At 43.9% G+C, this 60,948-nt stretch overlaps 2 protein-coding genes across 2 annotated transcripts; both read left to right on the forward strand.

Moving 5' to 3' along the window:
- Positions 1 to 3,566: 3,566 nt before the first annotated feature.
- Positions 3,567 to 6,773, forward strand: NPVF (neuropeptide VF precursor). Its single transcript, XM_072154830.1, has 3 exons — positions 3,567 to 3,717; positions 5,154 to 5,596; positions 6,477 to 6,773. Exons 1-3 carry the CDS (start codon positions 3,580 to 3,582, stop codon positions 6,520 to 6,522), a joined length of 627 nt encoding a protein of 208 aa, XP_072010931.1. The 5' UTR covers positions 3,567 to 3,579; the 3' UTR covers positions 6,523 to 6,773.
- A 10,448-nt stretch (positions 6,774 to 17,221) lies between these two features.
- SPMIP4 (sperm microtubule inner protein 4) lies at positions 17,222 to 59,991 on the forward strand. Its single transcript, XM_072153751.1, has 9 exons — positions 17,222 to 17,438; positions 28,527 to 28,706; positions 37,566 to 37,637; positions 44,724 to 44,753; positions 44,823 to 44,998; positions 46,287 to 46,375; positions 53,821 to 53,995; positions 54,641 to 54,732; positions 58,807 to 59,991. Exons 1-9 carry the CDS (start codon positions 17,305 to 17,307, stop codon positions 59,536 to 59,538), a joined length of 1,680 nt encoding a protein of 559 aa, XP_072009852.1. The 5' UTR covers positions 17,222 to 17,304; the 3' UTR covers positions 59,539 to 59,991.
- The last annotated feature ends 957 nt before the right edge of the window (positions 59,992 to 60,948 follow it).

Consider the following 60,948-nt stretch of genomic DNA (forward strand, 5'->3'; position numbering starts at 1 on the left):
CAGGTCGCGCTGCATGGAGAGGGCTCACGGGCCAAGCCCCCTCCATAGCCGGTAAGTCTTTGCTGCATATTGCAGCAAAGGCTTACCGGTAACACCCGCGATCGGTGCTAGTACCGATCGCGGGTGTTTTCACAGCGATGGCTGCCGGCAAAGCTGTCGGCAGCCTCAAAAAGATAGCGGCGCATGGGCGCCGCCATCTTACCTGGGATCGCCGCTCCCCGTGACGTCATCGGGGCTGCAGCACTGAAGTTCCCCGAGGCCCGCTGGAATGCCCTGAAGTACACCGGCCTATTCATGGTGGAGGTAAGTGCAAGTTCCGCAACACTTTTTTTTTAAAAAATGCGGCGGTTTTTCCGAATCCGTGGGGTTTTCGTTCGGCCACGTTCCCCCCCCCCCCCCGATTTCCGCCACGTGCATGTCGGCGCCACAATCCGATCGCGTGCGCCAAAATCCCACGGCAATACAGGGAAAAACGGCGCAAATCGGAAATATTCGGGTAACACATCGGGAAAACGTGAATCGGCCCCTTAGTAAATGACCCCCAATGTATCTATACATCCCATCTGCGTGCCAAGAAAATTCTGCACAGACCTGAATGTATGGGTACCAGACCATTAGTGCTGATTATCATGTGCAAAACCATCTTGACTGTCTTTTTGAAGCTCCTATACATGCTATCAAATGATGTATCACAATGACAATATACCACAACATAGTACAATGGCAGTACATTGTATGAGGGATCAGACCTCCAAATGTTTAAACCCAAAGCGTATAAAAAAGTAAAACATTTTTTTTAAATATTAGAAAAATTCTTAAAACATTAAAAGTTCATATCACCCCACAAAGAAACAAATAAACATAAACATGTTAGGTATCTAAAAAAAATTCAATGGATGCAATGCAATGGAGCCTGTAATAGAAAATAAAAAATAGAAATGTCTAAATCGTCACATTTTTTCCATAAAAAGTTGCTGAAAAGTGATCAAAAGGTCCCACATTTCCCCAAATGGTATGAATTAAAACATCAGCTTATCCCACAAAAAAAAGTCCCCGCACCGAGCTACATACACAAAATATGAAAAAAAAAAATTTGTTTGGAGATACGGAAATGGTTTTTAATTTTTTTAAACATAAATAAAAACTATATAAATTTAGTTTTTGCAGGACCCTTAGGGTAAAGAGGATCTGTCAGAGTAAAATTAAAGAACAATTTGCCAAAGAGTTAGAAAAAAATTGCTTGGTGGCTGGGGGGGGGGGGAGCGGAGGGGCCTGCATAAATAAACATGTACCTAATTCCTCCTTATCTCCAAGTGTCCCGCGCCATGGTCCTTCTGTGCCTTGCCCCATTTTGTTTACAGGGGCTCAGATGCTCTGACAGCTTCTGGGCAGCAAGGCAGTCTGAGCGGGCAGGGTACCGAGGGACCACAGTACAGGAGGGAGTTGGTAAATACAAGTTTATTTATTTAAGCTTTGGGCTTTGTTCTGTGAACATAAACAGAGTGCACACATGTAGCTCCCTAATGGAGAACAATGTTGAAGATTGAAAATGGTTACATCAAGGAAGTTGTAGTTTTCATATACAAGAAATAAAATGTCAGACAGCGCAAAATGTAATATTTACTGGAAAGTGGGGGCGTTCCACAAGTGGAGTAGCCCCTCGACATACATCGGGCTCGTGCACCAGTGTATGATAAAGTTTCTGGCCCTTTGGCGCCGGCAGATACATGAAGAGGCTCAGTCACGTGAAAATTCTCAGGCTGTAGCGAGTGCAAGGGTAGGAACACCCCCCCGCCAGCCCGCTCCACCACCGGCCATGCCACTCTCTTTACACCCCTCTATGCCTACTCGCAATTATTGGCAGTTTGCTAGTAATAGCGCTCATTTCAGGGCTTATATGCCAAAAAATTTGTGTACAAGTCCTTAAAATGTCCCCCATTGAGTTAACACACCATAAACAGCCATATTGGAGCAATAGGACAAAATATTCAAATGTCACCATTTTTCCAACACTTCTCAACCAATAAAAATTAGAATATGAAGTGGTTAAAAAATGGAAAATTTCCTTGATCCCATGCTGCAAGTAACTATCAATGTCTTAGAACTTATATGAAGAACAATATGCTACTAACATTATTCTGTAAAGGTAATGTTATAGACATGAATATATCCGATTTCTTCCCTCCAAAACATACTGGTAGGTTGATTAGATTGTGAGACCAATTGGGGGCAGTGACTGATTTGGCAAACTCTGTGAAGCGCTGCGTAATCTGTGTGCGCTATATAAAAAACTGAATTATTATTATCTAAGAACTTGGGGTAAATTGCAATCTCACGCTCAGGCCCGGCGCCAGCACCCGGCCAACCCGGGCAAGTGCCGGGGCCCCGGGGTACTGGAGGGGCCCACTCGGGCCCCCGGATCAATTGTACGAGTGTCGCTATAAGACACTGGTACAATTGATCACCATCCGGATCGATCACGTTTCTGCCTCTATGCTGCGCTGGTCGGGAGTGCAGCATAGAGGCAGAATCTAAAACTCACCTGTCCCGGTTCCCACGATGCAGCGCTCCGCAGGGTATGCTCTGAAGCCGGCGCACATGATTATGTCATCGGATCACGTGTGCCGGCTTCAGAGCCGGCGCATACGGGAGGCCCAGGCTGAAGACAGCTGCTGGCGCTGCTCCGGGGGAACCAGGAAAGGTAAATTCTTTTTTCTTTCCCGGAGGGGGGGGGTTTCAGTGTGTCTGCAGGGAGAAGGGGGAGGGAGGGGGTCAGTGTGTCATCAGGGAGAGGGGGGAGGGAGGGGGTCATTGTGTCAGCAGGGGGGGGTCAGTGTGTCCAGAGGGGGGGGGGGGTTTTAGTGTGTCCGCAGGGGGAGGGAGGGGGTCAGTGTGTCAGCAGGGGGGGAGTCAGTGTGTCAGCAGGGGGGGTCAGTGTGTCTGCAGGGGGAGGGGGGTTCAGTGTGTCCGCAGGGGGGTGAGGGGGTCAGTGTGTCCGAAGGGGAGGGGGGGCAGTGTGGCCATTGGAGGGCGGCCCACGGAGGGGCCCACTAAGGCTCTGTTGCCCAGGGGCCCATTAAAACCTGGAGCCGGCCCTGCTCACGCTGTTACCTAGGTGCACCTACAAAGAATCCCCTGGAGATGTCTGACTGATTTGGATTATATCAAACATGTGGCTTCTTTTCCTTATTCTTCTTATCCACAAAAGAAAATGCGCAGACCAGTTTATAGTAGAGAATTTACTGGTAATTAGCATATTTATGCTAATTAAATATATTATGTGCAAACAAAATGAATTAAAATGTGGAATATGTGCTAATTGATTCCAGCTCATGTCAAGCCTAATGGTCAAGTCCTCCAAAGGTCTAATTAATTTGGATCCAACAATTCGGCTCCATGTGTGTTGGTAAATAAATTCTTCTAATTCTTTATGGTCTAATTTAAGGATTCTGTATTAATTAGGATGGAGGAAATAGCTGAGTATGTCCCTATCTGAGGTGGCTTTTTGTTCAAATCCTATATATAATGAATCCCATCCAACAACAAGGATTCTCTAAATGGTCTGCACGAGCAAGGAAAATGGGCAGGTTGTCATCCAGTAACATTATGCTCTTTTCTCTCTGTAGTTTTTCCATTCTGTTTGCCTTTTCCGTCTGTTCTGAAGAGACAACGGTAACAAATCTGGAAAGTCAGGAGAAATATGATGACCTGTATGAGGTAAGGTTCATCATTTACCAATTTGGTTTTCATGTTAGGTGCATAGTATTGCAGATGCAGAGATACATTAGTGACGTGAAGACAGTTATGTAAAGTTTTATCTTATTCTGTAGACGCAAGAAACCTCCTCCACTAGTGGAATCTCTGAGAATTTCAACTTTTTGAAATAATTACTTTAGTGTTTTTTCAACATGTGGAGATCACTATCGGTGTTGGTCTATGTGAATGAATGTGAATATTTTGTGTTTTCGTTTAAAGTTTTTTGTGTGCATTACATTTTTTTTTTTTTTTTTTACATTTCATCTATTTTAGGCTAAAAATAATTTTCCTAGTACATTTTTATTAAAGGTTTTGTTTCATGTTTCGTCTTGTCTGTGTTACTTTAAGTTTAATTCTTATCAAACTGCCAATTTGGCTTAAATAAGTGTTTATAACCACTTAGGAGAAGAACGATTATAGAAACACTCTGAGCCTTCAGGCTGCTTCTCTGACAGATTACTCTGCGAGAGACCAAACAAATCTGCAGTGAATGTGAGAGAGGAATCAGCTGCAGAAGAGATATGAAAATCTCTTAAGAAGATGATATTTTGCCCTGAACAGATACAAATACACATTCCATATAAAGGTGTTTAAAGGACAAAAGGTGTCTGGTTTCATTCATACAGCATGTTTTTGGATAGTCTGCAGTATAGTGACTCATCTTCATTAATACCCAACCAAAAATATAATATTTAAGCTGACAAAAAAAGTTGGGTAAAGTTGGGTATTAGGGCCTCCAGATTGATCTGTTCAGGTACGTAGGAGCCTGTGCACGCATTTTATAGAGAAGTTACTGTAGGGAGGATTGATGGATATGGCTTCTACATGAAAACATATTGGATATGATAATTCAAAATATATGCTGTCCCAAAAATGTCAATCTTGGAGTTCTTTGATGGCAAATGTAAATGGCTTTTCTGATTTCAGCAAATAGATATTATTGTATGAATGATGAAAAGTTATACAATTTTTCAATATAATTTGTGTATCAATTCCTCACCGTTTTCTAGATCTCTGCTTGCCGTCATTCTATAGGAAACTTCATTCTTTACTTTCAGTGGATAGAAATCTGTGCATGGTCATGTGATGTCACACATGTGCAAAGCTTTTTATATATCACAAAGAATAGTTATAGCACCTGTGTGACATCACGTGACCAGGGACAAGTTTTTATGCACAGGAAGTAAACAATGAAGCTTCCTGTAGAATGACAGCAAGCAGAGATCTAGAAAACCGCAGAGAGTTGATACAGAAAGTACATAAAAAATTGTATAACTTTTCACCATACAAACTTTGCTGAAATGGGAATAACCCTTTAGCTACAAATTTTCTCATGTGCTATTCTTTACCCCTAAGCTTTGACAACCCGTTGCAAATCAATTTTTTTCTCTTCACAGTCCAGAGAAGATCTCCAAAATCAGAGGATTAATTCCAATGAATATCGATATTTTGCACCAAAAAGCTTAAGTGACGTGACACCTGAAATCATGAGTAAATATAGCAGCTTTCCAATACTTGAGAGGGAATTCCTGGAGGAGCGAGACCTGAAGCCTGCTGCAAACCTTCCACTCAGATTTGGAAGAGCATCTGATGACAAAGTAGGAAAGAGCATCCCCAACTTACCTCTTAGGTTTGGGCGATACATACCTGGAAAAAGCGGTCTCCAGTCTGCAACTAATTTACCCCAGAGGTTTGGAAGATCACAATATGGTGGGCACTTTGTGCACTCATTTGCAGCATTACCTCTTCGTTTTGGAAGAACAAGTAATTTTCAAAGATTACAGTATGATAAGAACTCCCATCTTCCAGAAGTAAAAAACCTTGATGAGAACAATGAAAGGTATGGCCATCTGAATGTACAACATAAGTATGAAGAGATATGGTAGTTATATCAAATAGTAACATCCTATGCGATGACAGCATTGTTAAAGTAATTGTATAAAGTTGGTTAAACACTGCCACCTTTGTCCTCAGGATATGGCTGGTATTGCAGATCTGCCCATTTTTTTTAAATGAGAGAATGTTGCAGTGCCAGACAAAACCTTTGTACAATAGTGTCATTGTTTGTCATCCTGGAAAGTATTAGGTACATTGACATCAGTTGTACATGTTTTATGTGTTTAGAGGAGTTCTGTGTAAATCAATTTGTTTGTTGCATGCACCTAATTCACCTACAAGCAGGGCCGGCGCCAGCACCAGGCATACCTGGGCAAGTGCCGGGGGGCCCAGAGTAACTGGGAGGGGGGGGGGGTCGACACAGTCAGGTCTTAGTCCCCAGCAGAACCTGGTGAGGGTGAAGGGGCTGTATATAATGAAGCAATGGGTGGGATGTATATAAAATAACTTTGGCAAGGATGTTTGGGAATGATAAACTATGGAAAATTTAGTTAGTTTCTGAATTTTTGATGCCGAAACATGAGTTTGCTACAAAGGGGCCCACAGAGGCACTTTTTCCCAGGGGTCTACTGACACCTGGAGCCATCCCTGCCTATAGGTTTGTATAATAGTACAATGTAAATAACAGCATGATGATATACAGAAGGGTTTTTTTAGGATGGAATGGTGCCTGCCATCTTGTGGCTGTCTACAGGCTTTTTTAGGACAATAATTTGTTGTCAGTTTATGTTTTCTACGTCTCTATCCAGCGGCATCACAGTCATAAGCTGAAAACTGTGCTCCTTAACTCTCAGTGTTATAATAAAGTCCTACTCTCATTTCAGAAGCCAGACAATGACATATGACTACGAGCGGAACCATCACATGTAGCATCGCGGACCTGTGGTCCATTCATAGAAACCCGGAACAGTTGCAGCTTTTACTCCCTACCAGCACTGGGCATTGAAGATCTCTATGGGACTTTCTATTCCCGAGGCTTGAACCTGACGCTTTGTACACAGTTGTGAAATCAGGTTCCTGTTAATGATAGCACCAGACCTGAATAACAGCCATGACTGTACAAAGTGACAATGACAACAGCTAAGCATATTTAATCTAGCAAATAGTACAATAAAATGATTACAGAAGATAAAATACTATTGTCTGTTCGTTCTTCTCCGAATTTGTTTGTATGTTGATTCAACAAATAGCATACGGACGGATAATTTACCATAAGCTCACACACACGACTATGGTGTCCCATGGTGTAATAGTCCAGTGAGCCCACTATGTCTCACCACACCGTGGCCGAGCTGGGTGGCAAATTATTGAGCAGGTGCTATTCTTGGCCCTATTGCTGTTCAGCTTCTATGGAGTTGGGAATGGGCCCTTTTTGTGGCCTGCTTTTGCAAACAATTTTGTGCACACAGCCTTACATAGAATTTAAGGCCATATGCACACGAACGTATGCCTGCCGGGCCATAGCTGAGCAGGCACGTGTACAGCACCGCATCGTTCAGTGCAGCCATTGCCGTCTATGGGGGAGGTATGTGCATCCGCAAGCTTGCGGCCGTACATATGTCCCCCATATGGTCGTATGAATTCGGCCTTAGTCCGCCTTTGCAGGTCCCCTCTTTAAGTGTTCTCAGTAATTAGATCTTTGAAGCACCCCAGAATCTCAGCTTTTTAATAACTGGAACAAAGCAATGAAGGAATAAAGAAAAAATTTCAAGAAATGTCAATAAGCACAATACATGAATACTCCCTACGGTCACTTTCCATTTAGGCTGCACACATGTTCCACTGCATACAGGGCCACCATCATGGGGGGCTCCAGTGGGATTGTGTTCAAGGGCCCGTCCATTTTCATATCAAAAGGGGGCCCGAGGGGTTCACAGTACCCACTAACCGCCCATGCCCCGGCCCTATATGAGGAAAAAATAAATCTGTACTCATCTTGTGGCTTCTTCTCCCTGGCCCTGTGGCTCCGTCTTCTGTTTTTCTGGCCTGGGCGCATAAGTATGACACGGTGGTGTCGCTGCCGTGTGACATCATATTGTATGCGTTGGCCCTTATACTATGACGTCCTGCTGCCGCAACACTGCCGCGTCTTAGTGATGCGCCAGAAGAGCAGAAGACAGAGCCACAAGGAGAAGATGGAACCGCGGGGTCAGGAAGAAGAAGCTGCAAGGTCAGAATAAAGGGGCCATCTGGCACGACATTTCATTAAAGGGGGACATCAGGCTGGACATTTCATTAAAGGGAGGCATCTAGGGTGGACATTTCATAAAAGGGGGCAATCTGCTGTGAACTGGTGGGGGGTGATTTTGGACTGGTGGGGCTATCTATACACAGAGTGGGCACTTGTCATAGCTCAAAAATGTTTTGGTAAAAAAAATTCCTAGTGACGGCCATGATTGTATATTTCTAACATGGACACGGATAATTCTTCAAATAGTGTAAAGGATCATTGTAATATATATTAGGTCCACTAGAGGGCAGCATTCTACTCCTGTCCACTTTAATAAGTTTACTAAAGTTTATTTATATTTAATTCAATTTACATGTACACACATTTATATGAAGAACAATTATATGTAAGTGAACAATGTTTACCAGTTCACAGGGCCACATACTGTACCACTACCAAGGACTTAATAATTGTAGATAAGATGCAATATTACAGCAATGTCAGGATGCTTTTCTAATGTAGTTATGATTCACCTGAGATGTGGCTAAAAATGTTCACAATCTTAAATTTCATCGTCGTCCTCCATGAGGTCATCAGGGGGCGGCGAAGGGTTTCCATGACAGCCCAGAGGAGTATTGCAGTATATCGAAGGAACCCTAGAACACCTAAAAAAAAGTGTAACAAAGTTGAAAATAAGTAAACACATAATAACTAGAGATTAGCGAGGACTAAAATGCCTGGGTGCTCGTTATTCGATGCGAACTTTTCCCGATGCTCGAGTGCTCGTATCAAAAAACGAACCCCATTAAAGTCAATGGGAGACCCGAGCATATTTTTACTGAAAGAAAACATTAAAAGAACAGTGCAGAAAAACACATTACAGATGTTTACAGATGTTTTCCTTGTAAGAACACATTGAAATAACACTATTCTTCACTTTGCAGGTGTTCGCGCGTGTCTTCCGCTAAGTTAGGAGATGTGCACAAACATCTGGTATGTGAAAAATAGTGTTCTTTCAATGTGTTCTGCACTGTTTTCACTGTTTTTATTCTATTCTGTGTAATGTGTTATTCTGCACTGTAAAAACTGTTCTTCACTGTCTTTTATTAATTTAATGCTCGATCTCGAGGCGGTGAGATACTCGTCCGAGCAACGAGCCGGTCCGAGTATGCTTATACTCAACCGAGCAGTATGCTCGGACGAGTATACTCACTCATCTCTAATAATAACCTGTAGGTTGTATGTTTTGTGTGTGTGCCTGTATTTTAAAGTTGTATACACACCCAATACACCCCGATAACCTAGCATAATTTGTCCCTCTATTTTGCACACAACCTGCATCCTCCAGACACACTTTCCCCTCTACATGTTGTTCCCATTTCTCACACAGCCTGCTTCACCATATTCCCTATTATCACACAAACTTGCTCCCCTACATTTACCTCAATCTGTTTTCAATGTCCCCCCAGTTATTCTTTTATACACAACCTGTCTCTCGTGTCCTGAGCTTTCTCACACAACTGCAACATCCCCCACTGGGGCCTAGCCTTTTCTTGGGGCCTGGAGACAGCCGGGGCCCGGAATACCGGAGTGGCTGGCGATTGCGGCTTAGGCACCCTAGTGTCACGGTGCTTGGTATGGGGACCGGAGGGCTGTCCTACAGCCTGGCAGGTCTCCAGCAGGTGGTGTGTGCAAGAAATTAGATGAGGGAGAGGCTGTGGTACTGGTTCTCCCTGGGGCAGCCCTTAGAGTCTCTAGTATGTGTCCATGGTAGATAGATGAGGCAATGTTGTGCATAAAAGTAACTTACAGTTCTTTATTTGAACCAACAGCAGCAACAGGCCAAACAATTCCTTACAGAGGTAGGATACTGGGAGTGCTCTTGGAGAGGGAACCACAGGAGTCTGTTCCCCAGCCTGGATGCAGGGGCAGGCTGGGATGTAGCTGTGTCCAATGTAGGAAGCTTCATCTTTAGTCCTGCCAGTTGCCTGCTTAACTGCTGTGAGTTCCAGCTCATCCTTACAAGCCGTACTCCTGCTGTCATTCTAGGCTTGGACTGTTTCCTTCATCCCCGGTTTCCCTGGCTGCTACCACAGGCCTAGTCGCACCCGTGGAATAACCTGGTGGCACCCTGCCGCAGCAAGACCATCCCGCTTTGCACTGGGCTCTGGTGAAGACCAGGTGCCACTTAGACTCGGGTGGTGGTACAGAGGGTCCACCGATCCACAGACTCCTCCTTCCGGACTCTTCCCACAGAGACTTTAGTTCTGTTGTCTGTGGACCATTACAATATTCTAGGTTCTTCAAAGTCGCCACCTTTTGCTTTAATTACTGCTTTGCACACTCTTGGCATTCTCTTGATGAGCTTCAAGAGGTAGTCACCAGAAATAGTCTTCCAACAGTCTTGAAGGAGTTCCCAGAGAGACTTGGCACTTGTTGGCCCTTTGCCTTCACTCTGCGGTCCAGCTCACCCGAAACCATCTCGATTGGGTTCAGATGTAGTGACTGTGGAGGCCAAGTAATCTGGCATAGCATCACGCTCTTTCTTGGTCAAATAGCCCTTACAAAGCCTGGAGGTGTGTTTGGGGTAATTGTCCTGTTTCAAAACAAATGATGGTCCAACTAAACACAAACCGGATGCTGTGGTAACCGTGCTGGTCCAGTATACCTTCAATTTCTAATAAATCCCCAACAGTGCTACCAGCAAAGCACCCCCACACCATCACACATCCTCCTCCATGCTTCACGGCGGGAACCAGGCATGTAGAGTCCATTATTTCACCTTTTCTACATCATACAAGGACACAGTGGTTGGAACCAAAAATCTCAAATTTGGACTCATCAGACCAAAGCACAGATTTCCACTGGTCTCATGTCCATTCCTTGTGTTCATTATCCCAAACAAGTCTCTTCTACTTGTTGCCTGTCCTTAGCAGTGGTTTCCTTTCTTTTACCATGAAGGCTGCTGCACACAGTCTCGTAAAACATCAGACCTCTGTGTGGCAGTGACCTGGTCTCTTATCTGACCTGGTGTTAATTTATCCTCCGCAGAGGGATGACTCTTGGTCTTCCTTTCCTGGGGCAGTCCTCATGTCAGCCAGTTTCCTCATGTCAGCCAGTCAGCAAAGAAATCCCACTTACTAAACCTGACAGGGCACGTGATGTGAAAACTTTATGTGGTGACTACCTCTTGAAGCTCATCAAGAGAATGCCAAGAGTGAGCAAAGCAGTAATCAAAGCAAAAGGTGGCTACTTTGTAGAACCTAGAATATAAGACATATTTTCAGTTGTTTCACACTTCTTTGTTAAGTATATAATTCGACATCTATTAATTCACAGTTTGATGCCTTCAGTGTGAATCTACAAATTTTATAGTCATGAAAATACAGAAAACTCTTTGAATGAGAAGGTGTGTCCAAACTTTTGGTCTGTACTGTATATACATTATTCATAGGAAAAGTCAACAATAAAAGAGTGGTCAGGGACTGACCATTTATGGTGATAATAAATTATGTTGCTGTGTTTTTAGTTGTCCTGCTCTGATATGACATCACTGATATTTACACGGAGAGCAACTTCAATAATGAATATATGGCAAAGAATTGTTGTGTATGTTATTGTGTGTGGCACATAGCAGGTAAGTCAGTCAGGTCACTGAAAATAAGTTGAAAGCAATTTGTTAATCCAGTTGCAGAACCTTATTGACTTGTGGTGCATTTAATCATCAGACACAATGCAGACTGCTCCTGGAGATCAGACTCCTTTATAACCGTAAAGTAGTGTTCAGTCTGAATAGGCTTTACTACACGCCTTTAGTTATCTCTACTGTATGTCCTGAGAGACAGTATCTATGTGTATTAGCCTACAGAACCCTATGGTAACAGTTCCCTAGACTACAAACTCATCATATCAGAATCAAGATGTCAGAGGGAGGGTGTCTCACTACAGATCATTACTTTGCTGAAAAGGAACAATGACATTGCTCAGTATATGGTAATACCTAAAGAATACCAATATTATCAGTGTCCATCCAAAAGTGGTTGTACCAAGTGATATTGTTATCCCTTATTCACAGGACAGGGGATAACAATCTGATGAGTGGGGGTTCGAAGGACAGAGGGGTAGGATTCAAATTTTTAACAGGTTCTCTACTGGAAGTAAGAAGTCCATCGCACTGCGCAAGAAAAAAATGCTCCGTAATTTATTAACAATTCCAACATTTAAAATGCACTTTATTAATACACTATTTAAACCTTTTTATATCTTTAATGATTTAGTTAACATATAAACACATATGTAGATGTATAAAGCCCCTTTACCAACCCATAAATACAAAAATGTTGCATTTGCAACATCCCCACCGGGGCCTTGCCTTTCTTTGGTGGCTGTAGACACCCGGGGCCCAGAATACCAGAGTGGCTGTCTTATGTGGCCTTGGGCACGCTGTGCTCTTGGTGCTTGGTATTGAGACCGGAAGACGGGTCTACAGCCTGGCAGGTCTCCAGCAGGTGGTGTGTGCAAGGAATATGGAGTGGGATGCTGATGTAATAGGTTTCTTCCTGGGGCAACCCCTGAGGTGTCTGTAGGAGTCCCTGGATGATGAAAGTTAAGCAGTCTGATCCAGGGATTACACAGAGGCACTTTGTGCAAATTAACTTACAGTTCTTTATTCAATTCCAAATGGTAGGCAACAGCCAAACAGTAGCATCAGCTTCAACAGGCTGGAAGGCTGGTGGGAGATAGCTGGTCCGCAGGAAGGATTGCACGCAGCCTGATAGTAAGTTCAGACTGGGCTGGTAAAGATGGAGTCTAGTACATATAGTGGACCTCTGCTCAGGGGCTTTGTCTCCAGACTTGCCCTAAGGGTGTCAGGCTTTGTCCTGAGGCACCTATGTTTCCTGTTATTAGGACACTGGCTGGTGTATCTCTGCAGGAGCTGCACTCTCATCTGCATGCTTTGATGACTAACCTGTAGGACTTGTGCTCCAAGATGGAGTCTCTCTCTCTAACTAGTCCTCCCCTGTGCTCCTGCCCACTAAGGGTTGTTACTCCCTTGGTCAGGTGGGAGCATCCTCCAACCAGCTTCCAGCTTGCTTTACAATAGTACAGAGATTCTTATTGGACAACATTTCACACTGTTACCTCTTGTCAGGCAGTGGCTTTAGCTGCAATTACAAAGTTCTCCACTATTTAGAGACCTCCTAGAGAGGTGATAAGTTTCCTTAACAGCTCCTTCCATGCAGAGGGTGAGATTCTCAACAAACACCTTGCCTGTGCATTGGCAGAGGTGTTGCACATTGATTGTATAGATCCAGAAGATAGAACACACGCAGCACCAGAACAGTGTTAAATACGCGCAACTTCGTCCGATCAGGCCTCTGGCTGGTGAGGCAAGAATCCGGCACAGGCACACGTGATTATTTTGATTCGTGGAGGGAAGGTTGGCTGGCAGCTTCCTATCTCACAGGACTGCTGTGAGAGGGGAAGTGCAGAGCAGGGAGACCAACTCCTGTGCTTTGAAGCCCAAAAGGGGAGGGATCCAAAGGGCACCCTTGTAGTAACTACAGTGGTAGCAGACATAGCTGCTATGGAACCTGCAGTGTCAGGAGGCCCCGGGATCAGTAATGGGTATGCAATGGGTATGTATTGGGTGTGCAACGTCCCCCACCGGGACCTAGCCTTTTCTTGTGGCCTGGAGGCACCCGGTCCAGAATACTGGAGTGGGTGGCTAGTGCAAACTTGGGCACGCTGTGGTCATGGTGCTTGGTATGGGGACCGGAGGGCTGTCCTACAGCCTGGCAGGTGTCCACAAGTGGTGTCTGTAGGATGAGTCCCTGGTTAATGGAAGGTGATACAGCCGGATCCAGTGATTAGACGGAGGCAACGTTGTGCAAATCAACTTACAGTTCTTTATTCAACTTTAAACAGCAGGCAACGGCCAAATGGAAGCAGCAGATTCAGCAAGCTGGTTAGATGGTAGGTGACAGCTGGTCCGCAGGAAGGATTGCACGCAGCCTGGTAGTAAGTTCAGGCTGTGCTGGTAGAGATGGAGCTGAGTCCAGATGGTGGATCTCAGCTCTGGGGCTTGACCTTATGTGTCAGGCAGCTTGCCTTGACAATTCTGCTTCCTGGTATTACGACACTGGCTGGTGCAGCTCGGCAGGAGCTTCACTCTCCTCTAGTTGCTTTGCTGACATGTGCTCCAAGATGGAGTCTCTCACTTTCCTCCTGAGGTCTGACCTTGTGCTCCCGCCCACTAGGGGTTTATATATTCCCTTGGTCAGGTGGTAGCACTCTTCAATCAGCTTCCAGTTTGCTTTACAATATCACAAGACATATCAGTGGACATTTGGCATTGTTAACTCTTGCCTTACTATTCAATGGCAACAGCTGCAATTACAAAATGCTCCAGTACTTAGAGACCTCCTAGAGAGGTAATCAGTCTCCCTAACAGCTCCTGAAATGGAGAGGATGCTATTCGCAACAACCACCTTGCCTATGTGTTGGCAGGGGTGTTGCAGGTGTATATCCATTGTTTCAGATGCTGCACATCTTGTATCTTCATAGCATAGGCAACTGCTTTTAGGTCACCTCAAAGATAAAAGTCTAAGGGAGTCAAATCTGGAGACTTTGGTGGCCATTCAACTGGCCCCTGACGACAAATCCACTTTCCAGGGAACTGTTCATGTAGGAATGCTCTGAACTATTGTCTATGCTGTGAAGATACGAGATGTGCACAAACTGAAACAACGGATATTGGAAGCCTGTGCTAGCATTTCTTCTGCGTTGTTGTGATCAGTGTGTCAAGAGTGGGAAAATGGGGGTGCATTGACAATCTAGCACAATTTTATAAGTGGTCATAAACTTGTAAATAACTCATGAAAGAAAAAGGTTATGTTAAAACCAAGCACTCCATTATTTTTCATGTGAAACTCTCAATAAGTTTGATGTTACATGATCCTCTTCCCGTTGGAAAAAAAATTTGGATCCAAAATGGCCACCATGGTCAACACCCATCTTGAAAAGTCCCCCCCCCCCCACCATATACTACTGTACCACAAACAGGAAGTTGATATCACCAACCATTCCCAGTTTATTTAGTTGTATCAATATAAATGACCCACCCTGTATTTCGCTGGTGGGCCCTAGGTCTACCAGTCTCTCATTGATGTATAGTATACTGTCGTACATTTGCAACACTACAGCGGTAGCAGGCATTGCGGCTGCTATGGGGCCCGCAGTGTCAGGGGGCTCAGGCATCTGACCTGTCACACTAAAGAATAAAGAATGTGAACCATTATATAAATATTATGGTCTATTGTACAGCAAGAATTGGCAGCTCAGAAAAAAAATGCCAGAGAAGAGGGAGGGAACAGCATAACGACAGGACTAGGGATCTCTCATCTCTAATTCCTGACGTGTATTTCCTCATGTGGTCAGCAGCTACTGGGACAGATCTGAATAAGTGTATAAATAAATGTGTGCACATAAGTGTATAAATGTGAGTAGGAGTATAAATGTATACAAATAAGAACATATTCTGTGCAGGTAGGGGGTAGGCATTAAGAAGTTTTCTATCGGGCCCTGCCTCTTCTTGTTATGCCCCAGCCTGCACATTTCACTGAGCTGTTAATCTCATATCACTACCAGGAGTGACCAAGACTAATTATGGATTATACAAACTCCGAACTACAGTACAGGCAGAACTGTTACAGTACCAGTGCTGCTGTCTGGCTGGCAGAAAGAGAGTCCTTACATCATAGTTCTGTACAATGCAAGACTCCCCTCTGTGCAATGTCTTCAATCCGTGGAATTGGACCAACATACTCGTCCATTTCTCCGGGATGAAAACTTTTGTGTGCAGCCAGTCTTAGGTCCCATGTACACAAAGTTATAGGACAAACAGCAGCTAGCATACGGCCGCCACAGAAGTGCATTGTGCACAGCACGGTTAGCTTACACGTGTCACCTTGCTGTTGCCGGAAAAAACATATATCTTTTGCCAGAAATACGGCATGACTACACGACGCCCTATGGAGAGGGGAGGGGTGAGGAGGGCTCCCCCAGCCCCTTCTATAGCTGACTGTATGCTATACCTGACCCATGTGTAGCATATGCAACATCCCCCATATGCCTAGCCTTTGTTCTGTGGCTGCAGACACCCGGGGCCCAGAATACCGGAGTGGATGGATTATGCGGCCATGGGCAGGTGGTGTGTACAAGAAATATGGAGGGAGAGGCTTATGAAATAGGTTTTTCCCTGGGGCAACCCCTGAGGTGTATGTAGGAGTCCCTAGATGATGTAGGTTGGGGAGCCCGTGGTGGTGATACAGCCTGATCCAGGGATTACACTGAGGCACCTTGTGCAAATCAACTTACAGTTATTTATTCAACTTCGAATAGCAGGCAACAGCCAAATGGTAGCAGCATATTGAACAAGCTGGAAGTTTGATGGAGATAGCTGGTCTGCAGGAAAGTTGTTCGCAGCCTGGTAGTAGCTTCAGGCTGGGCTGGCAACGATGGAGTCCAGATAGTAAATCTCTGCTCTGGGGATGAAGTCTCCTGACGTGTCCTAATATGTCAGGCAGCTTACCTGGACACTTCTGTTTCCTGGTATTATGACATGGGCTGGTGCAGCTCTGCAGGAGTTGCCCTCTCCTCTGGTTGCTTGGCTGACATGTGCTCCAAGATGGAGTCTCTCTCACTCCGACTGACTCCCACCCACCAGGGGTTTTTATAATCCCTTGGTCAGGTGGTAACACTCTCCAATCAGCTTCCAGCTTGCTTTACAATAGTATAGAGATTCTTATTGGACAAAAACATTTCACATTGCTAACTCTTGCCTTACCAGGTAGTGGCTACAGCTGCAATCACAAAGTTCTCCACTATTTAGAAACCTCCTAGAGAGGTGATCAGTCTCCCTAACAGCTCCTAACATGGAGAGGACGCTATTTGCAACAAATACCTTGCCTATGTGTTGGCAGGGGTGTTGCACATAAGTTTGTGTGCATGAGGCATTAGCATTTGCACAAATGTGCTCTGTAGGTGTTAGATTTGTCCTCTGTACCACAACATGTTACAGAGGTTTTCCTCCCTAAAAGCAATTCTTCTAGGGAGTAGAACCGCCACAATACAACATTTAATAAGAATGTAGTACTCTATAGGATCAGTATTCAACTTGGAACTTAATATGCTGTATTCAAGAGCTCTAACTATATAAAGCACTGGAGAAGCATTGGTGTAATGAACCTGCTGGGCAGTCACCTTCCAGTTTCCTATTCTGGTGAGTGAATGACATGTAATGCTATCTTGCAATTGTTAAAGTTTCAGCAAGTGACAATCAGAGTGTTGTAGGCGGACTGTGCTGTTACCTGGATGCCTCTGCTGCTCTGTTGGTGTATGTTTTAGTGGGTGTTTCCAGCCTGGACACATATCTGATTACAAGGTTCTTCTCTTCTGAGGAATCAGCTGAAACATGAAGGATGGCAGTGCAGTGCGACCTGTCTTACTACTACAGACAGAATGAAGGGGCACAGGAGCTTTCCCCAACCCTACAGTCTTCTGAACTACTGACACCCCAACAAGTTCCACCACGTCCTACAACATCCCCAGAAAGGTAAGAGACACAATCTGGGCTGCAGGAATGTTCATACATTTCACTTTAGATTTTATTTTTAAGAGAATAATTGAAGAATAGGGAGACTTCATAATATTCTTTATGTTGATCATGTAGAATAAATACTAAAAAGCATAAATCTGCTATACATAAAAAATCATATATATACATATAATCAGGTTATCATCTACTGATTTTATGTGTTATATTTTATATCTTGTTTCTTTTACCCATAAATAAATATTATAACTGAGTGAAGTCAAATTTTCCTCAGCTATGGTATATATAGCATACAGTATACTACAGTGATGTAGCCTTTTAGAGACTGTAGGGGTTCAGCTCAAACGTGGGGGTCGGCAATGACAAAGCTCTCATGGACAGCAGGATTAATGTTGAAAACTGTGTTTTATTCCAGAAAACACCAGTATCAAACAAAATCCTTGCCTGTCCAGTGGCGGCCCTCACTAGGCACCGGAGGGCTTCTCCCTGCCAGTATGGAAAATACGTTCAGTAACCCTGTGTCACTCACATGTGGCTCTCACACAATCCAGCTTCTGTGTCTCCAGGTAGAGAGCCCCTTCTGAATGCTCCACACCCTTCTTTAAGGGATTGCACACCTGGTGCATTGTTAGACCATTACAATCTGGATGCTTTGGTCTGGAGCAGTGATCACACTTCTGTCTCCACTCCAGCAATTAGAGTCTTGTACCAGGTCTTCCAAGAGACCAACACATGGAAAACAGCTTCCATTGTGACTCAATTTACACTGTGGTCGCTGTAATACACATGAACACTAATTTTCTCTGCAATTCAATAGTGACCTTGTCACAAGACCGAGTGTCCAAACTGCAACCAAAACCCACCATTTATCACAAAGTGCCAATATAAGCAGTAATTCATTTATTTGTTGAACTTTCAATCATACCTGCCTCCTGAGGACAAAGATACAACTGAAGGCAGGAGGGAAAATCCGGACTATCACTGTAGCTTCTCTCCAGGGTGCTGCTGTACAGGAAGAGTTGTGGGGTCAGCAGGAGGACATTCAAAGATAATCCGGTCCTCTCCATACTTTCTCCCTTATCCCTCAGTTCCAAGTTGCCAAGAGATTCTAGGTGCCAGGGATCCAAAGTTATTGCTCCTATAATCCAGGACATATCTTATACATGCTTGGCCACTTAGGTGCCACCCTATGAGGACATATGAGATACTTTGTGGCGATTAAAGGGTTAAAATAGCACCGAGATTAGTAAATCTTGATTCTTTGAGTTCTGTCTGGTAAACTCTGTACTGAGCTGGAGTGCCCACAGAGAGCACTCTTAGTGCCACATCTGGCACCCGTGCCATAGGTTCGCCACCACTAGTATAGTACATTGGAATATTAAGCAAAACACCAGAATTCTGCCTAATTTTCACTTAAAACCTGTTCTGTGTCATATATGAAGACACCAGTAAGGAAAGTTCAAGGGTTGTTACTGCAGCTCTGAATAATCATGGACTATTGTTGTAATTTGTGGGATTGCACCAAGTTTTCACAGGATAGGGGATAATAAGCTTATCAGTGATGGTCCGAGAGCTGGGATCCCCACTGATCATTGTCCCAAAATATTAAATCCCCAGTGCCAGTTTTCTATCTGACGTGGCACATTATTTTCAGTGCAAACTGTTTGCACATGTATTTAAGACGCATTTGTGTCGCAGCTGCACTATACTGCACTGAAATGGGCTGTCACATCGCGGGTCGCGGGCTCACCCGTGCCTCTCGCTCCCCGCAGGCGCCGCGCCAGCGCGTCTCACCTCTCCCCGCTCTTGAGTCACGGCCTCGCTCCTTAGGGCGCACGCGTGGCACTTCTAGGAGATTTAAAGGGCCAGCGTGTCATTGATTGCGCTGGTCATTTCCCATGAGGCTATTTATATCTGCCTCTCCTAACTAACCCTGCCGGATCTTTGTGCATCACAGCCTTAGAGAAAGCTCTGTTGCGATTTGCCTGCGTTCCAGTGTCTCCTACGTTCCTGTGTCTCCTGCGTTCCTGTGTCTCCTGCATTCCTGTGTCTCCTGCATTCCTGTGTCTCCTGCGTGCCTGACTTCCTCCATGTTCCTGTGTTGCCTGACCACCTCTGTGTTCCCGTGTACCAGTGTTCCTCCGTGTTGCTGTCGTGTGTTCTGTGTTCCTGTACCCTTCTGCTTGGACCTCCTGTTGCTGACCCCAGTTTGGATTTTGACGTTGCATCTCTGCCGCCTGCCCTGACCCTGTGCCTGGACTGTGACCTCGAGCTTGACTGCTGTTTCTGTACCTCAACCTTGGCCGCCTCTGCAGACAAGTCACGCCTGAGGAACGACCTGGTGGTACCACGCCGCAGCTTGTCTAACCCGCTTTGCGGCAGGCTCTGGTGAAAACCGGGTACCACTTAGACTCCGATCCCAGGTAGTGGCTTGAGTCATCGTCTGCAGTGGTCCAGTGGATCCACATCCCATAAGCCTGACATGGGCATTTAGGAGCTCAGTCGCATCATGCTCCTAAAACCCGACAAAAGTGGGTTGCACGCCCCATCCTAAAGGTGCACCAAAAAAAAGTGGTGCCCTCTGTCTGAGCAATGCAGAGGATGCCAGATTCCAGACATCCTAATCCCGCACCCTCTTCACTATACACAGGCAAACTGCATATAGTGCAGACTGCACTGTTCTTAGTAAATGTGGGTCCTTGTCTCATTAATAGGTGGGGTGGCAAGTCCAGCATGGGTCCTGCTACTCCATTCAAAAGCATGGGAGTGTTGGAAATTACCAAGCAAAGCGCATATCTACCTCCAGCACTGCTATTCACTCTACTCGCATACCTAAGATACCTTGAGGGGCATTTATTAATTATGGCACTGGAACTGTACTTTATTTTTCAATGGGATGTAAGTTTGTGGCGCAAGGGATTAATGACGGACTAAAAGATTTAGAACTCCCTAGTGCAGCTCTCTTTTTGCGCCACAAATTGTCCCAAAAATGTGTCAGGAAAAAAAAAGCGCCAGAAAACTGGTAGATTCACATGCAGCACCAAAGTTTTGCACCCAAAAAAAGTCTGGAGTGTCAGAAAACACCAATATTGTGGCGTTGGCACTTTATAAATTCAGGCACAAGAGGCGCAGAGAGGGAAAAAACAACCCCCGCCAGATTTCCGTTCTGTGTTCAGCAATTTCCAACCAGGGGCGGATTAAGACTAATATGGGCCCTGGGCTATATGAACATTACAGCCCCTACAAGTCTGGAATTCACTTCCTACTTATGGTACTAGAATCAGCTTCCTGGGGAATGGCAGATGCGTTCTTACTGTCTGCTTTCAAATCTCAGATTCTGAACTTTGGAGGGTGGTCAAAGGTCCTGAAAAAGCTTTTGGGTACGTGTGTATTGAGAGCAACAACAGATGTACAAGGATTTCATGGGTTCAAGTTCTAAAATTTGGTGGCTGATTTTAATGGCCATGGGCTCCCTAATAGGCTTGGGCCCATGGCTACTGCCCAAACCACCTCCACTATACTGTTTCCAAAACTCCCATTGTATAGACAATCATACTGTATAGTGCCCTCTTGAGGCACAATTTTCTCCTCATAGCAGAGGGGCAGATATACCGTATTTAAACTTTGCAATGTTAGATAGTATTTTATACTACAGTGCCTGGAGAAAGCGCGAAACGGCCCGTCGGCATAGCGGCACTGCGTGCCTCCCTGTATTTTACCCTGAATCAATAAAGAAGACTTTTCTACCTTTGGTGAGTGCCATCCGTTCTTCTATTCTTGCATCTATTTGGACTGTTGTACCTTTTCGGATAAGAGCACCACTCCGGTGGAGTTAATACCTTCACACCCCCTGTCCACTTCATCGCTGCCTTGTTTTGTATTAGGTGTCGGCTGTGCCCACACACTTCCTCTACCATTGTTCCAGTGCTAAATTTTGCTCATACAAATCTCCTTCCTAAATTAGTTGTAAAAATGTCTAAGAGGCAACTAAACACTTAGGCCAGAATTCTGTAATATGATGTGTAGTATATCTCACCCAGTCTGTCTAGGGAGTAATTGTTCTGTGATGTCCTCTTTTTCTTTAAAATTCTTACAATATGTTAAGTACTGTACTTAGTATTGGTTCTAAGTACTAAGAATCTTAGGCTGGTTTCTCATTGGCAGTTTTTTTCATATCACTGATTTTTCACTGAACCCATTTTGGCTTATGAACACATGCAGATTGGTTTACTCTTCCTGGCTTCAGTGATTTTTCACTAATGCTTTACACATCCATTCTTTTAATAATAATAAAAATAACAATAATTCAGTAATTTATATAGCGCACAGAAACTAATCAACCTACTACTATGTTTTGGGGTGTCGGAGGAAACTGGAGGACCCAAGGGAAACCTATGCAAACACAGAGAGAACATACAAAATCTTTGCAGATGTTGACCCTGGGACTTGAATCCAGGTCCCCAGCGCTGCAAGGCTATAATGCTAACCACTGAGCCACCGTGATGCCCCTATTTTCAATGGGCTTTTTCACACTTTTTTTCCAACTGATCCAGTGTTATCAGTGAACACAACGACAACAGGTTCTAAATTGACCAATGATCAGTGAAAAATTACTGAAGCCAGGTAGAGAAAACCAATCTGTATGTGTCCAAAAGCCAAAATGGGTTCAATGAAAAATCATTGATGTGAGAAACACACCAATGTGAAACCACCCTTATACTTTGAATCTAAAATGCTGGCCACAATATCCAATGTCTCCTTATATATTGGTCTGTTTTGTTCCATACCTATTTGCATGTTTTATCTATAAAGTCTACATGACACATAGAAATATTTAATCCTAGGATTACTTTATGTCAGAACATTATAATCACATTAAAATGTTGTAGCCAAATCAGTTAGTAAAATGTAAACCCCTGTTATAATAGAGGAGGTGCGGGAGGGATTAATCCCCTTTGAACGTAAGAGTTTTGAAACATTTGCTCTTAGCTGAGGGATTACTGCGTACTTTAGCACAATGCAGTTGCCCGTCAATGTGAATGATTTATAAGTAAAGCCTGTGGGCTCAGTTGTCACCCAACAAACCTGTGATTTGATCCTATTGGAAAGAGCTTTAGCACTAGGTGAAGCATGAAAGCCAGCAACAACAGCACCAGCTACAATAGTTTTCCGGCATGCAGTGTCCATAAGTAGCATGTTATGGCGGGATATCCTATACATCATATTCCAGAATTCTTGCCTAAGTGTTTGTATGAATTCACATTTATTGGACCAGATCTGACTTTACACTGAAAAGAATGACTTTGGAGATTGCACATGCATTAAAACCCTTTACGACTACTCCCTTTTTAGATTCCATGTCTTTGTGGCTTGTTTTCTGTGTAACAAATTGCACTTCATATTGACGGTATTTAATTCCATGACGTGTACTGGGTAGAGGGAATAAAACTCTAAAATGAAGTGAAATTGATGATGAAATGCATTTGTTAGGGCTTAGTCAGAGTTTTATTACAGCGACTCGGCAGAATAGTGTTGCATGCTGTATGTTGAAGCTGCAGCTAAAAAAAGATAGTACATACTTTCCGAGCAGTGAAGGGTGCACCAGATAATTGAAGACTGTGCACCAGTATTCAATACTCTGGTGCAACCTGCACAATCAAAAGACAAACTGGTTTGATAAATCTGGCCCATTGTCTTCTGGGAATTTAGTTTTATTCTAATTTTTTTTTTTTCAGTGATAATATTTCCTGTGCATGGCCTCCTTCCTTCTAAAATCAATTATGCTAATGAGTCAGAATGTAGTGTCAGAGCCCCTCTATGCTGTAACTTCACAGGCTGTTACACTGTGCAGGATCATGTCTCCCCACCCACTGTGTGCTGAAACTTCCTTGGCTGCAGTGATATTAGGCAGAGGGATGGGGGAAGTGCTGATGGAGCAGGGGGAGAGTGAGACAGCTATGAGTATACTATTTTCTAAAACTGTAGAATAAATTAGATTAAGAAATTTATAGGACATTAACAGCCGATCAATATGGGTGCGACACCCAGCACCCTGGAAGGTTAGCTACCTTATACTAGGGTGGGAGCTGACAGGATCTCTTTCCATATTGTATCATTGAAATTGATCAGAGCTGTGGCTGCAGGGCAGCAGTTATTATGTATGTAGTCCATGACAAAATGTGATTTCTCTGATGACTTAACTTTTCCAAACAGAATGGCTGGTCCTTGGAAACAATGGCTGCTCACACATAAGGCACTCAATATAACCTGTAGACTGGCACAAGGAAGACTCTGTGCTTTGCAGTATGACACCATACTACGAGGATGGGGCAGAGGGAGTGTGAGCCCTGACAAAATACCCTATGTTTGCCTGTCTGATTAATAATCATCCTAGACAGCCACTCCACTTATGTGAGGGAAAGAGTCAAACCCATTACAGAGAACCGTAAGACTACAAACAGAAGTCTCAACAACAAAAAAGCAAAGTTTAAAACCATGATGTATTTGCTGATCACAAAACACAGCTGCTGGAAGTAAAATGTAATCCAGGTCAGGCAGAATCACAGAAAAGTAGGTAAACCAAATAACTGGCAGAGAATCCCAGTCTCAAGGAGGCTACATAGCTACAAAAATCTGCTGTAGTAATTTAATTTCCCATACAGATTTAGCATACATTTGTCAAGCAGCCTGAGTTGTGTCCTTGAATACACCAGGCTGTATCTCTACATGTTCTAAGTGTGCCAAGTTTTTTCTTTAACACTAATAAAAAAAAACACATTTTCAGAGGCTCAGGGTCAATGTCAATGCCTCCATTGCATATTACCATATTTATTTAAATAACTGCAAGACATAGATTGAATGTGCGGTTGATACTAATGAAAGATCCATCCTATTTGTACAAGATAAATGAAATGGAGGGCTGAGCACTGATTTATGTTCGGCACTGTAATTACATGGTAGGTACTAAGTACATGGATTTCCGCAGGAAAATAGAAATCTTCTTCATTTGTGTTTTCAAATTACATTTGAATTTCTAATGTCAGCAGCAACATCCCAAAGGAAACGTAAAAAGTAATTACTTATTCTGTGACCGCTCATCAACCCAGTAATCCAAGCATATAGATTTAAAGATGGGATGAGTCCAAGACTGACTGTCACCTATTATTATGAATATGAGTATTTGTCTTTGTAAATTACTATTACCCCCCTATCCCCCTCCATTCTGTCAGGCACTTTACTTTTGTAGCTTTTATATGGCAACGTGCAGCTATTTTGGTCCACCAACTTAGATTCACAGCTATAGGAGCCCACAAGTACCGTACCACCTGTCAGGCTTGAGGGTTTGTGGATCCTCTGGACCACTGCAGACGATCACTCAAGCCACTACCTGGGACCGGAGTCTAAGTGGAACACGGTTTTCACCAGAGCCCGCCGCAAAGCGGGTTAGACAAGCTGCGGCGTGGTACCACCAGGTCGTTCCACAGGCGTGACTAGTCTGCAGTGGCAGCCAAGGTTGAGGTACAGGAACGGCAGTCAGTCTCAAGGTCAGGTCCAGGCACAGGGTCAGGGCAGGCGGCAGAGATGCAACGTCAGAGTCCAATCCGGGGTCAGCAACAGGAGGTCCAAGCAGAGGGGTATGGGAACATATAGAACATATATAGAATTGGGCAATATGGCAAGCGCCAATTAATGGCACGCTGGCCCTTTAAATCTGGAGAAGGTGCCACGCGCACCCGAGGAGTCGGGGACACAGGCGCACAGCGGAGGGGAGCGAGCCGAGAGCCGGGACAGGTGAGACGCGCTGGCGACGCGCTGGCGGGGGCAGAGCAGCACGGGTGAGCCCGCGACCCGCGATATGGGTCGCGGGACCACCCGTGACACCACCACTATAAACCCACCATTCGAGCCATTCAGTCACACCTCTGAGTCAGCCCTAAGCTTCCCTTATCTTTCTAAATCACTACTACAAAACCTATATTGCACATGAGCAAGATTTACAGCCAAAGGAACCTTCTACTTCACTCCTTTGGCTACCAAAATACTGTAGCTACTGTACTTGCACAAGATTTTGACAGTTAAAGTAGTGAGATAGAAATAGGATTAAGGTTAGGACTGGCTGAAGGGTGGGTTTAAAGTAATGGAGCCATAGCCTTTAAAAAGGAAAAGTCCACCAGAGTGACTGGATAAAAAGCATCTAAATCTTCCATCATTTAAAGACTGATTTTAAGAAGCTGGGTGTAGCTATATACTGATACAAAAGTGAAGTGCATAAAGAGAATCAAGCTGACAGATTCCCTTTGTACCAACTTCAGAAGTTATCCCCAATACACAGAATAGGCGACAGCGTCCTAAACAGTGAAGGACCAACAGCTGGGATGCCAATGATCATGAGAACAGGATTAGCAGAACAGGGATCACATTCTCACTAACCGGTGGAGCATTAGACTAAGCACGAGCCCTGGTCCGGCCGGAGTTAGCCAAGCTCTGTGCCCGGCAATCTTTAACCTCTCTCATAGAACTGAATGGATAAAAACGAAAGCTCTCCACCCAATAGTGAGAACGGGATCCCTGTTCTCCTAATTGCTGGGGGTCCCATCCTAATGATCAGTGGGCGTCCCAGCTAACGAAACCTCACCGATTAAGAAGTTAGCCCCAATCCTGTGAATTGGGGATAACTTGTAAAGGTAGAACAAACCCATTAAGGGTGAAGTGACACATTGGGGCAGATTTATCAAGCAGTCTGAAAGTCAGAATATTTCCAGTTGCACATGGCAACCAATCACAGCTCCCCTTTAAAATATTCATGAGCACTGGTGAAATGAAAGCTGAGCTGTGATTGGTTGCCATGGGCAACTGGAAATATTCTGACTTTCAGACTGCTTGATAAATCTGCCCCATAATGTTTAAATCAAGGTTATGGGGATTTCATTATCTGCTATATTGGTTTCAAAGAAGAGGCAAGAAGTTATGGGACTGGTATTATAACACAGGTATATAGTTATAGCCCCTACTTAATGTAGATTAGTATTGTACGTTGAGGTCTGTAACCTATAATCTTTTATATGTTATATTCCATGATCATAGTGACTAAAATAACTTCTATATTACTATATAATGTACGTATTTCATGTAGATAGCCTTTGTGCTGTTATTCTTCAATAAAAGGATATAAAAACTTCAACTTCTGATTATTGCCCTCTTGTTTGCAACATACTTTGTAGTCCTGGGGAGATTTTCTTAAAATGCAGCATATTGTAGATTTTTCCACCAATAGACCTTTGTCTTGTATAGTGGCTTTAAGTGTTTTTTCTCTACATAACCACTGGTTTGCTTATATAAAGAATCTATTATACGGAGTAAAATTGCAATCCAGTAGCCTGGAACCTGTATAGCCCTGCATAGAGGCAATACTTCATCAGGGAGCACACCTATACATGCAGGTCCGGTAGAAAAGAATCATAATTTAATTATCTTGCTAGTTTTACACTTCAAGAGACTTGTAATTATGACCCGTCCCGTCGCGATCCCCGATGTCCAATGAGGATTCGGAGCTGCCGCAGATTCACTAAGATCGTGCGTCCAATTTCCTGCATGTGTCGCTTCCCCGCTGAGGTCCGCCGGAGTTCACCTTCGTCCCGGTGCATGTGAGCGCTAATCTTGCGACACAATTTGAATTTTAAATTTTGTGGTTTATCCGAATCAGTCGGGTTGTCCGCGGCCAACGGCCCCCGATTTGTGTCGCATGAAAGCCAATCGCGTGCGCCAAAAACCCGGGGCAATTCAGCGCAGAACAGAAATAGTCAGGAAACCCGACAGAATTGCGGTCCGCGGACCCTTAGTAAATGTGTAATAATTTTGCGACTCCCCCTTTTGGGAAATTCCGTCATGCTTCTGGATGCTGGAATGCTATCCCCTATAGAATAAAGAGTTATGTTTGCATATCTGTTGCTAGAACATTAGTGACCACTAGAAACAGTGAATGTACATGACTGCTCAAGTCAATAAATTTTAAAAATAGATACTGGAAACCTCTTAAAGGAACTTACACTTAAATACATGGGCCCACATTTATTAACCCCTTCAAGACAAAGCCAATTTGTTAAGCCTCGGCCTCTTTTTTTTGCAATCTGGCAGGTGTTGCTTTATGTAGTTATAACTTTTGAACTATGTGGGGCACATTTGCTTAGGGTCCTGCAGCCGCATTTTCTTCGGATATTCCAACGTTTTCCGTTTTGCAAAGAGGATTTTGGCACATCGGTGCCAGCTTTCATGCAACACAAATCGGGGGTGTGCCATCAGAGGATCCGACTGATTTGGACTGAGCACAGGATTTAACTTTGAAAGTGTGTCACAAGCCATGCACTTACATGCACCGGGAAGAAGGTCAACTCCAGCGTAACTGAGCGGAGAAGCGACACATGCAGGATATCGGGCGCACAATCTACTTGAATCGCGGTAGAGTTTATCCTCGTCAGACATTCCGGATCGGGTATTGTGCAGGGACCGGGTAAGTAAATGTGCCCCTTTAACTCACCAAAATGATTTTGAGATTGTTTTTTCATGACACCTTGTACTCTATGTTAGTAGTAAATTTTGATTGCTATGTTTTGCATTTACATATGGGAAAACATAAAATTTTCTAAATGTTTTGAGAAATTTGTCAATTATCTGCTTTTGTGACAGATAGTTTTAGCACCGAAATTAGTTTTTTACTAAAATATGTTATATTAGTCCCATTACACAGTATTTTTACAATACAAAAGTTGAATTCCGCTCCCCTTTCACTGCAAAATTGTGGCATAGTAAGCATTAGAACACATGAATGCATATGTTCGTGTGGAGATCGCCCAGGACAGATTGGACAAAGGGGTGGAGCCTGCTGAATTTTTTTGCTCAGTAAGGAATTAAACAGACTCATTTCAAGTTAATTGCAAAATAAATAAAAATCAATCTGTGCTTTCTGATCCTATAAAACTGAACAAACGCCAGTGTGAAAAGGCCTGCATGGTTACCAAGTTTTAGGGACCTAAATTATCTACTATTATATTTCCAAAGTAAAAATAATCCATGATTTTTCCTACCATGCAGATATCATGAGTACCGGTCATCAACCCCAGCTATTGTGAGGCTTCCATGGGGCAGGGAAAGAGAGTATGGAGGAATAGGAGCTGTGTCTCTTCCTGCTGAGCATCGACCAAAGACAGAACCTCCACCACAAGAGGCGAAAGGGCACAAGCACTATGGGTACGGAGGAGACCCCTGGCCCAGGTATGATGTCAAGGCGTACTTTGTATTTGGGGTGGTTATATATTTATTGTAAGTTGTAATTATTATTACATGTTATATGTTTTTCATATTCTGATGGGTCTCTGAAATACTGGGAACAGCAATTTTGACATTTTTTAACTAAACACTAGAAGTTTTCTTCACGGTTGAGGTTTTCACTTTGGAAACGGCCACATATCAAATTAAATAGAATATAAATAACGTATTAATATTTATGGATAACAGAAGTGATGATATCCCAGTGGCCAGAACCTCATTAATTAACTACTGATAACCTATCTTGTCCACAATTTACACATTTTTTTGTCAACTCCTTATATTGTGTAAACAAAAAGTCACTGTGCGGCATTTAGCAATTTTGGTGCAGGGTACATGTTTTTGACGCATGATTCTTGCTATAATTTACACTGGGATGTAAGATTGTGGCAAAAGGGGTTAATAAATTTGTGTATGATCTAAAATTTCCTCCACTTTCATGAAGGTGAAATAGACCAGAGACTAGCATTTTACAGCTCTCAGTTTGCCCCAAAAACAGAGACAGGCATTTTTTACTTTGGGCACAGGGTGTTGCAGGAAGTGTGCTATAATTTTTAGTGGGGTGTAAGTTTGTGACGCTAGGGATTCATAATTAATGAAGATTTAGAACTGTCTCCCTGTTCATGAAGATGAAATAAAACTTCATAGACAAAATTAAATGAACTAGAATAGTATTGGATTCATAAGTGGCGCCAAAATTTTGCACAAAAAAACAAAAATTTGGTGAGTGTCGGGAAAACCACCAATATTTCATAAATAAGGCATAACAGGTGCAGCAAGGGGAAAAAAAAAGATTTCTCAGTTTTCAGTTTGAAAGACGATAATATAATAGCATTAAAGCCTATCTGGTATTGCCCACATACAGAATAGAGCTCCAGGACTCCAGGGCTTTATGGTTTTTGTCATACCTCCATCAGTTCTTTACCTTACTGCTTGGAGTGGTGTCATATAAGGACAACAGTAATATAGAGAAACATGAGGGACAATAGCTTTGTTCTACACCAAGTTAGGGATAGATTCTTTGAGGGACAGATAGTCCAATTGACAGTGTTGAGTGTCGGCACCCAAGTACCTTCGTATCGGATGCAGCCGATACTCACCCACCCACGCTCCAGATGGTGAACCACACGTGTCCCCTGTCCCCTAGGATGTGTGCGCTCTGGCTCTATGAAGTTTAACCCCTTAAGGACGCAGGGTTTTTCGGCTCATTTCTCGCTCTCCAACTTCAAAAATCCATAACTTTTTCATTTTTACGTGTACAGACCTGTGTGAGGGCTTATTTTGTGCATAACAAATTTTACTTTTCCGTAATGTTATTTATTTTAACATCCCATGTACTGCGAAGCTGAAAAAAAATTCCATAAGTGGAAAAAAAACCACACGTTCTTGTTGGCACAGTTTTTACGACTTTCACTGTTCGCTCCAAATAACATGCCTACTTTATTCTTTGGTTCGGTGCGATCGCGGTGATACCAAATTTATATAGGTTTTATTGTGTTTTAATACATTTTAAAAAATTAAACGAATGTGTACAAAAAAGAAAAAAAAAATTTTGCCATCTTCTGACGCTAATAACTTTTTCATACTTTGGCGCACGGAGATGTGTGAGGGGTAATTTTTTGTGAAATGAGGCGACGTTTTCATTGCTACCATTTTGAGGTCTGTGCAACATTTTGATCATTTTTATTTCATTTTTTATGTTATGTAAAAAGGTGTAAAAGTCGCATTTCGGACATTTGGGCGCCATTTCCTGCCTCGGAGGTCACCGCCGCCCGTAACCGTTTCTATATTTTGATATATTGGGCATTTTGGGACGCGGCGATACCTAATATGTTTATTATGTTTTATATCCGTTCTAGGGAAAGGGGGGTGATTTGAATTTTTAATATTTTATTTATTTTTTTTAATTTTTTTTAATTTTTTTTTTATTTTTTTTTCACTATTTTTTAGACCATCTAGGGTACATTAACCCTAGATAGTCAGATCGCTCCTACCATATACTGCAATACTTCTGTATTGCAATATATGGCATTTTTGCAGCACATTCATTACAATGAGCCACTGGCTCATTGTAACGAATCTGCAGATGCCAGATAGTCTCGGGTCAAACAAAGACCCGAGGCTACCATGGCAACCGATCGACGTTCGGGGGCGCGGCGATCGTAATAAAGATGGCGGCACCCGCGCGCCGCCGTCTTTTAAACGCCGCCTGCGACTTTGCCGGCGGCGTTGAAAGGGTTAATAGCCGCGATCGGTGCAAGCACCGACCGCGGTTATTAGCGGTGGGGGTTTGCTGCAACATGCAACAACCCCCCCCCTCTGTATGAAGAGCCGTGAGCCCTCTTCATACATCCCTTATACCTCTGCGCCGTAGAGCTATGGCGCAGAGCGTTAAGGGGTTAAAGAGAGATTTTTTTATCTAGGACTCTAAACAGTCCTTCATGTTGTAAGGTGACTTTCATATTGAGCCTTTCATGGCTCCCCGGTACCGGGACGAGAGCACAAACTAAGACACACCAGTCTCTTAGAAAATGCAGAATCTCTCCCAGTTTATAAGTGAGCAGTTACATATAGAAAACACATAACATCATCAGCTCAAGGGGGCGTGAAAAGGTGATAGAATACTGCAGTGCTATTAGCCATAATGAATATCTCTTCATAAATTCACTTTCCCAAAACATGTAGGTGAACTTTACATATTATTTCTCCCAGAGGCCTTGTTTTCATCCAAACTGAATTTTTATACTAATTACCCTTGTGTTAGCTCTGTAAAAGTCACAAGGTGGCCTTCAAACAGACGAGCTAAAAATAAGGTAGCTATAATGAAGACACAGTAATTTCTTAACAGTTTCACACAAAATGAAGTCTGAATCCTGACATGACTGTACAGAGGTCAACAGCACCCCCCGCTAAGACTAAAATGCCGATTGATCCAAAATGGCGTCTTGTAGAGAAATATATCTTTAACAGCCGCTAATTGGCATTGGCCGGCAGCTGCCCTGTTATATAACCTGCCTCTTTCTAGGAACCCGGACGGATCTTTATGCCCTGTTACCTGAGAGAAAGCGTGTTATTGTGACTTTTGTGATTTTCCTGTTGTGACCTCTGCTTCCTGTTCTTGATTCTTTGCCACCTGTCTTGACCGTTTGCTGTGTTACCGACTCCGCTCCTGTGCTTGCCTTGGCAACTGCCACGAGCAAGTTACAACCGTGGATTGACCTGGTGGTATCCCACTGCAGCATGTACAACCTGCTTTACGATCAGACAGTAGGTGTTCTCCTTAAGGAGACAATGCCAATTAAGGCCACCTTAAAGGCATGTGGAGACTTAAAGCCATAGATGCTCCACTAGGGAATTCTGGGAATAATGCAAATAAGTTTTCCAAGGTGTTAAATGGAAAACAATACCTCCTTTTGCTACCTTGAAAGGCAGCCCCCTTAACATCAAGTATGACCTACAAGAAGTCTAAAAACATGATGTGGGACTAAGCCAAACCAGTATATCTATTCCATAAGGAACAGACTCCCAACTGTAGACAGCACTGTTTCGACCTGGTTGGGTCTCCTCAGTACAGTGTAGGGAACTGTTCAACCTGCTTTACGGCAGGCTTTGATGAATACTGGGTGCCACTTAGGGTGCTCCCAGGTGTCGGCTTACGTCATCACACGCGGTGGTTCAGTGGGTCCACCACCACTGATCCTGACATTGAGCCACGTACCATGTACCTATTATCTGCAATACACAACGAGTTAAACAAGTTTCGAGAATCAGGGCTTGCTGCCTGTCTCTGCACCACGTGAGCGGCCAGTGCCTTGCTCTCTCCACTCAGACTGCCACCTGACACTGCGCCTTGGAGGCAGCTGAGGAGAGAAGAGCGCACTTTGTGATCACAGGGCAGATACACATACCACCTGTGTTTCACACACAGTGTGTGAGCTATAGATTGCTATAGGTAGCCTATATCAATAACAGTATATACAACACTGAACTACCTTAGCTTAATCCTGTCCCTCATATTTTATTCTCCTTCGATCTACTTGCAAAAGGAGATTTGAACAAGAGGGGGTGCAATTTTCAAAAAAAGGACCCCCAAGTACTTATCTCTGCTCAAGAGATAACAAAATAATGCATTCTCTAATTCACTGTTAATAAAAATACAGCATTTCACTGTTATAATTCCTTTCTCTATTAGTCCTGGTGTATACAAATTTGGCTGCCTGGAATGCCACCGTAAATCTTCTGACTATGGTCGGACAGGGCAGATTGTTCTCATGAATAGCTTCTCCTATTTGCACATTGCAGTACTCTCTGCCTCCTGCCCTTCCCCCCTCCATTACATGACCAGCTCACACACAGACAATTTCTGTGTGCAGAGTTTTTTCTACAAGCTAGAGATAAGATAAGTCTTTATCCAGGGAAGGAAGGCAGGTAGCAGAGCTGGAGAGTATCATTGTGTGTAATATTCATGGATCTCACATCTCTCTGATCTCTGATCCGTCTCATCTCTCTTTTTCTATGTGTCAGATACTAGTAGAATGTTCAGAAGCTAAAAACCTGTACCCTGATAATCTAAGCACATTGCCAGCACACAACATCTTACAGCACTAGATGGATCATAAAGTTTCTGCTTAGAGAGTCCTCGCCAACTGAGTGATAGGAGCTAAAACAGCAATAAAACTGAGTAAAATTGTATAATAAGGTGTTTAAAAAATATCTTTCTTTTATGGGCAAACCACTTTCACTATCACTATTTAACCAAATTGAAGAATACTATTTCTTCATTTTATTTTTTATATAAATAAAAGTAATATTTTATCTGCACTCACACTTTCTTTCTCCTTTTCCCAGCATACCTACTCTAACTTTGACCAATTGGGGGTGTACACCTGTGAGTGACATCTTACAAACAGGGCTGGCGTTAGGGGGTGGAAAACTGGGCATGTGCCCAGGGCCCCTTGTACTAACGGGGCCCCCTGCATGTAGACTTTTGTGGAAAGAGGATATATTGCTCTTTTAATACTCCTTGGTTGAATCCCCGGTTGTAGATGCTTCACCTGTCTATAAATCTATCATCTATCCATCTAGTTATCAATCTCTTATGATTTGTCTATTTCATATCTACATATCTGTCTATCTAACCATTTATCTAACTTTTTGTCTATCTATTTATCTATATATCTTCTATCTATTATCTATCCATCTATCAATCGATTTTCTATCTCTCTTATACTGTATCTATCTCTCATAACTATCAATCTTCTATCATCTATCTATAAAAAAAATAATATTAATAAGATACTTTCTTCAAGTATCTATCTATTACTTTATAAGAGCTTAAAAAGACCTCATTAAATATGCTATTGAGCTTCAGGCGCTCCGGACTACGTCAATGGAGCGCCTTTAGGCTCCGAAGACCTATTAAAAATGCATGCCCCCAAGTTCTTGTTTTTAGGTGAATCCTGCAGTTCCTGAAGTTACGAAAACCTGTTCTCAATACTATAAAATACATTGTCCAAGAAGGTTTGGACATCTACCATCAGAAATTCTGATATAGTGCCTTTTTATAGAGTAACAAATAGAATATATTTTTACATTACCTCACATGACATACCGGTATATTTATTCATACTTTTTTTTTATTATATTTTAACTAATAGTTGTTACAAACAACAAATAAAACTCACAAGTTACTAGTGCACAGCCTTTTTATTCTATTAGTTTGTAAACTGTTTTTATTGAGTGCAACAGGAAAAAATAAAATTTCCAATGAAGTTTTGTACTTTTCAATGCAGAAAGAGAGACGCCGTTGCCAAATAATCTGAACATAAAAGTGGGGGGGTCAGTTATTATCCATATCAAAAGTCAGATGGAGGCTGAGTCACCTGCTGGTGAGGGGGGAGGAAGTCTGCAGGCACTATAATAACTCTACTAAGTACCCTTCAGGGGGGCCACAGTTTCATAATTTGGGCTAGACTGAAGTTCACAATGGACCATCTCTTCCAACCAACATATTTCCTTTATTTTCTCTTGCCATTGTTGCAGGATCGGAGTGGGATCCAGTCTCCTCCACATCAGGGGGGTTAGTAATTTAGCAACTGCTATCAAATTTGTGGGCAAGGCGAAGTTTATATACTTGCCTGGATTATATAAACAACTCCAGGCCTATATTGCTGTCAACTTTGGGTAAATGTAGCCAAGGTCACTGCAAGCTGCAAGTGAGGAGTTGTACTGACAAAAACAACTCCATTATTGTTCACCTCGGATTGCTGTTACGTCCTGTGATTTGTGATGATATCATTCTACTGACGTGCCATTCTCTCCCACATTTTCTTGTTGTACAGTAGAGAATTCTTCTTTCTGCACAGTCTACCATTTATTAGGATTGTGCAGTCTCATAAATATTATAACATGTCAGTTTCTGTACACACAATGCCTGAGGCCTAGAGGTGTGATGTCTCAAATGTCTGCATTCTAAATCTACTCAGCCAATAAATAATATATCACAGTACATTTCTCAAAATGTACAAACGACCAGTAGAGGTCAGTATTTCTCATTTTAAGTCACTTCAGTTACCATAGAATTTATTCACAGGTGCATTTTCAAATTTTAACACTAGATGACGATAGTAAGCAACAGTGACAGCTTCTTGCTTGGTAACGAATACTGCATGATACACGGCAGTCCCCTGGTTACATACAAGATTGGTTCTGTAGGTTGGAACTGTATTTTTTATAATTGTAACCCCAGCCAAATATTTTTTAGTCTCTGTGACAATCGGATTTTAAAAATGTTGGGTTGTCATAAGAACCAGGATTAACAATAAAGCTTCATTACAGACACCTGTGATAACTTTTATAGCTGTTTATTGTAGCCTTGGACTAAAGTACAATAAATTACCAATATCCAGAGGTCCGTTTGTAACTAGGGGTCATCTGTAAGTCAGGTGTTCTTAAGTAGGGGACCGCCTGTACTATTTTCAAAGAGGATGTTGATCTTATGTAATGAAAGTGATGGAGAATACTGGTGAAAGTTTCACTGAAAATAGTTTTCAATCATGTGGATGGGAACAGATTTTTGCTTGCAGATAAAGAATTTCTGGACAAGTATTGTCAACTCTTGTGTCAATCCTTCAACATTTACATTCTAAGTTCTTGTGAGCAGGCCATATTATTTCATCTTGGTATAGCTCTTTAATGTCTTATTTATTTGTATACATATACCACATTAGTTGTAAAGTGATGTGGAATATGATGGTAATATATAAATAAAGATTAATTTTATATGATTATAGTTCACAGGTTGTCTATGGCCCTAATAACTAGAGACTTTAGCTCCTAAAGGAAACTTGTCACCATATTTTACCCCAGAGCTAACTTCCTTAGAGGATAAAATAACCTTTCTAGAATTACCTCTTTTATTTGAAATCTCACCTGTTTACCTTTAAAGGGAACCTACCATTACAGTTCTACCTATAGAGGTAGAACGGTTGGTAGGTGGATTTATGGTACGTGAGGATAGCCCTTGTTAGAGCTAATCCTCACGTCCCTAACTTTAATACCCTAATATGTAAATTTTCTTAAGCGGCTACTGGGGCGTGGAGTAGCGGACATGAGGCTGCACATTGCGGCCTCTGCACGCCCCAGTAGCCTCTTTTCTCCTCCTACCCTGACATCTTCGGCGTGCAGCTTCTCGTAGCTGCGCACCCTCATCCGAGAAGCCAGAGTTCTGCACATGCGCAGTAGCTCCGGCTTCGGAGCAGTGCCCGTGCAGCCGCGGGCTGGCCGTTCTGCGCATGCTGCACGCCGAAGATGTCAGAGTAGGAGGAGAAAAGAGGCTACTGGGGCGTGGTATGTTTTGGAGTGTGGGAGGAAACCGGAGAACCCAGAGGAAACCCACACACACAAACTCTTTGCCTGGGTGGGACTTGAACCCAGGACCCCAGCGCTGCAAGGCTGTAGTGCCACCATGCTGCCCGGTATTACAGAACCCTAAGCCTTATGTGATATGAAAGATGATATCACATCATGTCACATCTATATGACACCATAAGCTTGTGTATTGTGCATTACAGAACCAAAAATAGGAGCTGTCTGAAGTGACATGTACACTGTACCTAAGGTTGCTAGTACTTTAACGGGGTAAAATTTGGAAAAGGTCCCCTATAAATCGCTGCATTTGCCAACAAAGGGCTGTATATATCACTTATGACTTGCACTGATCTCAGAAGCAGAGAAAAAATGGCAGTAGCTTGTATTATTTTACAACAATGCTCTTTTCTCAGTGAACTCATAGGGGGTCATTTACCAAGGGCCTGATTCGCGTTTTCCCGACGTGTTACCCGAATATTTCCGATTTGCGCCGATTGTACCTGAATTGCCCCGGGATTTTGGCGCACGCGATCGGATTGTGGCGCATCGGCGTCGGCATGCGCGCGGTGGAAATCGGGGGGCCTGGCCGAACGAAAACCCGACGTATTCGGAAAAACCGCCGCATTTAAGAAAGGAAAATGTGTCGCTCGGGACTTGCTTACCTGCACTCATCCGGCCTCGGTGAATTCCCGCGCGTTCAGATGCTTTTCAGCGCAGCAGCGCCACCTGGTGGACGGCGGAGGAACTACCTTATTAAATCCCGGCCGGACCCGAATCAAGCGCAGAGAACGCGCCGCTGGATCGCGAATGGACCGGGTAAGTAAATCTGCCCCATAGTGTAGTAAAATGTTATTATGTTACACGATAACTTTCACTTTTTAATGAAAGAATAAAAAACTGTTATAATTTACTTTCAACATTTTTTTCTTGGTTTAGGGGCTTACCAATAGAGCAGTACTACGACCTTACCAAGCTTAAAAAAAGTGCTGTCCGTGTCAGCGATGACCTGTAAGTATCTTGAGCGGTAATAAAATGCACAGCCACTACCCAATGTAGAGCAATGTGCCTTGTAAACAATGGAGGGGAAACAATACTAAATAGCCGATTGGTCAGACACCCTACCAATATCATATGAATGGTCCATACTAATTATTAGTCCCCCCCCCCCCATACCTCCCAACTGTCATAATGACTGAGCTGATTAAAGTGATAATGCAGAGAGCAGAAAGCTCCCTGTATTATTCCTGTGCCTCTGCTTCTGTTGTGTGTAGCAGGGCCGACAGGTGAGATGTGATGATATCATCTGGCTGTCAGCTTCAAGCCAAAAGGAGAGGAGAGAGAAGCTGCTGTGGGGGAATGGGGAAAGGTGAGTATATGGCCCACAAAAACAGTGGAAACTGCCTGTGTATAGTGCAGAGGCTGCACATTCTTCATCAATTTGGCGCTCCCTGCACTGCTCCAACAAATACATGTGCAAGAAATTTGCACTAAAATGAACGTGCAAAGACTGACAGAAAACTGGCGCAGGGGCTTTAATAAATCTGGGCCTATGTGCTTATTATTTTACTGTGGGGTACAACAAGAGGGGGAGCTATTTGGGGGTAACATTAAGAGGGGAGCTGTGGGGGGGCAAAATAAGAGGGAGATTTAATATGACGGGTAGCTGGAGGCACAATATCAAAAGGGCTAAACTGTGACAGGGAGCTGGAGGAACACAATGTGAGGGGGAAATGGAGGGCACTAAGGGGTAAATACTGTGTGGGGTTGAAGTAAGGTGCGGAGTAGAAGGCGTGGCTCTGTTAGCAATTTAATTTATCCGTAAGAGCGTGGCCCCTTCTCACATTGTAGCCCCCTCTCTGATTGTGGCCTCCGCCTGGAGTTATCTCAGTGACCCCATTACCAGAAATCTGACATGTAAGCAGCATGTCACACATATGCTTTTCATATTCACATGTGCTCTCTGCAGGCTTGTAGCAGTCTTTTGTAAGGAGTGGCTCCTCTATGTAGTGATTGGCATAGTCAGACAGCATATTTACTGTATGGAATTCTATCTACGTGTCCCTTCATGTCTGCACTTCTGTTTCCAATTTCTCACATCCCCTCTACGCAGCTTTGTACTTTGGTAATGTAATAAATCAAGATACATTAACTATTATGTTTAAACCACATTATATTTGTGGTTCTGTGAGCTACAGAACTGGAGATATGGGTAGGCAATAGTTGAGAATAAGAGGTGTAGCTAAAGATCCAATTCTAGATTATGTTTTTAACTCCCTGAATCTCAGGTTCTGTAGCTCAAAGGAACGGATGCCTGGAATGATTTAGAAGAAGAGGTTCTTCATGGTTCTAAGTGCTATAAAACCCAATGAATGAGCACCTAAAATTACACCACTACTCCAGCTGAAGTGGGTGCAACACTGTAGATGGCTATATCTTGGGTTCTATAGTACTTAGAGCAATTCTGATATCAAGTAAAAAATAAGAATCTCATCTTTCAAATTTCATAAAACTTAAAGTTGTGGTCTACAGAACAGGAGATACAGACAGTTAAATAAACAGGTGGGAATTGGATCTTCATCTACAGCTTGAATTGCAAACTATGATTTTGCCTTTCCATATCTCTGATTCTGTAGCTCCAAGAACCATAAGTCTAATGCGGTTTTTAAGATAACATGTTCTTATTTAATTTGATACTAATATTATGGTTCTAGCTGCTATAGAACCCAAGATACTGGTGTCTAAATTGACGCTCCCCACCAGCCTATAACTTGACTGATTTCAGACTCCTCTCTGCTTATTTTCAGATGGCTTTTAAAATTTTAAACCCTACTTGGGGGGTCGGTAGTTTAACGGGGTAAAATCTTGCGACATGTTCCTTTTAATGTAATAGTATCTTTCTTGGGACATTCACTGTCTTGCTACAAAACAAATGGCCTTCACCCCTGTGATGTGGTGATGTGGATGGTCAATGGCTCCCTGCATCACCATCACACTCAACACTATCTGTATCCATTGAGAGGGCTTTACTGAGCCCCCCACTGCACAGATGCCATGGCCTCTGCAGCTCTGGTGCCTAGATGCACAGAAGTCTTCTACAACATCCCTCCCATGTTCAAAGTTTCATGAGGTCCAGAAGTTATGAGGTCCACTAACCCTATAAACAGTACCTATTTGTCATTAGTCACTCAGTAGTAAATGCTGTCACTTCAGAATTGCCAGTAAGGTGCTGTTCAAGCTAGTGACATGTTATACAAAGGTCAAGATTTACAATTTATGAATGATAACATATTATTATTTTATTCAATATAAAGTAGAACATGAAACATCTTACTGTCAACAAAAATGGAAATTGGCTCCCTAAAGGACATCTACCACCACATTGCTCATGGTAGAGTGTCCCAATTAGGCTAGGGGATGGGGGGACTGTTTTTTACAAGGCTTCTGGCATCTTTAATAACAAAATATTAACTTTATAAAACAGCTCAGACTGAAGGCTCCAGAGCGTCTTTTGGCTTCCCTGAATTTAGTTTATGCCCTTGTTAGTTTAATCCTCTTCCTACACCCGTCCGGGGAATTAGGATCCGGCAGGGCCGGATTATAGGCGGGGCTCCCGGGGCTCGAGCACCGGGGCCCCCACCATTTTGCCCCCCCAGGGGGCCCCCACCAGATGCCACCCCCTGCGCCTCCCCTCCTGTGCCGACATCTCCCTGAAGCCCGGCCGCATCCCCGGCACAGGAGACTGCCAGTGCCACCTTCCCGTCCCCGGCACAGGTCACAGCCTCCCCACCCGCCCATCTGCTTGCATGTTCAAGCCTACCGCCCCACGCCAGCCCTCCGCCTATTCCCCTGCAACGCTGAGCCACACGCCCCCCCCCCCCGGAAAAGTTGACCGCCTCCACGCCCGCCCACACGCACGGCCATCCAAGCAGCCCCGCTAGTTCTCGCGCCACCCCCGCCCTCCGCAACTCCTCCGGCCGAACAATTAACTCCCGCCGCCCCCCGCCCGAAAAATCACCCACCCTCAGCCACTCCACCCACCCGAACACGGTCCCCCCGCCCCCTCCTAACATGCGAAACACCCCCCCCCCCGTCCGGCCCGCGGCACAACAACCCCCCCCCCCCCGTCCGGCCCGCGGCACAAGAGACAAACCCCCCCCCCCCGCGCCCGTTCAAGCAAGAGTCCGGCCGCGGCAACCACCCCCCCCCCCCCCCGCGCCCGGACAAGCAACAGTCCGGACCGCGGTAGCAGCCACCCCCGCGCCCGTACAAGCAGCTGTACGGCCCGCGGCCCAAAGCTCGAACACCCGTCTGACGCCACGAACAGTCACCGGCTTGAACTGTAAGTATATAAATATGTATTTGTGTGTAAATATGTATTTGTGTGTGTATATGTAGGTGTATATATATGTATATACAGTGTATATGTGTATGTACAGTGTATATACTGCGCATATGTGCATCTACTGCGTATATACTGTGTATATGTGCATCTACTGTGTATATACTCTGTATATGTGCATCTACTGCGTATATACTCTGTATATGTGCATCTACTTTATATATACTCTGTATATGTGCATCTACTGTGTATATACTGTGTATAATGTGCATCTACGGCGTATATACTGTGTATAATGTGCATCTACGGCGTATATACTGTGTATAATGTGCATCTACGGCGTATATACTCTGTATATGTGCATCTACGGCGTATATACTCTGTATATGTGCATCTACGGCGTATATACTCTGTATATGTGCATCTACTGCGTATATACTCTGTATATGTGCATCTACGGCGTATATACTCTGTATATGTGCATCTACGGCGTATATACTCTGTATATGTGCATCTACGGCGTATATACTCTGTATATGTGTATATACTGTGTATGGGTACATTCACACGCGGTATGCCCGCCATGCGGGTATACCGCCGTGTGCTGGATAGGAGGAGGAGGTGATCCCTTCTCCCTCCATAGAAAACAGCGGCGCACGGCCGCACACTCGTAAAAAGATAGAGCATGCTCTATCTTTTTGCGGTGTACAGCGCGGATCAGCACCCTACAGCTGCCGGCCCGCCATTGCCCTCTATGGGGACATATATGCTGCCGCAAATTTGCGGCCGTATGTACGTCCCCCCAGACGGCCGTGTAAATGAGCCCTAAATATGTATATACTGTGTATAAATGTGTATATATGCATCTGTTGTGTATATATGTATATGCTGTATTTATACGCGCATAAATTTATATCAGCATATACACCTTAAAATATATGTATATATATGATGTGTGTTTTTGTATATGCTGTGTATATGGTATGTATGTATATGCTCTATACAGTGAATGTGTGTGTGGCTGTGCGGGCTGAGGTGTATGTTACATGGGACTGCATATCTGGTAGGGGTGAAGGTAGATATAAAGATGTGTTACTGGGGGCGAGGTGGCTGTATGTAGCTGTGTTACTGGGGGCGAGGCGGCTGTATGTAGCTGTGTTACTGGGGATGAGGCGGCTGTATGTAGCTGTGTTACTGGGGGTGAGGCAGCTGTATGTAGCTGTGTTACTGGGGATGAGGCGGCTGTATGTAGCTGTGTTACTGGGGATGAGGCGGCTGTATGTAGCTGTGTTACTGGTGGCGAGGCGGCTGTATGTAGCTGTGTTACTGGGGATGAGGCGGCTGTATGTAGCTGTGTTACTGGTGGCGAGGCGGCTGTATGTAGCTGTGTTACTGGGGATGAGGCGGCTGTATATAGCTGTGTTACTGGGGATGAGGCGGCTGTATGTAGCTGTGTTACTGGTGGCGAGGCGGCTGTATGTAGCTGTGTTACTGGTAGCGAGGCGGCTGTATGTAGCTGTGTTACTGGGGATGAAGCGGCTGTATGTAGCTGTGTTACTGGGGGCGAGGCGGCTGTATGTAGCTGTGTTACTGGGGATGAGGCGGCTGTATGTAGCTGTGTTACTGGTGGCGAGGCGGCTGTATGTAGCTGTGTTACTGGGGGTGAGGCGGCTGTATGTAGCTGTGCTACTGGGGGCGAGGCGGCTGTATGTAGCTGTGTTACTGGGGATGAGGCGGCTGTATGTAGCTGTGTTACTGGGGATGAGGCGGCTGTATGTAGCTGTGTTACTGGTAGCGAGGCGGCTGTATGTAGCTGTGTTACTGGGGATGAAGCGGGTGTATGTAGCTGTGTTACTGGTAGCGAGGCGGCTGTATGTAGCTGTGTTACTGGGGGTGAGGCGGCTGTATGTAGCTGTGTTACTGGTGGCGAGGCGGCTGTATGTAGCTGTGTTACTGGTGGCGAGGCGGCTGTATGTAGCTGTGTTACTGGTAGCGAGGCGGCTGTATGTAGCTGTGTTACTGGGGATGAAGCGGCTGTATGTAGCTGTGTTACTGGGGGCGAGGCGGCTGTATGTAGCTGTGTTACTGGGGATGAGGCGGCTGTATGTAGCTGTGTTACTGGTGGCGAGGCGGCTGTATGTAGCTGTGTTACTGGGGGTGAGGCGGCTGTATGTAGCTGTGCTACTGGGGGCGAGGCGGCTGTATGTAGCTGTGTTACTGGGGATGAGGCGGCTGTATGTAGCTGTGTTACTGGGGATGAGGCGGCTGTATGTAGCTGTGTTACTGGTAGCGAGGCGGCTGTATGTAGCTGTGTTACTGGGGATGAAGCGGGTGTATGTAGCTGTGTTACTGGTAGCGAGGCGGCTGTATGTAGCTGTGTTACTGGGGGTGAGGCGGCTGTATGTAGCTGTGTTACTGGTGGCGAGGTGGCTGTATGTAGCTGTGTTACTGGTGGCGAGGCGGCTGTATGTAGCTGTGTTACTGGTGGCGAGGCGGCTGTATGTAGCTGTGTTACTGGGGGCGAGGCGGCTGTATGTAGCTGTGTTACTGGGGGCGAGGCGGCTGTATGTAGCTGTGTTACTGGGGATGAAGCGGGTGTATGTAGCTGTGTTACTGGTAGCGAGGCGGCTGTATGTAGCTGTGTTACTGGGGGTGAGACGGCTGTATGTAGCTGTGTTACTGGTGGCGAGGCGGCTGTATGTAGCTGTGTTACTGGTGGCGAGGCGGCTGTATGTAGCTGTGTTACTGGTGGCGAGGCGGCTGTATGTAGCTGTGTTACTGGTGGCGAGGCGGCTGTATGTAGCTGTGTTACTGGTGGCGAGGCGGCTGTATGTAGCTGTGTTACTGGGGGCGAGGCGGCTGTATGTAGCTGTGTTACTGGTGGCGAGGCGGCTGTATGTAGCTGTGTTACTGGGGGCGAGGCGGCTGTATGTAGCTGTGTTACTGGGGGCGAGGCGGCTGTATGTAGCTGTGTTACTGGGGATGAAGCGGCTGTATGTAGCTGTGTTACTGGGGGCGAGGCGGCTGTATGTAGCTGTGTTACTGGGGATGAGGCGGCTGTATGTAGCTGTGTTACAGCTGGGATAGTGGAAAGTGAGCAGGAGGACGTGTATGCATGCTACACTCAATGGGGGCCTCCACCAGATTTTGCGCCCAGGGGCCCCCACCAACCTTAATCCGGCCCTGGGATCCGGACATGGTGAGAGTGGTACATGTGCTCGCTCCTAGTTCCCCGTCCGGGAGCAGGAGGAGGCTTGCAGTGGGGGCAAGCATAAATTAAGAATCAGGGAAGCCGAGAGTTGATCAGGCGATGTCAGTCAGTGTGCCTCCAGTAACTTGTAAAAAACATTCCCCCCATCCCCTAGACAGAACGAGCAGCCTAATTAGGACACTCTTAATACCACCATTAATCTGGTGGTAGATGACCTTTAAATGGACATAAGTCTACAGCATTTTGTCTATGCCTGGCTAAAATTCGAGGCATCTGACAAGCAAATGCCCAGCAATAATGTAATATAATAGTTAATATTTTACTAACACATGTGTGAGAGATTTGGTATACACCTGACAACCATGTAACCATGCAGCCAATAATAAAACTTTAATGTAAGGCTGTAGATTTGTTATTTATCTCTGTGTATCATCACTGTATCATGTTATTGTATGTAATACATTACAGAATAATAGTGATTTTAGCAGGCATCTATGTACACAGGCAGAAAACAATATACTGTGTATCCATTTTATTTCTCCAGGTATCCCAAACCACCATCGGCTTCTATTAGGTAAGCAATAAAAATAAAGTCAAACCTTTGTTGAGTACTGTGTGAAAATTTTGCTCATTTATGTATTAGTGACAAACAAATCCAGGAGGAGTTTCCAGCAGAACATCCATATCATTCCCACATATCCAAATATGCTGTGTTCCCCAACTTCACACCATCAGTAGAAGCTTCACGCTGTCCCACTCCGCTGCCTCCTCAAACACCAGCAAGCAGTTACCCCACTGTGGTCTTACGTAAAACTAAAGGTAAGTCATTGGATACATTGGACCATCTGCATGAAGATCAGCTGGGGGGAGATTTATCATAAGTGTCTAAGAGCAGGACTGTTGTAGTTGCCCATGGCAACCAATCAGAGCTCAGCTGTCATTTTACACAACTCTTTATAAAAGTAAAGCTGGACTCTGATTGGTTTCCATGGGTAACAAGAACAGTTTTACCTCAGACACTTCTGATAAATCTCCCCACAGCAATAGATGTGTTGTGAATAGGAACCTGTGTGACAGCATCTTCTCTTTTAGACTGACCTACTGTCTGGTTGCTACAGGTTTTCCCCCTAGATCACAAGAATGTGGGTCTGTTGTACGCAAATGAATACAGCGGTAGGTTGGGCATGCACGTTGCCGCTGCATTCCCAATGGCACTGTTGGAGGTAACTGAGTTCTGTCCTCAGCTATCTTTAAGGCCCATTGAGATGAATAGAAAGGAAGGTACATGAGTCACCAGCTTCTCTATTCATGTGGGGTACAATTTAGTGGAGCAACAACATGGCCATTTTTACATGGTGGGCATGAGCCCTTATTGTTTGCCAAATATAAAGATGCAAACCCATAACACAATGAAGGAATTTGTTGTTGCCAAAAGTCTACAATAAGAAGGCTGTCACCTCCCACTATCGTCATTTAATATCATTTACACTAAAAACTGATGTTGTTTATTGTTAAAATCTATCCCATTCCCTAGTGTCTTAGTTTTCTGGCATAGAAGCACTGAAATAATCGCATATTCTTGCACATTATGTGCGGCGGGCACATGTCGGCGCCCGGGAGAGGAGGAGGTGCTGCTCAACCCTGCCCCTCTCCATAGCGATGTATGCCGTAGGTGCCGTATTACGGGGAAAGATAGGACATGTCCTATCTTTTCCCCGGCTACGGAACGGTGCAGTGCTGCACTTGTGCTGCACCGTACCGGTCCCGTACGGTGCCATGCGCCCATTGCTGTTTATGGGAAACATATATACGGCATATATATGTCGGCTGTATATATGTCTCCCATACGTCTGTGTGAATGTAGCCTTAAGATTTTCTAACACACCTACAACAATTGAGGTGGAAATATTGATTATTTTTTTTTATAAATACTCGATAAATATCCCCCACTCTTTATACATAGAAAAGGAAAAGCAGAGAGGTTTGGAAATTCTCTTGCTGGCAGGTCTGTTCTTGGTTATCATTGTCAAGTTTGATGCCAAGAGTATTTTCTGTAGAAGGATTAAGTTGAGCTAAATATCTCTCTAAACTTTCTATTATTTATCAGGTAATCCATACAGGCATGAAATAGTCAATGTTACTTCTGATGCTGAAAAGTTGCTGCTGACATGGCCAGGACAGCATGGATACTATCATGTAAGCGGTAATACACATCAGATATAAAATATGCAAAGAAACTCTGCAATTACTTCTACGCTAAGTGCAAAATATGTCCTTAATATGCATCCAATGCTATTCCCTGGTTTGGAGCCCAATAGCTGGAATTATACAATTTTTTTCTGTAGTCAACATGAAATTAGCGGAACAAGTGCCAAAATCTTGGTATTGATTGGTGAAGAACAGAGGAAGCTAGATACAAACTGTGCTAGTATCAGTACAGTAACACTGGTTAAAGAATGCAAAAAGTTAGAGTTAGCCCCTATCCACAGAATATGCCCAATCATTGAGGGTCTCATTAATGGGTTCCCCATACATCACGAGAGTGGGAGACCGTTGTACCCCTATCGTAGCCCAGGATGCACCAATGGCTTCTCTATTCTCACTATGGCGCAGATGGAGAATTCCAAATGCGTTTTTTGGCAATCTCTCTTCATTCCAGCTTACAATGGGGGTACAACAGACCCCCCTTTTCGTGGCCCATGGGGGTCCTATCATTGAGACCTCTACCGATCAATAAAGGGGCTAATTTGTATGTGGCTGGAGAACCTCTTTAAATGAAATCTGTAAGTAGTTTTGACTATAAAAAGCTGCAGAAATACAACTGTGCAAAATTTATGTTCCGTTATTGCAGCTAGTGTACTGGTGTGTGAGATCTCTTCGCTTTACTGCTGCAACGCCCTTCCTCTTACTGATGTAACACATTTCAATTTGAGTACTACAGAGTAGTGTGTTCACCAGCAAACTGTATTGTAGCTGGGGATCTTGATAGCCAAAGGCTGCTTTCACAGTGATGAGACACCCACAAATCACGAGAATGGGGGGTTCATAGGGGTCCCAGGTATCTCCGTCAGACCCCTGGTCGCTCCCTGAGATGAATAGAGCAAGCGACTGCGCATGTCTGTTCTGCTCCATTCATCTCTATGGAGCTGGCACGGTGCTCAGCAATCTCCGTGACCTCCATAGAGATGAATGAAGCAGAAAGGACATGTGCGGCCGCCTGCTCCATTTATCTCCTGGAGCGATTAGGGGTCCAGCGTTGGTTCCTGGGACCCTGTCAGACCCCCGTTCTCGTGATCTGTGGGGGTCTCCTCTCTGAGACCCCACCGATCAGCAAGTTAACCGCTATGGCGGCAATAACCGCCTCAGCTTAATGCACCTATTAGCTTTATGTTAACAAAATGAATATGTTAACAGTGTTATGGAAAATTTGCAAATATTTTTTCCAGGATGGGAAAGGAAATCCACGTCTTTCCTTTAGCTACCACGTAAGGCAGCTCCCTTGACATCAAGCATGATCTACAAACCTAAAAACAAGATGCAGGATTAAAGCCAAACCAGTATACCTATTCCAGAAGGAACAGATTCCTAACTGTAGACAGCACTGTTTCAACCTGGTTGGGTCTTTTTAGTACAGTGCAGTAAACTGGTTTTTGACTGGGTCAGATATTAAGAGTTCTCCTTACATAGACTGCCAATTAAGGCCGCCGTGTAGGTGTGTGCAGACTTATAGCCATGGACATTCAACTATGGGATTTTGGGAAAATAAGCAAATACACGGCGGTCTCTGTAAGAAGAACTCATAGGGTGCTTTTACAAACGCAGCACTAGGATACGGGTAGGCCTTGTCCCTATCGTGTATATGTTTCGATGGAAACTTAAAGGAAACCTACCACTTGTAGTGGCAGGTTTCCGATGGAAATACCGGGCACCAGCTCAGGGTGAGCTGGTGCCGGAGCTTATTTTAGTTAGTGTTTTAAACCGCGGTATCGCGGTTTAAAACACTTTTTAAACGTTATAGCCGGCGCAGGCAGGTACGCGCTCGGCGCTTACCGTGCACGCGGCTCTCATTCACTTCCTATGTAGCCGCGCGCACGGTAAGCGCCGAGCGCGTACCTGCCTGCGCCGGTTATAAAGTTTAAAAAGTGTTTTAAACCGCGATACCGCGGTTTAAAACACTAACTAAAATAAGCTCCGGCACCAGCTCACCCTGAGCTGGTGCCCGGTATTGCCATCGGAAACCTGCCACTACAAGTGGTAGGTTTCCTTTAAGTGATTGATAACCAGAACCCGGTGTCTTGCATTGTTTTAATGCAAGACACCCGGTTCTGGTTACCGATCGCATGCGTTTCAATAGAAACACATACGCAATCGGACCAAGGCCCGCAAATCTCCTCTCCTCAGCTGTTGTATTGCACTTCAAAATGCAACATAAATGCCAAGTGTGAACTCAGCCAAATTGACTGCGAGGAGCAGAAAGGTGTGAACTTTTGAATTCTCTGTACATTAACATTGCAAAAACATTGTGAGAGCCATTTAGTTTTGTACCATTCCTGGATGTGAACCTCACGTCATAAGAGCCCTGACCTTGTACAAAAATTTAGAAACTGCTCTTAGCTTCTAACTCTACTTCCTCAAAAGATCAGATTTATTGCTTGAAATAGATGCAACATCCCCCACCGGGGCCTAGCCCTCGAGGTGAGGCCTGGAGTCAGCCGGGGCCCGCGGTACCGGAGTGGCTGGCGGTTGCGGCCTAAGCACGCTATTGTCACGGTGCTTGGTACGGGGAACCGGAGGGCTGTCCTACAGCCTGGCAGGTCTCCAGCAGGGTGGTGTTGGCAAGAAAAGATGAGGGAGCGGCTGCTATAGCGGATCTCCCTGGGGCAACCCCTTAATGTCCCGAGTGTGAGTCTCTGGGTGATGGACAGGGTGCCGGTGATGAGGGTAGTTGTAGTAGCAGGGACCAGACGGAGACAGAGGTTGAAGAAAACAACTTACAGTTCGTTTATTGCAACCGGCAGGAACTGCAGAAAACGTGTCTTTAACAGGTGGAGTACTGGAGAGGTATTTGGAGGGAGCCACAGGATGTATTTCACCAGCCTGGATGTAAGAGCAGGCTGGGAGGCAGCTGTGTCCTTAGAGGAGGCTTCAGCTCGGTCCTGGATCTCTTCAGGTATCACCCTTGAAGGTAGGAATGATACCCCTTTTCCTCACTACACTACCTCTAGTCTTAGCTTCCACTTCAGGCAGGGGCTAGGCTCTTCCTGCACTGGTCTGGTATGCTAGAGACTCTGAGCTGCTGCTCAGCTAACTACTCTCTGCTTACGTCCTGCAGACCCAGAGGGCCTGACTAGGACCGGTCTCTCTCCTGAGAGAGATTTCTCTCTTTCTCCTCTAGAACATTCCAGGCTAGGGGGTTTTATTACCTCCCTTTGGTCAGGTGGTGGCTGCTCCTCCAATTACCTCTCAGTGCACAGAGACAGGATGTAACACAGACATTGGTCAATAGCATCTTGCATTATACAAAATACTTAACCTCTGCCTTGCCAGGCAGGATTAACCACTGCAATTTCCCCTTGATCCTATAAGGACCATGTAGTGTAATGTGGTGTTACCTACAGATGGGACGTATTCGCAAGCACTACCTCGCCATTGCATCGGCGAGGGTGTTGCATAGACAAGTTTCTACTCTGTACTAGAACAATACATGAAGCCCAATATTCTCCAGTAACTAGAAGCCATATGACCTTCCCTTACATAGCTTAGTATATGGTATCATATAGGTTTGCCTAAAGCTACAAAGTACATGCAGCTGATAATAAGGCCTCGAAGTAGTAAAATTAGAAGTGCAGAGCCCTTCCTTCCTGAATCCTGTTACTATAGAGATCACACGTCGACTGGAGGTTTTATGGTGCTGGTGTCACGTTTCTTCCTAGGCCAAACCAGTATTGTGAACCTCACAGCAGCATTCTTATGTTTCCTATGTTCGCTGGGACACAAAACTTTTACAGTACATGTCTATTTACCATGACTTAGGTTATTCTTTAAATTTTGCACACATGAGTCAAAATGCAAAATGTATTGGGGCACATTTACTAAGGGCCATGCGCCAATTTTATGGCGCACATTGCACATTCTTTTAGGTGCAAACTGCTAGAACAGGTATTTAAGAAGTGTCTGAACCACAAATGTGCCGCACACAACCTTTTCTTGGCATAGCTGCACTAGGCATCATGCGAAACAAATTAGGGGGCGTTTCAGTGCTTAGTCGGACCTTGCACCAAATTTATCATGCAAAGTCTGGCAGAAGTGTGTCGCTAACCCTATGTTAAAGTTGCACCTAATAAAAGTGGTGCACTCTGTCGGGGCAGTGCAGGGAGTGCCAAATTCATGAAGAACGGGTGCCAAAAATCATGAATTTGGCTCACCCTGCAATGTACACAGGAAAACTGCATGCACTACTCTTAGTAAATGTGCCCAAATGTTCAGGATTTCCAATGCTATGACTGACACGTGTAGTGCCACAAAACTGGAGACAAGGGGGCAGATTTACTTACCCGGTCCATTCGCGATCCAGCGGCGCGTTCTGTGTCGAGGATTTGGGTCTTCCGGCGATTCACTAAGGTAGTTCCTCCGACGTCCACCAGGTGGCGCTGCTGCGCTGAAATTCATCGGAATGCACTGAACTTCACCAAGCCGGGCTGGGTGCAGGTAAGCGCGTGTCCAGCGACACTCTGTCGGGTTTTCATTCAGCCACGCCCCCCGATTTCCGTCGTGTGCACCAAAAACCCGGGGCAAATTAGGGAAAATTGACGCAAAACGGAAAAATTCAGGTAATGCGACGTAAAAACGCAATTCGGGCCCTTAGTAAATGACCCCCTTTGTTGTAATTTGTCTTAATTCTAGAATGTGCAGAATGTTTCTATATTACTTTCTACTCTTTTATAGTGATTAATATACTTTTTGTATTGTTTTATATACGCATCAATATGTTATAAGCATGTCATAGGTACACACAGGCTGCAGCTGCCTCCTACCTCTCTGAGACTCACCACACACTGCTTGGGAACATGGGAGATGGAGGTGCCGGGTGGTGCATAATTAGCACCCGGGCGCCGGACATCTTGTCCCCGCACTTCGTGTTGATAATTATAAGTTTCTTTTCTAAGTGATCTAGGATCAAGATGAAGAGAAGCAGAGGTGAATATTTCTAGCTTTTTTGTGTATTTGCAAATGGTTGATTTCCTGGACATGTACCACCAGGATAAAGGATTGTAAACCAAGCACACTTACATGCAGGTGTGTGCCCCCTGTGGCAGGATCCGCTCTTCTTTTAGCTTGTTTTTACAAAAAAAAAGTTTTAAAAATTATGCAAACGTAAATGGAGTCTGGAGCCCCTCGGGGTCATTTGCATAGCTTTTAAAACCTTTTTTTTCCGTAAAAACAAAGGCTTAAGAAGCTAAAATTAGAGCAGATCCTGCCAGAGGTAGTACACACCTGCATTTAACTTTCCTTGGTTTACAATCCTTAATCCTTGTGGTAGATTTCCTTTAAAATCAGCATATCAATAGCTATAGGAACCTGACACCAGATAAAAATTACATTCCTGGTGACAGGTTCCCATTAATATTTCTCAATAAAATAAAACTATTCCTGCTCTACCCTATGAAAAACATTGCATTAGTTGGCCCGTTTGCCAAAATAGGGAATTCATTTATTATGTTAACTTTGAGTTAATTTGAAAATAAAAATTAAAGAATATTTACAATACATTCCAAACAAGGCTAAATATAAAAAAAACAGTCCTTAGAGAGAACCTACCACCACGAATCTACCTATAAAGGTAGATCGGGTGGTAGGTGGATGTAAGGGACGTGAGGAGAGCTCTTTTTAGAGCTAATCCTCACGTCCCCGCTAACTTTTGGGAAACTTTATTAACCTAATACGTAAATTTAGTTATGCGGCTACTGGGGCGTGGAGTAGCCGGCACGAGGTTACACAGCGCGGCTACTCCACGCCCCAGTAGCCACATTACTCCTCCTACCCTGTTGTGTCCGGCGCGCAGCTCCTCGTAGCTGCGCGCCCTCGTCCGATATGATGAGCTGAGCAGTCCCAGCTCCGAGGCCGGAGCTACTGCGCATGCGCAGTAGCCGGCTTATCAGACGAGGGCGCACAGCTACGAGGAGCTGCGCGCCGCACACAACAGGGTAGGAGGAGTAATGTGGCTGCCGGGGCGTGGAGTAGCCGCGCTGTGTAGCCTCGTGCCGGCTACTCCACGCCCCAGTAGCCGCATAACTAAATTTACATATTAGGTTAATAAAGTTTCCCAAAAGTTAGCAAGGACGTGAGGATTAGCTCTAAAAAGAGCTCTCCTCACGTCCCTTACATCCACCTACCACCCGATCTACCTTTATAGGTAGATTCGTGGTGGTAGGTTCCCTTTAAACTTTTGCTAGGTTCTAACTAGTCCTTTGTGTCACGAAGACCACAATCATTTTTAAGCTAGCAAATAGAGATGAGCGAGTATACTGCTCGGTCGAGTATTAGCATACTCGGACCGGCTCGAGATCGAGCATTAAATTAAGTGAAGAACAGTATTTTTATTACATAATAAAATAACCCAGATGTTTACTGATGTTTTGCTTGTAAGAACACATTGAAATAACACTATTCTTCACTTTCCAGGTGTTCTCGCATGTCTCCCGCTAAATTAGGAGATGTTCAGAACATCTGGAATGTGAAGAACAGTGTTCTTTCAATGTGTCCTGCACTTAAATGTTCGTGTTTTCACTGTTTTTAATGTTTTAATTCTATTCTTCACTTTGCAGCTGTGCGCGCGTATCTCCGAACCTATCGGGAGACACGCGCGCACACCTGCAATGTGAAGAATAGTTTTAAAACATTAAAAACAGTGAAAACACAAACATTTAAGTGCAGAACACATTTAAATAACACTATTCTTCACATTGCTGATGTGCGCGCACATCTCCGACATTATCGGAAGACACGCGCTAACATCTGCAAAGTGAAGAATAGAATTAAAACATTAAAAACTGTGAATACAGGACCATTTAAGTGCAGAACACATTGAAAGAACACTATTCTTCACATTCCAGATGTTCTGAACATCTCCTAACTTAGCGGGAGACACGCACGAACACCTGGAAAGTGAAGAATAGTGTTATTTCAATTTTTTCTTACAAGTAAAACATCAGTAAACATCTGGGATATTTTATTATGCACTGTTCTTTTAATGTTCTCTTTTACTAAAAAAATGCTCGGGTCTCCCATTGACTTTAATGGGGTTCATTATTCGATACGAGCACCCGAGCATCGGGAAAAGCTCGTATCGAATAACGAGCACCCGAGCATTTTAGTGCTCGCTCATCTCTACTAGCAAACAAAAAAAAGCAGTTATGGCACATAAAAATGTGCTAAAAATGTATCCACAAGGCCAATCACAACTATGCCAGTTGCTAGGGGCATAAAACTGACTACCGGTTAGGTAGGGCAACCCCAATGCCGAATACCAAAATTTGTTTGGGTCCATAAAACTCTACAGTAGGCAGCAATACAACCTTTATGAACTGTGTGTGAGCTCTAAAGTGTAGAAACCCCAGTAATAACTTTCCTAATATGTTTAGCTTCCTAAATTCCATAATGAAAATGTCCAGATCTACTATCCAATTCCTCCCAAGACGGTGGCTCCCAATGCAGTGTACAGGCCACATGCAGAAACAATCTCTGAAAAGACAAAGAACGTACAGAGAAATCTGATAAGATCCCAATGGTTGACATCATATAACCGCAGCTTTACAGGTAAGTAAAATGTTTATACAATGAAGAGTTAATTTCTGAAAACACATTCTATAAAACATTCCAAAAATGTGACGTGTGACAACACCCTAAACTGTGTGCGTTGCAATGTGGTGCAAAGTCTAAAAATATTTGATGCATGGGCTTTATTCCACCTGACCATGCCCCTTTTTTAGATAGACCACACCCCTTTTCCAGTTAGACCACGCCCCTTTTAATAGCCCACGCGCCCCCCCCCCCCTTTAGACAAGTCGGGAAAGTGTTGAAAAATGGTCTAAAAGCCTTGATAAATGTGTCGGAAAGCATTTTCTGGCACAAATTACGACAGAAGTGTAGAAATTTTGGGTTAATACATCTCACCCTATGTGTGAGAAGTAATCAAGGTGAGATTTAGCATAATAGAGGGATTTCTAGATAGAATTTCTCACATGTTACCAGAGGGGGGTGCGAGTTAAATGGTGTAAAAGTTGGTGACTCCTTTTGGGGGCAACTGTATAATGGAGTATTGTGGTAGAGGGGCCTATATATGCTGTATACGCACATGAGGACTTGATGTTAAGAAGAGTTGTGTTGTAAGAAGAAGTGTTGTCATTGTACTGATTACTGTGTGTGGGCAAACGCTATGTAAATGATCTGATTAATCACTAGGTAACGGTGAAATGAACCCTCTGCAACTTGATAATTTTCATGATAATGTCCTTGGCAAGATAACTGGCAGGACAGAGGAAAACACAGAACTGGTAAGTTACACTCACTCAGTAACATACATTAAGTTCATAGGGTAAGTCATATTTTGTCATGAGAGTTTGACCTTCTAAACTGAAGCACAATACTAACAATAGACACTTCAGCCATCTCAGGCAATAAAATCCGAGGCAGCCATAGAACTACTTCAAGGAACCTTCAGGCTAGAACATTGAGTTACTTTTGCACAAGCCTGTCTCACATTAAATATTTAGTATTACAAGAGCTCCCTGCTCCTTAAAGAGAGTGAAAATGACTTATCGCACTATATAGGTAATGACAGGAGGGAATGGGAGCAGGTTAACCCTCTCACTGCCATGGAATGTTTGTGACATTGGACATAAGTAAGCCAGAACTGTTTTCACTTGTACAAGGGGCGGGAAGTAAGAGTTCTCCTTACTTATAGCCTTATAGTCTTATAGCCATGGGTGCTCCACTAGGGGGATTCTTGGAAAACATGAAAAGTTTTCCAGGATGGGATAAAGCTGCCTTACAAGGCAGCTAAAAGAGGTGTGGTTTTCCTTATCCCATCCTGAAAAACTTTGCATATTTTCCCAGAATCCCCCTAGTGGAGCACCCATGGCTATGAGACTCTACATGCCTACATAGTGGCCGTAATTGGCAATCGCCATAAGGAGAACTGTTACTTCCCATACCTAGTCACAAACCTCTCACCCAGCCAAACCAGTTCCCTACACTGTACTGAGGAGAAAACATCAGGTTGAAACAGTGAAACAGTCTGTTCCTTCTGGAATAGATATATTGTTTTGGTTTTAATCCCGCATCATGTCATAAGGTCTCTTGTAGGTCAAGCTTGATGTCAAGGGAGCTGCCTTACAAGGTAGCTAAAAGAGGCTCGGTTTTCCTTATCCCATCCTGGAAAAATTTGCATATTTTCACCTGTACATATAAGACCTAACTTACAAAATATAAAAGGTGCCTTCATCAGGGCCGGTTTTAAAGATGGACATGTGAGGGGCGCGCCCCAGGGCCCCCACCACTTTTCCTTTAAGAAAGCCCCCAGCAAGTGTGGGCCATTCATCCACTATATTTCAGGCTCTCTGCACAAAGAACCAGTTCGTAGACAGTAGAATTCTGTGTGAGGCAGCGCCGCCTGCGCTAGTACCCAGACACCACGGCAGAATAGGAGGATGTTGGCACACATTGGGGAAAATGGGGACGGGGACAGGTGTACAGGGCAGGGGGTGATTGTACTGGATAGATGTATAGATGTATTACTGGGGGTGAGGTGGCTGTACGTAGATGTATTACTGGTGGGCTAGCGGCTGTATCTAGATGTATTACTGCAGGGTTGTTGGCTCTATGTAGATGTATTACTGGGAGGTGAGGCGGCTGTATGTAGATGTTTTACTGGGTGGATAGTAGATAGTGAGCAGGAGGGTGTGTACATATGCTACATTCAGTGGGGGTCTCCACCAGACTTTGCACCCAGGGGCCCCCAACAACCTTAATCTGGCCCTGCCATTCATGAAAATCTGCAACTGAGTAATCTTTTGTTAAAATGCCAAACATGAATCATAAAGATGCATGCACATATAGTAGTGACTTATAGTGTCTGTAAAATTCCCACATGTTACCTACACCTATGTCTATCAGAGGAATGTGCATATCTTCATATAGTTACCAGAAAGACCAAACTCAGGTTTAAGCAGTATAAGATAAATAAGTAACATTCTATAAAACACAGAGATAACATACCTAGAAATGTATGGGTGTAGGTTAGTACCACACAATGAGTACAGTGTCATACAGTAGTAAACAAGGCAATGTGTATTAAGTGCAACTTGTTATCCTATATATTTACACACTATATACAGTGGCATAACAACATCCGTAGCACTTGTAGCGGCTGCTAAGGGGTCCGTGTGTCACAGGGGCCCAGGATGGAGGCTAGAATCAAAATTTATAGATGCCTTCTCCCTGGCCGCCCCTACCTGCTGACATGGGACCCACCCACATCATCTATGACAATCCTGCCTCCCTCCCACACACCCACCCACCTCAATGTAAGTACCTTAGATGTGTGTGTATATATATTATGTACATGTATGTTTATATGTATTTGTGTATACACTCACCGGCCACTTTATTAGGTACACCTGTCCAACTGCTCGTTAACACTTAATTTCTAATCAGCCAATCACATGGCGGCAACTTAGTGCATTTAGGCATGTAGACATGGTGAAGACAATCTCCTGCAGTTCAAACTGAGCATTAGTACGGGGAAGAAAGGTGATTTGAGTGCCTTTGAACGTGGCATGGTTGTTGGTGCCAGAAGGGCTGGTCTAAGTATTTCAGAAACTGCTGATCTACTGGGATTTTCACGCACAACCATCTCTAGGGTTTACAGAGAATGGTCCGAAAATGAAAAAACATCCAGTGAGCGGCAGTTCTGTGGGCGGAAATGACTTGTTGATGCCAGAGGTCAGAGGAGAATGGGCAGACTGGTTCGGGCTGACAGAAAGGCAACAGTGACTCAAATCGCCACCCGTTACAACCAAGGTAGGCAGAAGAGCATCTCTGAACGCACAGTACGTCGAACTTTGAGGCAGATGGGCTACAGCAGCAGAAGACCACACCGGGTGCCACTCCTTTCAGCTAAGAACAGGAAACTGAGGCTACAATTTGCACAAGCTCATGGAAATTGGATAGTAGAAGATTGGAAAAACGTTGCCTGGTCTGATGAGTCTCGATTTCTGTTGCGACATTCGGATGGTAGGGTCAGAATTTGGCGTCAACAACATGAAAGCATGGATCCATCCTGCCTTGTATCAACGGTTCAGGGTGGTGGTGTCATGGTGTGGGGAATATTTTCTTGACACTCTTTGGGCCCCTTGGTACCAATTGAGCATCGTTGCAACGCCACAGCCTACCTGAGTATTGTTGCTGACCATGTCCATCCCTTTATGACCACAATGTACCCAACATCTGATGGCTACTTTCAGCAGGATAATGCGCCATGTCATAAAGCTGGAATCATCTCAGACTGGTTTCTTGAACATGACAATGAGTTCACTGTACTCAAATGGCCTCCACAGTCACCAGATCTCAATCCAATAGAGCATCTTTGGGATGTGGTGGAACGGGAGATTCGCATCATGGATGTGCAGCCGACAAATCTGCAGCAACTGTGTGATGCCATCATGTCAATATGGACCAAAATCTCTGAGGAATGCTTCCAGCACCTTGTTGAATCTATGCCACGAAGAATTGAGGCAGTTCTGAAGGCAAAAGGGGGTCCAACCCATTACTAGCATGGTGTACCTAATAAAGTGGCCTGTGAGTATATATGTATATTCCAAATGTTTGCTCCCAATTGCATAAATATTATCCCATACCCATTTACCATTTTTTCCCATGTACGTAACCATATGAAGGTTTGTTTTTCCCTAAGCCCTAAACATATTTTATATTAAGGTTTGTTTTTTGTTTGACAAACTGTACTTCCAAATGACAAGGCAACACTTCCAATTGTGTTGGAATTGGGGAAAAATGATATCGTTTTTGTAACATTTTCATAAGTTTTTGGGGAAAAAGCAGTTTTTTTCTGGGATGAGCTGCAGTTTTTATTGATACCAACCTTTCAATTTATTTTTATAAGTCGAAAATTTAATCATTGATTTTTACATTTTGACAATATTATTCCTTACGACATTCAGTATATGAGAATTATTTTTGTATTTTACTAGTATGGACATGTTTGGACATGAGGGACCGCTATAGATATGTGGTTTATGTAGAAAGTAAGCCTTTAGATACCATGTTTCAATTAGACCAGTAAACATGAATGGTTAAAGGTCTATAATTAAAGGTGTCTTCAACCTCCCATATGTGACAAGTTGTAGGGAGAACAAGCCCAGACTTATAATATACAGTAGGTACCTATAGGTCACCTAAGACTGAGTCAAGACTGAACCACAGGACTGTGGCTCCATTGAAAAAAAACACATCTACATGTTTTTATGTTTATGTATAGTTTTCAATTTTACCTACAGCTATGCCTGAAGAAATCCAAGATGTTGCCATTTCTTGTATTTGTTTTGTTTCAGAAGCCCACATTTATGTCTACTGTCCTCCCTGCACAGCCACTCGAAGGACGTATTGCACGTGTACGGGATGGCAGGCGTCCCCTTGTGAGGAAAGATCCATGTATGGATTTAGAAAGTGAAATTGCAAACTGTGCAGTATATTCAGATACAAAATGTGTGGCAGACCCACCGAGCATCCATGATGTACATCCAAACAACTTGGATACCCGCAACCATATAGATAAGAAGCATTCACACCATCATGGAAAGCTTCAACATAAGGAACCAAATCTGCACAAAATTACTGACACTGAACAGTCAGAGGCTCTATACAGAAGACAGCTGACGCCAGTGCCCCATTTTCTAGAACCTAAACCTCTCTACAATAACAAATGTCAACCAATTACAGAAGATGAATATATGGACTTTGAAAGTTCCTATAATCTTAGTAAACATATAGAACAAAATGACTATAGTAATAAGATAGCTGATTCCGGACAAGGACAAAACTATCAAAGTATAAACCATTATAACAATCTAAACACCGTACATATACAGGACACAGCACATAACAATGGAAGGTCATTATCCCGCCAATCTCTTCAAGAACTTCAGGACACATTCTCTAGGTCCCAAGCCCATAAAGTGTTTCACAAGAAATTTCAAGAGAAAGAAAAAGATCTGAGAGAAAATTACAGTTCTGGAAAACGGCACAAGTTTTACGGCTTCCATTCTTTCTATTTCCACAACTAATACCAAGTACATCTTCCTCCTGCCATGACCCCCAGAGGCTTTGCAGTTGATCTTAATAAATTATTTAAATGTTACTAAATGACACAATTATTAAAGGGGTTTTCCCAAACAAAGTTAGGCCCTATCCACAGGATCGGTGATGAGATCACTACAGATTACGAGAACAGGTGTCTGACGGGTCCGAGGTACCTCTGGTGGACAACTTGTCGGTTGTCAGATGAGTGGAGCAGACGACTGCACATGTTCGTTCTGCTCCATTCATCTCTATGGAGCTGATGGAGGTACCCCTGACCCCATCGCACCCCCCAGTTTTCGTGATCTCTGGGGTTCTCATCACTGATCCCCGCCGATCAGCAAGTTAGGCCCTATCATGTGGATAAGGCCTAACCTGTTTGGTGGGAAAACCCCTTTAATGTAGCATTTGGTGCTGTATATTAAAGTAAGTAAACCTAACTTTGCCATTGTATTATGTGCACTACGAGTGGTTACTACGAATGAAAAAGCAGAATAGATAATAATGTCCTTATAGCTATGAGCCGTAACTATTTCAACCAAAGTGTAAAAGAAATTCAGATATGACAAATCCAATCTCTCGGAAATTCACATAAAATGGAAGTTTAATGTTGAAACCATTGACATTATAGTCTTAAGTTTTAAGTGCCTTCCCATTTATGCAAATTAGCTCTCCTCCAGAAGGAAGAATAAACTGATATATAGATAATAATTATTAATTATTTGTATAACGCCATCATATTCCATACCACTGTACGGATAAGGGTTGTACAATACATCAAAACCTTAGTACTTTTTCAATACTTTATAACTCAGATCAGTGTTTTTCGGTACTAAATGACTTGTGCAGACTCCTAGTAGCTGTCTGCGAAGGAATCCACAGAGTATGGTCGGGCAGAAAATCCTTTGAATAGATGCTTTGGGCCATTGGTGGAGCAGGAACCACATCATCAAGGAAATGAACTGTCCATATATGGTATTTCTACATCTCTGAGGGCTTCCCCTGACACAAGGGCTCTAATTTATCTTATGTTATCCAATTATTTTTGGTTCATACATGAAATGAACTCTTCACTCTATAACAATACATTACAAATACAGTGCTCTTATGCTGAAGGCCAGGGATGGCAAACCTTTTAGATGCAGAGTGCCCAAACTACATCCAAAACCCACATATTTTTTGCAAAGTGCCGATGCGACAATTTAAACAGTAACTTATTACTACGTGCTCTGTCACATGTTTAAATTGTATAGACACCTGAGGACACCAATACAGTAGAAAGAAGGAGAAAAAGCTTTGGTTGTTGTGGTAGCTTCCTTATAGGGTCCTGGGCTGCCTGGGACTGCAAGAGGCCTTGAGTCCTGTCTGGCAAACTCTGCAGTGGGGTGATGGCGCGG

Source organism: Engystomops pustulosus, chromosome 5, assembly GCF_040894005.1.
Source record: "Engystomops pustulosus chromosome 5, aEngPut4.maternal, whole genome shotgun sequence".
In the NCBI taxonomy this organism is placed as follows: Eukaryota; Metazoa; Chordata; class Amphibia; order Anura; family Leptodactylidae; genus Engystomops; species Engystomops pustulosus.

Coding starts and splice junctions, on each gene's coding strand:
- SPMIP4 (XM_072153751.1), top strand. CDS start 17,305: ATGGCAGTGCAGTGCGACCTGTCTTACTACTACAGACAGAATGAAGGG. Junction 28,707..37,565: donor GGAGGAGACCCCTGGCCCAG/GTATGATGTCAA, acceptor TTCTTGGTTTAG/GGGCTTACCAATAGAGCAGT. Junction 46,376..53,820: donor GACAGCATGGATACTATCAT/GTAAGCGGTAAT, acceptor TAATATGTTTAG/CTTCCTAAATTCCATAATGA.
- NPVF (XM_072154830.1), top strand. CDS start 3,580: ATGGGCAGGTTGTCATCCAGTAACATTATGCTCTTTTCTCTCTGTAGT. Junction 3,718..5,153: donor AATATGATGACCTGTATGAG/GTAAGGTTCATC, acceptor TTCTCTTCACAG/TCCAGAGAAGATCTCCAAAA. Junction 5,597..6,476: donor CTTGATGAGAACAATGAAAG/GTATGGCCATCT, acceptor CTCTCATTTCAG/AAGCCAGACAATGACATATG.